General features: G+C 43.3%; 4 protein-coding genes across 4 annotated transcripts in view; 1 reads left to right on the forward strand and 3 right to left on the reverse strand.

Moving 5' to 3' along the window:
* Positions 1 to 700: 700 nt before the first annotated feature.
* On the reverse strand, positions 701 to 18,516 carry T265_09832 (hypothetical protein; the record flags this gene model as incomplete). The annotated part of the gene is made up of 5 exons (XM_009176018.1): positions 701 to 984; positions 1,617 to 1,946; positions 11,545 to 11,836; positions 13,512 to 13,745; positions 18,395 to 18,516. 5 exons carry the CDS (start codon positions 18,514 to 18,516, stop codon positions 775 to 777), a joined length of 1,188 nt encoding a protein of 395 aa, XP_009174282.1.
* T265_09831 (hypothetical protein) lies at positions 14,344 to 14,571 on the forward strand (the record flags this gene model as incomplete). The annotated part of the gene is made up of 1 exon (XM_009176017.1): positions 14,344 to 14,571. One exon carries the CDS (start codon positions 14,344 to 14,346, stop codon positions 14,569 to 14,571), a length of 228 nt encoding a protein of 75 aa, XP_009174281.1.
* A 195-nt stretch (positions 18,517 to 18,711) lies between the features above and the next one.
* T265_09833 (hypothetical protein) lies at positions 18,712 to 45,835 on the reverse strand (the record flags this gene model as incomplete). Its single annotated transcript, XM_009176019.1, has 14 exons — positions 18,712 to 19,028; positions 20,706 to 20,955; positions 20,994 to 21,155; positions 21,193 to 21,401; positions 21,445 to 21,596; positions 24,087 to 24,156; positions 25,749 to 25,887; positions 26,448 to 26,648; positions 27,391 to 28,062; positions 32,923 to 33,249; positions 33,569 to 33,829; positions 37,888 to 38,532; positions 43,728 to 43,860; positions 45,606 to 45,835. The coding sequence occupies 14 exons, from the start codon at positions 45,833 to 45,835 to the stop codon at positions 18,712 to 18,714; spliced, it is 3,768 nt and encodes a 1,255-aa protein (XP_009174283.1).
* A 23,666-nt stretch (positions 45,836 to 69,501) lies between these two features.
* Positions 69,502 to 72,089, reverse strand: part of T265_09834 (hypothetical protein) — a gene marked incomplete at both ends in the record, with an annotated part of 2,661 nt that continues 73 nt past the window's right edge. The window contains 2 exons of the mRNA XM_009176020.1: positions 69,502 to 69,976; positions 72,053 to 72,089. The exon at positions 72,053 to 72,089 is cut by the window's right edge and continues 73 nt beyond it. Coding sequence (XP_009174284.1) covers positions 69,502 to 69,976; positions 72,053 to 72,089 — 512 coding nt within the window. The remainder of the gene's footprint in view (positions 69,977 to 72,052) is intronic.

Raw genomic sequence — 72,089 nt, forward strand, 5'->3', positions numbered from 1 at the left:
ATTGTGTCGCTAGCACACATGCAAGCATCTTCCAAGTGCAATACAGATTCTTTCACAGAGTTTTATTCAACCATGACTTGTGAGGTGACGGGAAAATATATCACACTCACTGAGCCGAGACAACGGATCATTCAGGATTGGAAAACAACCCAAGTACTCCATCCATTAGGCAATCATAGCATACAGATAGTATGAAAGGCAGGTGAATCCTACGAACTCGTAGCAAGCTATTCAGTATGAGATGATTTTGAGTAGTGATTACAGTTTCGTCATTCACTTCCATGCTAGTGATGTAAACCAAAAGGTGTAAAATGAATGGATTGGCGAAATAGTGTTTAGGTAGCTATTGAATGTCTAGACGTCGCTGTTTAGTCGACCGTTGTGGACGGTGATGAGCATTACTTTGGCTAGAGGTGCTGCAAGGCAAGATGAAGACCCTGTTATCGGTTTCCACTCAGATTTTACTATGTCCGGATATCAAAAATACCTATATTGGATACCTTTGCTGACGCTGTAGCCGGCTCGGAGGCTTTTCCCACGGGGATGAGCAAGAAGGAACTTTGGAGCCACAGAAAGTGTCGTCCCAGAGGAAGTGTCTCCTAAAGTTAGAAGCGCCGAACATAGGACGAAAAATAACCAAGTGAACTTAAATCGTTCACTTAGATATACACCCAAGTACGAAAAACGTAAGGCGATTGTTCATAACCGTTTAGTTGGCCCAATAGGAAACTGTACATCTGGAAGGAAGATACAGGGGTGTAGCAAGATATAGATTCATAAAGCAGCTGATTGGAATCCAGATGTTCGTGAAGCTTTAGAGCGACCGCGTCGTTTCTGTAAAAACCTTTCACGATTCTTGGAGCATCGGCGATTTCGTACATTGTCCCAGGGCTTGGCTTTCGATCTGCCCGAAGAGTAACGCGCACGCTGTGATACAGACTTGGTGGTATTAGTGTCGGAACTGGTGACCGGATCCAAACCAGACTGGAAGAAAATGGTACCGAAGAAAACGGTCAGTGTATACACACTAGTCAAACTGTAAATTACAGAATAGGATGTTCGCGGTACGCTGAAAGCGCTCTCAATGGTCTTACAGGAAAAGTCGATAATTCAGTAAACGGTGGTTACATTTTACGGTGGTGGTGAATGTTAGTTTGCAAAAATCACACCATGTCACATTCAGTTGAATAGAAAATAACCGCCAGCGATAGATGGAACCAATACAAGTCGAATCGGTCGCGTAATGCATGTCAACCAGCTACACTCATCCCTTTCAAAAGAGACCAATTAAAGAGACTCATCAAAAGTAGCCTCAAAAGACCAACGAAAAGTGCTTTTCTTCTGGCGAGCGATTTCGCCTTATGCGAGTTTATTCACAGGTATGTATCCACTATGTATATCCATTACGAATGAAGTACGCTGACAGGGGAAACTAAAGGGAGCCGTAGATCACCACTCTTCATCCCATAGCATCCAACGCCTACTAGCCGATACAGAGTTGCAGTCCGTAGAGATACTGTCGCCCGTTGTTGAGCAGTCATTGAAGCACGGATGAAACAGGTGATGAAGTACAGAATGTACCTATCCGAAAGTTAGGACTGGAATAAAACACTCACTTCGTATTCAGACAAGATTTCTGTTCTTTTAGCGACCATTTCAGAATGAGAGTGCAACTCTTTCTGCGATTTATTCAGTTCCGCTGAGTCCGTCACTACAGGAAGAGGTCCCTTCCTCTTGGACTCCCACATCCGTTTGACCGAAGTATAAAGCCGCATCGCAGCACGGGCATCTTCGACCGAATCGTGTTCTCCAACCTGGACTTGAACACCCAATACCTTTTCGGTTAATGCACGTAAGGATGGCGTTCGGCCAGAAAACAAGGCACGAAATGGACGGTAACGTGAAGTGTCCCGAATGTGTCGCCGGGGGTGGGACAACATGAGGACCTAAACAGCAAAGAAATTATTAGAAATAGATAATACGTGGTACGTAAGAATAACTAGGTTCTTATTTGATCGTAACACAGTTATCACTTACCATATCCCAGCGAACAATACCGTTCCCCATAAAAGGCTAGCAATGAGCGCAACAATGCTGTTTTAACACTGCAAATTAAGACGATGTTAACGGAAGACACAACTCTCGTGTACAATTTGCTTCAAATGACTGTGTGGGCCAGGACCCATCATCAGCTCTATAAGTAGTGTCATGTCAGAGAAAACATGGCGATATCTTGAATTCCGTTCCAGCTAGAGGGGACACTGTACAAAATGATGGCAGCTCAGGCAATGTAGAGGATCATTTTTTGTTCACTTAGCTAGGCAAGTTAGTTGAAAACGTCTCATCACCAATTGAGACGACGTCGTCAGTGCATGCTTGTGAAGCGCAGCATAGCGGTGCCACGTAGCACCTAACCTCGATTGGTCATGAAACATTTGCAACCAAATTGCCTAGATAGGAGGACGGAACAACGACCACGCCAGTCTAAGAATACGGTAAGGGATTCGGTTGAGCCTCTTGTTAAGACCGTTTCCATTTCCAAACGAGTGTACCATTTCATATAAGTTCGGCCTGGCGTTCCCCTACAAACTAAGACTGGTGAGCCCAGAGAAAGACGAGGCCGAAAGTGGATTACTTAAGGGTTTTCGATAACCATATAATTGATAAAGAAGGAAGTTATTAGGCACATTACAGTACAAGGACGTTTATGTGGATGGTGAGAATATCAAGAAAGTCCAACTCCAAATTTTACCCTGTCGGTCAACCAAAGCAGCAGACTCGAGTCACCGCGTAAGTGTTCCCACCTGGTTGGAAATAGTCAGGAATTTCACCTTGCAACTAGTTCATTCATTCATTCATTCATTCATTCATTCATTCATTCATTCATTCATTCATTCATTCATTCATTCATTCATTCATTCATTCATTCATTCATTCATTCATTCATTCATTCATTCATTCATTCATTCATTCATTCATTCATTCATTCATTCATTCATTCATTCATTCATTCATTCATTCATTCATTCATTCATTCATTCATTCATTCATTCATTCATTCATTCATTCATTCATTCATTCATTCATTCATTCATTCATTCATTCATTCATTCATTCATTCATTCATTCATTCATTCATTCATTCATTCATTCATTCATTCATTCATTCATTCATTCATTCATTCATTCATTCATTCATTCATTCATTCATTCATTCATTCATTCATTCATTCATTCATTCATTCATTCATTCATTCATTCATTCATTCATTCATTCATTCATTCATTCATTCATTCATTCATTCATTCATTCATTCATTCATTCATTCATTCATTCATTCATTCATTCATTCATTCATTCATTCATTCATTCATTCATTCATTCATTCATTCATTCATTCATTCATTCATTCATTCATTCATTCATTCATTCATTCTATTCAAATCCACAACCATCATCACCGTCAACTTCAGCTGTCAAAACCGCATACTCGCGGAACGGTGGGTACTGGAACACGCCACTTCTCAGTTACGGGGAACTAATTTAATGCATGGATAAGACAAGGTCAGTTGATTCACATTGAGCTTCACATGTGTCGTCGGATTTACCGAAAAGGAGAATAACACCTTTTGGTGAGGCAGGATGGAGTAGCTGGTTTAGACAATAGACCAAATATTACTAGGAACAGCTCCCAGACGGATTCGCTGTGAGTTATACGACGACTGAAAGCACTAAGGAGAGAGAGCACACTAAGTAGAATGTTGGTAAACAATGAATTTTAAGCATACTTGATTGAGCAAAAATGGCGAAAACAAAAGGTTCCTGTGAAAAAAGTGGCGAACTGGTAACAATACTCGTGTTGAGGAACTTTTAGATTCACCGCCCAACTCAGTGAACGGAACGTCTTGCATCCTAAAACAATATTCATTCATTCATTCATTCATTCATTCATTCATTCATTCATTCATTCATTCATTCATTCATTCATTCATTCATTCATTCATTCATTCATTCATTCATTCATTCATTCATTCATTCATTCATTCATTCATTCATTCATTCATTCATTCATTCATTCATTCATTCATTCATTCATTCATTCATTCATTCATTCATTCATTCATTCATTCATTCATTCATTCATTCATTCATTCATTCATTCATTCATTCATTCATTCATTCATTCATTCATTCATTCATTCATTCATTCATTCATTCATTCATTCATTCATTCATTCATTCATTCATTCATTCATTCATTCATTCATTCATTCATTCATTCATTCATTCATTCATTCATTCATTCATTCATTCATTCATTCATTCATTCATTCATTCATTCATTCATTCATTCATTCATTCATTCATTCATTCATTCATTCATTCATTCATTCATTCATTCATTCATTCATTCATTCATTCATTCATTCATTCATTCATTCATTCATTCATTCATTCATTCATTCATTCATTCATTCATTCATTCATTCATTCATTCATTCATTCATTCATTCATTCATTCATTCATTCATTCATTCATTCATTCATTCATTCATTCATTCATTCATTCATTCATTCATTCATTCATTCATTCATTCATTCATTCATTCATTCATTCATTCATTCATTCATTCATTCATTCATTCATTCATTCATTCATTCATTCATTCATTCATTCATTCATTCATTCATTCATTCATTCATTCATTCATTCATTCATTCATTCATTCATTCATTCATTCATTCATTCATTCATTCATTCATTCATTCATTCATTCATTCATTCATTCATTCATTCATTCATTCATTCATTCATTCATTCATTCATTCATTCATTCATTCATTCATTCATTCATTCATTCATTCATTCATTCATTCATTCATTCATTCATTCATTCATTCATTCATTCATTCATTCATTCATTCATTCATTCATTCATTCATTCATTCATTCATTCATTCATTCATTCATTCATTCATTCATTCATTCATTCATTCATTCATTCATTCATTCATTCATTCATTCATTCATTCATTCATTCATTCATTCATTCATTCATTCATTCATTCATTCATTCATTCATTCATTCATTCATTCATTCATTCATTCATTCATTCATTCATTCATTCATTCATTCATTCATTCATTCATTCATTCATTCATTCATTCATTCATTCATTCATTCATTCATTCATTCATTCATTCATTCATTCATTCATTCATTCATTCATTCATTCATTCATTCATTCATTCATTCATTCATTCATTCATTCATTCATTCATTCATTCATTCATTCATTCATTCATTCATTCATTCATTCATTCATTCATTCATTCATTCATTCATTCATTCATTCATTCATTCATTCATTCATTCATTCATTCATTCATTCATTCATTCATTCATTCATTCATTCATTCATTCATTCATTCATTCATTCATTCATTCATTCATTCATTCATTCATTCATTCATTCATTCATTCATTCATTCATTCATTCATTCATTCATTCATTCATTCATTCATTCATTCATTCATTCATTCATTCATTCATTCATTCATTCATTCATTCATTCATTCATTCATTCATTCATTCATTCATTCATTCATTCATTCATTCATTCATTCATTCATTCATTCATTCATTCATTCATTCATTCATTCATTCATTCATTCATTCATTCATTCATTCATTCATTCATTCATTCATTCATTCATTCATTCATTCATTCATTCATTCATTCATTCATTCATTCATTCATTCATTCATTCATTCATTCATTCATTCATTCATTCATTCATTCATTCATTCATTCATTCATTCATTCATTCATTCATTCATTCATTCATTCATTCATTCATTCATTCATTCATTCATTCATTCATTCATTCATTCATTCATTCATTCATTCATTCATTCATTCATTCATTCATTCATTCATTCATTCATTCATTCATTCATTCATTCATTCATTCATTCATTCATTCATTCATTCATTCATTCATTCATTCATTCATTCATTCATTCATTCATTCATTCATTCATTCATTCATTCATTCATTCATTCATTCATTCATTCATTCATTCATTCATTCATTCATTCATTCATTCATTCATTCATTCATTCATTCATTCATTCATTCATTCATTCATTCATTCATTCATTCATTCATTCATTCATTCATTCATTCATTCATTCATTCATTCATTCATTCATTCATTCATTCATTCATTCATTCATTCATTCATTCATTCATTCATTCATTCATTCATTCATTCATTCATTCATTCATTCATTCATTCATTCATTCATTCATTCATTCATTCATTCATTCATTCATTCATTCATTCATTCATTCATTCATTCATTCATTCATTCATTCATTCATTCATTCATTCATTCATTCATTCATTCATTCATTCATTCATTCATTCATTCATTCATTCATTCATTCATTCATTCATTCATTCATTCATTCATTCATTCATTCATTCATTCATTCATTCATTCATTCATTCATTCATTCATTCATTCATTCATTCATTCATTCATTCATTCATTCATTCATTCATTCATTCATTCATTCATTCATTCATTCATTCATTCATTCATTCATTCATTCATTCATTCATTCATTCATTCATTCATTCATTCATTCATTCATTCATTCATTCATTCATTCATTCATTCATTCATTCATTCATTCATTCATTCATTCATTCATTCATTCATTCATTCATTCATTCATTCATTCATTCATTCATTCATTCATTCATTCATTCATTCATTCATTCATTCATTCATTCATTCATTCATTCATTCATTCATTCATTCATTCATTCATTCATTCATTCATTCATTCATTCATTCATTCATTCATTCATTCATTCATTCATTCATTCATTCATTCATTCATTCATTCATTCATTCATTCATTCATTCATTCATTCATTCATTCATTCATTCATTCATTCATTCATTCATTCATTCATTCATTCATTCATTCATTCATTCATTCATTCATTCATTCATTCATTCATTCATTCATTCATTCATTCATTCATTCATTCATTCATTCATTCATTCATTCATTCATTCATTCATTCATTCATTCATTCATTCATTCATTCATTCATTCATTCATTCATTCATTCATTCATTCATTCATTCATTCATTCATTCATTCATTCATTCATTCATTCATTCATTCATTCATTCATTCATTCATTCATTCATTCATTCATTCATTCATTCATTCATTCATTCATTCATTCATTCATTCATTCATTCATTCATTCATTCATTCATTCATTCATTCATTCATTCATTCATTCATTCATTCATTCATTCATTCATTCATTCATTCATTCATTCATTCATTCATTCATTCATTCATTCATTCATTCATTCATTCATTCATTCATTCATTCATTCATTCATTCATTCATTCATTCATTCATTCATTCATTCATTCATTCATTCATTCATTCATTCATTCATTCATTCATTCATTCATTCATTCATTCATTCATTCATTCATTCATTCATTCATTCATTCATTCATTCATTCATTCATTCATTCATTCATTCATTCATTCATTCATTCATTCATTCATTCATTCATTCATTCATTCATTCATTCATTCATTCATTCATTCATTCATTCATTCATTCATTCATTCATTCATTCATTCATTCATTCATTCATTCATTCATTCATTCATTCATTCATTCATTCATTCATTCATTCATTCATTCATTCATTCATTCATTCATTCATTCATTCATTCATTCATTCATTCATTCATTCATTCATTCATTCATTCATTCATTCATTCATTCATTCATTCATTCATTCATTCATTCATTCATTCATTCATTCATTCATTCATTCATTCATTCATTCATTCATTCATTCATTCATTCATTCATTCATTCATTCATTCATTCATTCATTCATTCATTCATTCATTCATTCATTCATTCATTCATTCATTCATTCATTCATTCATTCATTCATTCATTCATTCATTCATTCATTCATTCATTCATTCATTCATTCATTCATTCATTCATTCATTCATTCATTCATTCATTCATTCATTCATTCATTCATTCATTCATTCATTCATTCATTCATTCATTCATTCATTCATTCATTCATTCATTCATTCATTCATTCATTCATTCATTCATTCATTCATTCATTCATTCATTCATTCATTCATTCATTCATTCATTCATTCATTCATTCATTCATTCATTCATTCATTCATTCATTCATTCATTCATTCATTCATTCATTCATTCATTCATTCATTCATTCATTCATTCATTCATTCATTCATTCATTCATTCATTCATTCATTCATTCATTCATTCATTCATTCATTCATTCATTCATTCATTCATTCATTCATTCATTCATTCATTCATTCATTCATTCATTCATTCATTCATTCATTCATTCATTCATTCATTCATTCATTCATTCATTCATTCATTCATTCATTCATTCATTCATTCATTCATTCATTCATTCATTCATTCATTCATTCATTCATTCATTCATTCATTCATTCATTCATTCATTCATTCATTCATTCATTCATTCATTCATTCATTCATTCATTCATTCATTCATTCATTCATTCATTCATTCATTCATTCATTCATTCATTCATTCATTCATTCATTCATTCATTCATTCATTCATTCATTCATTCATTCATTCATTCATTCATTCATTCATTCATTCATTCATTCATTCATTCATTCATTCATTCATTCATTCATTCATTCATTCATTCATTCATTCATTCATTCATTCATTCATTCATTCATTCATTCATTCATTCATTCATTCATTCATTCATTCATTCATTCATTCATTCATTCATTCATTCATTCATTCATTCATTCATTCATTCATTCATTCATTCATTCATTCATTCATTCATTCATTCATTCATTCATTCATTCATTCATTCATTCATTCATTCATTCATTCATTCATTCATTCATTCATTCATTCATTCATTCATTCATTCATTCATTCATTCATTCATTCATTCATTCATTCATTCATTCATTCATTCATTCATTCATTCATTCATTCATTCATTCATTCATTCATTCATTCATTCATTCATTCATTCATTCATTCATTCATTCATTCATTCATTCATTCATTCATTCATTCATTCATTCATTCATTCATTCATTCATTCATTCATTCATTCATTCATTCATTCATTCATTCATTCATTCATTCATTCATTCATTCATTCATTCATTCATTCATTCATTCATTCATTCATTCATTCATTCATTCATTCATTCATTCATTCATTCATTCATTCATTCATTCATTCATTCATTCATTCATTCATTCATTCATTCATTCATTCATTCATTCATTCATTCATTCATTCATTCATTCATTCATTCATTCATTCATTCATTCATTCATTCATTCATTCATTCATTCATTCATTCATTCATTCATTCATTCATTCATTCATTCATTCATTCATTCATTCATTCATTCATTCATTCATTCATTCATTCATTCATTCATTCATTCATTCATTCATTCATTCATTCATTCATTCATTCATTCATTCATTCATTCATTCATTCATTCATTCATTCATTCATTCATTCATTCATTCATTCATTCATTCATTCATTCATTCATTCATTCATTCATTCATTCATTCATTCATTCATTCATTCATTCATTCATTCATTCATTCATTCATTCATTCATTCATTCATTCATTCATTCATTCATTCATTCATTCATTCATTCATTCATTCATTCATTCATTCATTCATTCATTCATTCATTCATTCATTCATTCATTCATTCATTCATTCTATTCAAATCCACAACCATCATCACCGTCAACTTCAGCTGTCAAAACCGCATACTCGCGGAACGGTGGGTACTGGAACACGCCACTTCTCAGTTACGGGGAACTAATTTAATGCATGGATAAGACAAGGTCAGTTGATTCACATTGAGCTTCACATGTGTCGTCGGATTTACGGAAAAGGAGAATAACATCTGTTGGTGAGGCAGGATGGAGTAGCTGGTTTACACAATAGACCAAATATTACTAGGAACAGCTCCCAGGCGGATTCGCTGTGAGTTATACAACGACTGAAAGCACTAAGGAGAGAGCACACTAAGTAGAATGTTGGTAAACAATGAATTTTAAGCATACTTGATTGAGCAAAAATGGCGAAAACAAAAGGTTCCTGTGAAAAAAGTGGCGAACTGGTAACAATACTCGTGTTGAGGAACTTTTAGATTCACCGCCCAACTCAGTGAACGGAACGTCTTGCATCCTAAAACAATCATTCAAATGAATGAAATCCACCCCAGATTAGACGATTTTGCTATTTCCACTTTGGAAATTTTATTTCGTCCCATAAAACACGCAAACAAAACGCACGTTGTCATTCATGGCAATGAAATCCACCCCAGATTAGACGATTTTGCTACTTCCACTTTGGAAATTTTATTTCGTCCCATAAAACACGCAAACAAACAAGACGCACGTTGCCAGTTTCCCGGAACTGGGACAAATCGCAAGCTGAACTCCTATTGGCTAATGGAAGCTAGGATTACATCAGCAAGCATGAGCGTATATTTCATCATCCCGTGTGACGGTGGATTTCGTCAGCCTGTTTGGTTTGGTACATAGACAGGATGCCAGTCCTGGGGAAAGCCGACTACAGCACTTTATGACTAGACAAAGCAGTAGATACGATGCTTGCTGTCGAGAATCGTAGGTACCCGACAATTTGCAACAAACCGCCGGCTTCTGTTTTACTGGGAAGTGAGGGAAAATCCGCTGAGATAGACGAAGCCAAATTTTGCAAAACTGTTCTCTAGAAGCGTTGAATAAAACGTTGTTGTGATCAGAAAAAAGGAAAAGTGCGAATGAGGAAGAGATGAATCCCGATGACCGAAAATGAATTACCATACAGAAATACAGACAAGCGAAGATCACGTGTCGTAGGGGTTTGCTGTGGGAACTGATGGTGACGTGATTACTGCAAAGCAATCAAGTGAGCTGGTGAGCATATTGGAGGGTAGCTTCGGAACGTGAACTGCTAGAGAAATACGATCAGTTGGGTTTGAAAGCCGACAAATAGACAGTGGAACATGCACTTGAAATCAGGAACAGAAGAATTGATTAAAAAAGAGATGAGGTGTTATGTTTAGCGAACCCCTCATCAACAGTTGCGTTTCTGCTTGCTTAGTTGTCTAACGGCGGCAGATCATGAAGCACTTATGAGGACAAAAGTCTCCTGGAAACTATGATCACGTTCGCGTGAGTGTCTGGTGACCACAAACGGCACATGAATGAGCAAAGGGAAATGGAATACAAATGAGGTAAAAAGTATCAAAAATGACCGCAATAGTCTGATCCAGTTCCCAAGGAGAAGACACACAAGCAATTGATGGATGGTAATTCTGGATAAGAGTGAACTAGACACGCCAAATGAGCGTTGCCCAACTCACTTTAAGATCATTCCTGATCGAATGTCCAACAAGGATGCGACCTTTGCACAATTTGGCAACTTCTCGATGTACAGCTCGAAAGGGTCGTGCTGGGCCATCCGGTCTCAAATCGCCCGGTCGTACACCGGAAAACTCGGTACGATAGTCGGTAACCCGTTCCAACGGACGCACAAATGTATCCAGCAGAACATGACCGAATTGATTCACTATAGAAACACGTGCCAGCGCGTTATCCTTCCCCTGATAGCCGACGCCAACGAACTCGCAGTCGATGGCTATTCTACGGGTTGGGCTAGAAAAGGAGCAGTAGGGAGTGGACGATGAGTGGATATCGAATGCGTGCAACAAAAAAACATAACTTAAAAGCAAACATCAACTGACCAACCATGCCACCAAATATCAACTCAGCTGACCAGAGTTCAAACTGTTGAAATAATGCTGAACGTGTATCGATTTCGCCGCAACTTGAACAATCCCCCACTAATTCAGAGCGCTTCTTACTGAAAAGTAAGCACTAAATAGATTTGAACTCCATCCTTGAACACGCTGACAGGGAATATCTGATCATCTGGCGTGAGTCACATGCGAGATAAGTGTATTTACAGTTACCTCCCCAGTGCATACTGGACAACGTAAATGTGTTCATTCTGCCAGAGAAACATAGCTGCGTCCGTCACGATCCGCCAGTCAATGTTTTCAGTAGATAAGGCCACAGGCAAGTCAGACGGGCTACAAGCATAACCCAAGTGTCAACAGACGCGCTCGTCCACACAAGCAGATCGTGCAGCCATAATGCGCTCGTCTGACATGTCAGCCGAGGAAAGCTCGAACCCCATACGGCCGAAGATTATACACTACTAATAAAAGCGTAACCCGACACCACTTCTGTACATAGAAAGAATTCCACCCAGGGTGGTGCACATCCTTGAGAATTCCGAACAAGGGAGAACCATTCGTAAGGCGCTTCCTAACTTCATACAAACAAAATCGACAGATTGTTCAGCTGTAGCTGTGCCATGTCAGCCGAGGAAAGCTCGAACCCCATACGGCCGAAGATTATACACTACTAATAAAAGCGTAACCCGACACCACTTCTGTACATAGAAAGAATTCCACCCAAGGTGGTGCACATCCTTGAGAATTCCGAACAAGGGAGAACCATTCGTAAGGCGCTTCCTAACTTCATACAAACAAAATCGACAGATTGCTCAGCTGTAGCTGTGCCAGGCTGCCATGCCACACGAAGGAAGCACGAGGGCTTGGATACTGCCAGGTTGCCCAAGCCTAGACAGGGGAAGTCGAGATGCAGAGGTCGGGTTCGAACCAAGGACATTCCGGTCAGTAAATTCGCGCTCTAACCACTCAGTACATCTCGCCTCATAGAAAAGGCTGGTCGTCTTATGGAGATTAATACAGCCAATACCCGGTCCAAAAAGCAGCAAATAAATACAACAAGAACGCCTTTTATGGTTGATGTCGTTAAATTCCTGTTGATCTTATTAGATGAATCCTCAACTAGCTGGTCACAGCAGTTGGGGCGAATTTGTCTCTCAATTTCTACGATAGAAATAAGTTATTAACGTAAATGCTGCATTTATGAGCATTGTTGACGGAAACATATGCAGTGTTGCGTTAGAGTGATCAGCTTTGACAGCTTTCAGTGGCGGTCTCTATCGATGTGCTTTCGCAGTAGCTTGGGATACTTACAAACAGATGTGTGTGGGATAGCGGGCTGGTAGAAACGACGACTATAAGTCAAACGCCACACGGATACTTCCAAACCAGAGACCGGTGTCTGTCCTAATGTTGTTCTACAAATGTGGGAAGCGGAAAAAGTAAAGCTCGAAAGAAAGCAGCTCATAAAGCCAGAGTTTCTAGAATGACTGTTCGAGATACACAGCGACTATAGTGCTTATCACCAGCCTTTGGGAAGTAGTTCAGGACAGAATAATTGACTGGTAACATACCCAGTGAAAGAAGAAGGCTTCACCAATGAATTCGTGGTGGCTGCTTGATCTCCGCGGGATGCTGCGATTAGGGAAGGTGAAACTCCGTCGAACCAAATTTCACTGTTGCTCGATTTCCGGCCATCACGATCGCCACGACGATCCACTCCGGCTTTCTGATTACGCACTTGATGTCCATTCGATGACGTACGTTTGGTGGAGCGTTGACCATTGACTTTCAACTCTTTCTGGCCCCTTGAGGGGCATTAAGTAAAAAGATAGAACTGAACTCAAGACACTGGTTTTGGGTATAATAAAAATAAAATAATAATAGTAATAGTTCAGCTGTAACACACTTTCGGTGCTCCAAAAGAAGCACGAGGGCTAGGATACTAGCAGGTTGCCCAAGCCTAGACAAGAGAAGTCGAGATGCAGAGGTCGGATTCGAACCACGGACCTTCCGGTTAGTATATTTGCGCTCTAACCACTGAGCCATCTCGCCTCCACCCCATAAACGTGGTAGATGCATTTCGATTGCTGAAAGACCCAAATGTGGTTGATAGAGACCGTGTCTCTCGCTGGTAAATAGTCACTTCAGTGAAAACTGGTTTTGGTTAGTTTTCGATTGACATCAAGGGTTACGGAAGAACAGCCTCCAATCCAATACATAACCTCTACTGGATTTTCTAACCCCAAACTCAAAGCAAGTAAAACGTTTAGTTTGATTCGTAGCCTTAGTTGGTGACAATGGTAAGCCATTCCAACGCAACTGCATGATTCTCGAATAGCCTCAAGCGAAATATAATTACAAACTTCCTATAAAAACCAACGAAATTGACCTTGGGCAAGGGTGATGTTCCGACGCAATGCAGCCTTTGCGAGTCTCCTTGACAAATCCTACACATCCACTGGAGAAGAACGTCCCCAAAAATGTATGCCGATTGTTTTGCAACACTGCGCACCGCAGAACAAAGGATGTGCTGTAATTGAGGTCACTCGCAATAGTGGTTTCAATGTGTCACAAGGCAATACGGTGAGTGGCTTGTTCACTTCAAGTTCGCAGCGCAATACTCAGGGGTGAACTAGCTCATATAGATTGCACAGTTTCATCACTTTCAATAAGTCTCGTGGGTAAACAGACCAACAAATATTGGTGGAGTCATATCCCAAGTACCAGTCACGACATACTTTCGATAGCCACTGCACCAAAACTTCTCCGTGCAATAACGCAGAATCACACCTTGATTTTATTGCCGTCTTTCAGCATCACATTGATGATTGTCCAGCAGTGGTACACCGCATACCTAGTCCCACTGTTCATTCTTACCTGACTTGGGGTGAAAGTGTACCCTTTTTAGTTTGTGGATTGTCCACAGAGGCAGGCTGCTTGCGACTGGTTGACACACAGATATGGCCACAGTAACATGAGCAACAACCATGGTCCTATCAATTCCATCCTAACTCCGCATACGCGGTCCAAATGAAGGACCGGCGGAATATAATCGTTCACATCTCACAACAAATGAAAACCGGCAAAATTCGGCTGAAATTAATCACTTAGCTTGCCCCTGACTGCTGTCATTTCTCTTCTATCTGCATGACGGTTGTTCATGAGAAACGCAAGCCACGGTTAAAGGTTTGACGTTCAGTGATGCCAGTCCATTGGCCCGAGCTAACCAACGGAATCGCCGATTCTCATTGCGCTCTGTTGTATTGGGATAACAAAGCGCACATGTTGCTTATCGATCAGTGGGTTTGCCCAGCGAAAATGAACAGCAGCGAGCTTGTTTAGATGAGTCACTCCGGTCCACGTGGTGGCATGATCAATATACGCGTGTCTAGGGCTTGGGGGATGATAGCAAGCTGATGCGCATTTGTATAAACCTAAACAAGCATGAATGGTGCGGTGGTGGTTAGATGCAATGCGAAAAGCGGTTGAAATCAGTGACCATGAATCCTTTTCGTTCACAGCCAGTATCATCCATGTAATTCTCTGAGGAGTTTGTAAAAAGGATAGTTCAATTGGGTGATGTGATCACTCGCTATCAGGATAATCCCGTCTATCGTTGCCCTGATGCCTTCACAAACGGTTCCCACGGAGTACTCTTTAGACCGGAAAACTCCCAATATGTCATCTGTCGCAGGTCACTGCGAGGCACGAGGGCAAGGATACTGTTAGGTCGCCCAAGTCTAGACAGGGGAAGCCGAGAGGCAGAGGTCGGGTTCGAACCACGGACCTTCCGGTCAGTAAATTCGCGCTCTAACCACTTGGTTCATCTCACCCCCCAGGTCACTGCACCTTACCGTTTTACTATGGCAACAATAGTAGAACTGTGATATGACATCACCTTTCTCTTCTTTTGAACTGGCAGATGCGAAACATTTAGATCATATGCAGTAGAAAGAGCGAAATTAAACACATTGAACCACACGGTCCGATCAACGTTATTTCTCCTCTTTTTCCACCTAACCCGCATGTTTCATGTCTGGGGATGAAGACAGTAAGAGAAAGGATGTATCGGGACGTATGTGCAACCAGATGGATGAGGTGAACATGACGTTCCAAAACGTTATATTGCTTGTTCGCAGCTGTTCCCCCTGCATCACTCTCCCGGTGTGACTTAGGCTAACGCTGTGCTCAAGTGTCGGCAAGCGTCAGATAATCATTCGGTTCACGGATTTAAAGGGAAGGCATGCACCTGGTGAAGCCGAAAACACGTCGATCTAAAAAGCAACCAACACATCAGCCATAGTATGGACATGCACTCAAAGACTGAAGTGAAACTGTGCGTACACCACAATACGGTTTATTTCACCTACATCTTGCATGTGAGAATCAGGTACTTGAATTTATGAAATTGACGAAATTCAGGAGAAATCCACAGAAACCGGTCATATGAGCTCTTTCTCCGTATTATGAGAAACGTAGTTTACTGAGAATTACTCCGTCTTGCTTCAAACCGCTATCATCCGTAGGGAAACATGGATATTATCCGCAAGTTTCTATTTGGTGATCAAAATAGTTCATCTGATATCTCGTCTGTAGTGACGACGCATAATCCAGTCGGCCAAAATGTTGAACATCAGAGGACATTTCTGTCGTGTCAAATCAAAGGTTCAGCCCACTTCTACCTACACACAAATCTGTATCGTTCTAGCCGCCCAATTAACTTCGTCGGGATATCTCCAGTTATAATACGTTCCACAGTGCTTTGCTGTCCGACAAGCTATAAGCCTCCCGATGTTTGGTTATTGGTATTTGTAGCGGTGTCGGTGTGCCGCTGGCTAGCGAATATTTGCGAGTCCAGTAATTCTATATTTGTTACAAATATAACTGTCACCTCTCCAATGCAAAACCAGAACACGGATGCGCCACTTCGGTATCCCATAGCAGGGAAGATACGATATCGCGCATTGTATGGGGGTAAGCTGCTTATGTCTGGTAGACCTATCAAGGGATCCCACCTTCACCCAAGGCTTTGCGGTTCACCAACCGGTCACAAATTTCGGTAACTCCTTTTGCGTCTGAAGTGAAGGACCCAGTGAAGGGAATGCACCTACTGATGTTCAGAACTGTTCAGCTCATCGACAGAATTTCCTGTCCGCATCTGGAACAAATCTGTATCCACTAGTCGATTGTTACGCTAAACAGTTGATATGACAAACACTGGCGATACACTACCCCACCGGGGCAACGGATTCCTTTCGACAGGAATAGGCTTGCCCGGCAGATAATTCAGCCACGTAACACACCGTCGGATGTCTCAGACAGAATGAGAGAAATGAACCTTACATACATAATAAAGCAATGCAAGAAAACTCGACAGGTATCGAGTTCTCCATAATCACCATCGTCTTTGTTGTTACGCTAGCATACATCTTAATGGGGCAGCTCGTTTCGCGGTTGTCACTTGAGCTGAAACGAATTGGCACAGCACCCACCTGTGACGTTGCACATGAAGATAGTTGGTGAACACTGGACACGTTAACTAGTTCTCACAAGCATCTCTCAATTAAGGATAGGCAAGACTACGGAATGAGTTCACCTCACTTTCTGAAAGACTGTTTAGCACACTCGATACAACTGAAATTCCATCCCCATGGAAGAGAATACGCGGACGAACATCCCCGTTGAGGAGACATTCTTACGTCCTTCGTCAATTGAATTCAACGTCCCATCTGTGCAAAAACATTTATTTGAAAGCAATCCACATTTTAGGTCGTTCTTGCTGGACAAATGTTAACGGTTGGTAGTGTGGGGAGATTTGGGAGCCCTCCGTCGCTCGAGAAACCAGTCAACACGTGACATCGTGATGTAGATCCTGTGATCGGAGGATGAGTGGCGCTATATCCTGTGTGAACCAAACTGCTGAGCAGAAGGTAATCGCCGAAGTCGCGTGAGATGCGCATTGCTGATGATTTGAAATAAGGGTGAAGAATGCGTACAGTGCTCCTCGGCGTTTCAGCGCAGACTGGCTTCACTTACAGGGCAAAAACTCAGTTGAAAATGTTAATAGAATCGTAGTAGTAATGGCAACATCGGAAGAAAAGAAGTGGCTGTGAGAGGAAAGGATACTGGAGTATAGAGGGCTAAAATTTGGATTGTTATGAAGAATGAATGCCTCAGAGAAGCGAGCATAGTTCCCAAATGACCGTATGACATAAGTTTGACCATGTAGTTATAATCCCAGGAGTTATCAGACCGGTCCCATTGAGAACCGATTTCAGTACGTCACTTTATTGACCTCTGCCATTACCATAAAATGACAAAACCCCACGTTCGTTGCTTTTGAATGATGAGAAATCTGTTGAAAAATCGGCTAACACAGTAGTACAAGAATAGCATCCTAAACGAAACGTTTAACTGGCCAATTTTGTGGCGTCCAGAGAAAAACAGTACTTACTTCATACCAGGCACACACTTATGTTTTGTCCCCTTATGGACTGAGGAAAGTGTTACGGACGCTGACGACTTTGCATACTCTCCTTTCTGTTTGCGATTTTTCTTCTGGTTGACGTCCTTCATTGCTAAAACAAGAGGATACACTTTGTGGAACAGACTACTTGTTTGAATGTGGGAGCGATATCAAAGTGAAGCTAATCAGAAAGAGTAAGGAATTGCTTGTCCCAAAAAGGCGAGAGAAACCATAGCATAGAAGTTCATTTTGATTGGAAATTTTTTTATTCATGATAGAATACAAAAATGTTGGCTCATTATAGGTTATCGGAGGCTCAGAAGGCCTAGAGGATATCCAAGCATGGACACGAGTCGGATGGCGGGACCAGCACCAGCTGCCACAATAACACTGGAGGTTGAAGTCGGATTTGTGCTAGACTCTTCTGTCGGAATCCGTAATGAGTCTGCAACGATCACGTGACTTATTCGTGCTCTTGGAGGTTCTGTTAAAGCAAGCGAGGACACAAGACAACCAGCATGATCCCATCGAAATAGTCGACCCGAATTTCCACCTGCCATGATCCGAACATCCTCACCGGGAAGAGAGAATAAGCTCGTCTGCGGGTACCATTCTTCTGGAGCTATTGGGGGACGGGAAGGCAAACGTACAAATATTATCGATTATCAGAGCAGCAGTAAACACCAATCATTACTCTTGTGGTCCCGCTCAACAGTTCATTCTCCAGGAATGGATGAAACTAATGTGATCCTGAGTGGCCCCGCCATCGACTGAGAAAAAAGATCGAATGCCTCAACAAAGATTCTCATGTATATAGTAGTGAAAAACAGAACCATTTAAAGACATGGTAGAAAGCCCCGAGAGCGATAGTTGCGCAAGCTACTGAACATTGAATTGTTCGGAAAGTGCAGGATCTGAGATGGATAAGGATGGTCCCCTTGATCGGGTAATGCAAACTAATTTGAGAGCAAAGCAGTGGAAATCGCATCACGATCAGCTGAGTGCTCAACGACAGGACCCATGGAGTATTGTCCGATTGAGTATGCGATAATACACGACAGCAATCGACGACAGCTCTATAGTTTTCTGATAGTCAGAAAACCGATGGTTGCCATCAAAGGGATTGACCCTGTGAACTACCCAAAGGCGAGGACCTCAATGTTCGCTTTTTCTCTCTGATGAAAGGAATTCCCATTACATACATACTTGAAGGGATGCACCAGGTTTTTAATAGGTGTCATCGGTTTTTGCACCGAAGTTCAAATCCGTGTTTGCATTCAACTTCCGAACGCAGCTGGCGGGAGAAGTGCCGAAGTGATGCCGTACCCCAAGTCCAGTGACTAAATTTGCTCGTTTTCGCCTGCTTTTTAGTCTGATATGCACAGTCTTCTGGAGCGCTGAGAGGAATTAGTCGCATGTATTCTTTGCGAGAGGTTGCATCGGTAATGAAGTTTCTTGAGCCAAGGCTCACAACCAAATAATTATTTTTCGAAAAGGGCTACTTCCTTGCGCTGTTCTCCTTCAGAAGTTTGTACATAGCCTATGTAAGAGCTCAACAACTGAGGGGTTCAGGGTGAGGACGAAAATTGCACCAGGACAAGTGGGTTAAGGAACACATAATCGGTTTAAGAAGACTTCTACGAGCGCACATTGACAAAACTCAGGAGAGTAGGTGCACTCTCCTGCGACAGAGGACGCAAAGATGACGGTAAGCCGCAGACAGTTCTCTGCAGTGATAATTTCAGCGGGCTGTCTCGCTACTCATTTCTTATCTAGTAGCTTAAGAGCAATTGACTACAAAGCTCCTTTCACACGAGCCAGGCCAGCTAGTTTAGCAGCTTAGCTTAACCGCAGTAAGGGGCTGGCTCAGCTGCGACAGCGAACAATAAGATGAGCCCCTGCAGGGCACCTAGGAGATACAGCAACAAAATTTCAATTTATTAAAAGCACTAATGAATTTTGTGGTTTTTTGAAAGATCGAATTCAAGCCGTCACTACATCCTTTAGGATAATCTCCTCTTGTCGGGATGCTCGCAAAAAACAACAGCTATACGTCAAAGTTATCTAGAAAACCAGATTGCTTGCGAAAAGCAAGCAGATCAGAATTCAATGCATTGAATATGCTTCTAATCACCCTGGGTCCCTGGACAAACCCACCGAAGCCTAAATTAGGGTCATGCAGTTTGCTGTAAACACCGCCGGTCGACCCATTCATAATGATTCTTTGGAATTTAAAAAATTGTCAGTCATTGTACTGAAGTAAACCATGAAAATGCAACTCATTTATTGTGAAACTCACTATCGGGGACAAGAGGAACCACATATTTCCCAACTCGACGGTTCCACAGTGCCAAACGAGGGCCACCTCCAGTGACAAACCAGTTGTAGTCCGATGGGTCACAGGCTACAGTTGTCAACCAATTGCCAAGTCTTGGTCGCGCTAGAACGAGTTCATTGTGCGGTTGGAAGGAAGATGTACACTGATCAGAGTGACCGATTGTGCGACAGTCCCAAAACCGCACCAGTCCGTCCTCCGAAGAAGTAACAAACTGAGATGGATTAGTTTGAACCACGAGGCAAAGCTCACTTGTTTTGATCCGGCAGAGGAGATTGAGTGGATAGTAGAATTATGTGCAGTAAATTTATGGAGAGGAATCACATTTGAACCTATTGCATAGACATGAACTGATCCTGCACTATCACACACATACAGCTGGTTCATCTCAGTATGGTAGAGTACCCTTGTGATCTAAAAGGGTGCGTAGAGTGGAATGATGTAGGCTTACACTTGTATCGCCAAAATGGGAGGAAATTGGGGAAACACGTGTTCTATTCAGAAAAGTCAGTATCCTCTTGTCATCGGCTGTCCATTTGTAGCAAGCTAACTGATCGCCAAATCCACAGAAGAGGAAATTTCCGACGGTAGACAGCGCGTGCCAGCCCTTAGGATATTCCAGTGTGATGGATTCAATGGGTTTCGCCTCAAAGCTAGAATCTAGAAGGTAATTTGAGAGATAAACAAACCATCTATCTCTTACCATGGTACTGAGGGGATAATAAATGGATCAAGAGCCGACCCATATTTGTCCCAAAAACGAGGAGACGTCCACACGGAGACAAAGCATGAGAAACCACGCTTGTGTAGGCGATCTCACGCAGGTCGTTCACTGTCATTCTGGTGTCTGGATACCTAAAAATTAAAGCACAAAGTCGTACGACTGTGAAGCATCAACCGTGAAAAACTTTTTCCCAACGGTTTTAAGCGGTTTCGTGAAAATAAACGTGCGAAGCACGCACCGGAATACAGTCGTCAAGCATAAACGGAATAAAGCGCCCCATTGCAACTTGAAAATATAATACTTCGTTCCACAACATCGACTTCTACTTTCAGCGTACTCTATTGCATGAGCAATATCACCATGAGCAGACATCGCTACCTTACAATTCATTCATCCAGGCATTAACCTCCAATCACGTCACATGATCGCTTAAGAATTATACCCTACTGAGCACCACTGCAGTTCCATTGCTGAGTGTAGATTGGACAATCGAAAAAGTGGTAGGGGAAACATCGACGAAACCGATCCCCTAGTATGGGGATCCTCTGTAAAAGGGATTTGATCTTGACAGCCGTATCTGATTCCGAGGCAACTAATGTATCCAGATGTATCGCTTTACTTTTCAATGACACTGGAAATGTATTTAACTGTCAATTTAACAGGCTAGATTGGCAAGGACCAAGTGGATGCAAATATTCGTACGTATGAAGGAACATCGATTGACCGAAGCAACATGCTACATACTTAGGCAGCTCGAATACCGTGCCATTTGAAACACGAAGCGGCCTTCATGTAGTACACACAATTAGAGTCCCCCATTTACATCAAAGCGATCTCCAGATTAGTGTAATTCGTCAGTTGTGTACAATTTTGTGTTCAAGTGGAACATCAAGCTGACGGAAAATCGGAGAATACGCCCGAGTGATGAGCGAAAACGGTGAAGGGGTGTCGAAGAGTTTTCAGCAAGCTCATAAGCAGTGACTGCAATAAAATGTGCATCCATTTCTCAAACCGTATCAACTGAAACCTGAGGTGATCTCTGTTGAAGAATAGCGTAAACGGAGGATTTCATTGGGATTCAGTTGAGTCTTTGCGTTAACGCCAACTTAATTTGCAAATGAGTGTATTTCGTCTACAACGATTGTTGTCGCAAAGGTTAAGTTCCGGTCCAGCAGGCTCACTTCATCTTTAGTGCTTTCTCGCACCACGATCACCATTCGTAATCAGGCGGGCGGATTAGCGCGAACGAACAACGTATAACACATCAGATATTTCCTTACTGGTGGGTGAAGTTATCTGACATAGTCTTTGGTCTATTAATCGGGGCTCACTTTCGGTCACACGGCTAACGAAACTCGCAAGTTTGCACACAGTTCACTAAAACCCAACAATTTGCAGCCACAATCGTTCAATTGGTAACAACTGGATGACGGGGTAATTACAGACATGCAGTATCAATAATGAACCTGAGTGGTGGTGCTCGGTGGACAAAGCACTATAAATATGGGATATCAAAACCGAATTTCACTTAAAATGCCAGCAAAACTTCGATAGTATGAGACGACTGTAGTGGCGACAAACCTGTTTGACCTGTTATATGTTTCAGAAACCTGACCGCAGAGAGCTGAGGACGTTAGAGAAAAATTTCAGCGTTCGACCATCTATGTCTTCGGAGCGTTTCCAAGTTTGGTGGGAACACCGGATCAGTAATGCTGAAGTACGTCAAATGATTTTCGGAACGAATTCGCCCACGATAGATGAACTGATCACACTCCATAGATTGCACTGGATCGGTCACGCGTGGCGTATGCCAGCTGACCAACTTCCTCGAAAAAACTTTTCCCATGGCCACGCGAGGGTTGGAAATGAGCCAGGAGATATCAAGCAACTGGACCCCCGAGACGAGACATATCAATGTTTAGGGACATTGACTGGCATGGCCCAACCGTGCGCCTAATAGTGCGCATGCATCAAAGTTGTTACCCTCCGGATCTCCTCAATGAAAACCCCTGTATTAATGTATCAATCATATCAGCTACCGCCTCCAATGAGTAGCTGTCCATCCGTGCCTCTCCAGATCATCGGCAAACGGAACTGTGATAACCATAAACACTGTACGTGTGCGGTTTCTACAGCTGAAAATAATGACGATTTTTCGGTTGAAGGTAACTTGCTACGAGCTCTCAAAACCTAAGACCAAGAAAATTTTCCCCAGGACATCACATAGAGGTCAAATACCAAGTGAAGCAATGAGGAAGAAGGAAGAGTCCACTCGCTTCTGATATTGGACTAAAGTGTTTCCCGGGTCACTCTATTGACACTTGTTACCCTCTCAGTCAGAAGACGTCGCAATTCTTAAAACCGACATTCTTGATCTTTTCTTCGGTGAAGTAATTAGTTGCATTTCGAAATAGAAAAATTAGAAGCTAACACGGTTTTCAAAGAATTATATTGATGATAAGATAAGTTTACTGGACGGAAGGGATGAGAGCTCTGGCAGCACTTAACAATCACGGAAGTTCACCCAGAAGCAGACACTCGAGTGAAGGCGTTCGAAGTTGGAGATGAAGTGCGATGATAGGCGTGAAAAAACAAAACACCTGGTGAAGACGACTGTTCACTCGTTATCAGAGAAGGAATGAGTACTAGAACCTGGAATGCGATGTAAATCACTCGATGACCACAGAAAACCTGGGAAGCAAAAGAGGGACAAGTAACGATGTGGTTAGAATTTCACTTCAAAATGATCACAAAAAACAGGTTATGCAGGCAACAGATTTACAAGGCAACCCAGCAGCACCGAGTATAGAACATTCTGGTTCAAACAGAAAATTGCGACGTGCAAAGCAAGCTGCAGTACATGGAACTGCTAGACCGACTAGCTTGTATCGGTTGCTGAGGTTCTCATCCGCCCAACGATATCGTTCAGCTCAAATTACTTCAGAGGCTTTGGCACTCAAATGGAAAGTGCGACTTAATCAAACAGTTCCAAACATGCAAACAGAAAGCACAGTGTGTATTTTTGTGAGGGGAACGGTGCTAGGTGCGTAGCAGGAAGCAACCACGTCTCAGGAACTATCGCAATATAACATTCTTGAAACAGGTGTATCTTCCATAAGTATGGTCAGCCAAAGTATAGTCAGCAAGCATCTGTTCGCGATTGGTGACCCTGGAACCTAAAGTAATGATGAGAGCTCCATGTCAACCATGAAAGAAGCCCAATATCCTAACTCAACTGGAAAAGATGTGTTGTACAGGGATTTTCATATGCTAGCGTACCAGATGGTTCAAGTGGTTAGAGCGCGAATTTACTAACCTGAAGGTTCACGGTTCGAACCCAACCTCTGCCTCTCGATTTCCCCTCTCTAGGCTTGGGCAACCTGGTAGTATCCCAGCCCTCATGCCTCCTTCGTGTGGCATGGCAGCTAGGCACCGAAAGGGTGTCACAGTTGAACTGATTCAGTTCCAAGTCAATGCTAAGACTAATCTCGATTGGCCTAAATCAGTCAAACTGAATGTTCTTCCGGTCCCATGCGTTCCACGGAGAGTATACTCATAGGCTGTCCGGGCCAAAACAAAAGTAACGAAGGCGTCAAACGTTTCGTTCAAGAGCTCCAAAGCTACCTGAAGCTCGCGGTAGCTACTTAAAGATGCGCGCGTCTGTCACAACTTGTTTTCCGAGTGATAGTCTGCATAATGAAAGCTTCTAAATTTCTCCTGTAGGTACCACGAGACGCTGGACCTTGAGTACACAACTTGAAGACCTTGTGGCCTGGCATTAACCCCATGTAACAGGATCACATCACTTATACTAAGTTACAAGCACAGACAACTTATTCCAAGATGGCGAGGCAGAAAATTGAGAGCTACGGAAAAGACTGAGAGTTAGGCAATTATCAGTAGGAGCCTAAATACATGCCAGTACCGTGATTAAGACCAACGGCCCTATGGTACCTGGCCCATTGTAGAAGACACAGGAGGCTAACTGACGTGGGTGATAGACATCAGGTGTGGAGGCAATCCGCAGAGGTGTGGCCAACAAACTGCATGTGTACGACGAGACACTGTCCGCGGCAGATGAGCACCCACCAGTCAGTGAAAGATTGTGAATTCGAGTCTCATCCTCGGCGTCTCTTATTCCGACTGCGCTCTGTATCCGTTCCTCTACTCAAGAACCCTTGTAGTGAGCACATGTGAAACGTAGATCAACAGGGTCTCAGGCAAGTGTTGCTCATCGGTCTGCCACACCAACACCCCCAACGGATCTGATAAGTGGAACTTACTCGAATTGGGTGTCATTGGGTCATCCAAGTTGCTTAGTTTCGGAGTGGCCAATCCGGCGTTAAAAGCGCTTGGTAGCGGAGTACTATCACCACGCGGAGTGGTGCTGGCAGCGTGCGGCGTTTGTGCTCCGTAAGCGAGCTAACAACAGAAGGAAAAATCATCTCATTTACAGCAACAGATAGCAAAAAATGCAATACAAAACATCGCAAGCTTTTCGGTAACCAATCAGCTGCGCAAACAGTTGAGAAACATCTCCAGTCATGGTTTTAGATGTACAAGATATCCGCACACAAAGGTTAAAGTAAGTGATCAGAATATGGGCCAAACGGGACTTGATTTATGCAAATAGCCCACGGAAAATCGACAAAACAACCAATATAATCAGAACGCATTAGGCACGAAACATTCAGGGACCTGTTAAAGCTTGAATACCTGAACAAAACAATGTTTCCGGTCAAAGCCAGGACCAATGCTGCTCACTTCGGTTGGGGAGGGGCAGATCAAAATTGCATAGAACCTATTCTGTTTAAGTGAACTCCGCAAGAACATGGTCTCTAAGGTGGACAATCATAGTCGACCTCTCAACTGCCCAGTGTAGTTGTATACCAACACCCAGTGAGATTCCAAGTGATTCTTCAAAAGATCGCTAACAACCACGTTATTAATGGGGCTGAAATAAGCCATTATTTGGTGCGTACCTGCGGTGTGCGCATTTCGCGCATAGGAGTGACGCGAGGAGTGGTAGCGCCGTATTGCGTATCCATAATGTGGCCACCGCTGTCCAAGAGGGCCATATTCTCCCTCGCGACGGGAACCTTTTTGAATTGGCTGTGCAACTCAAGGACAACGTGAGTAGGTGTTGCGTCGCAGATGATGCCCAGAAGACCTTTCAGTGTGCCCTGTATAACGGATAGGATAGCCACGCATGAAAGAAACTCCAATTAACAATATTTGCATTAAAAATCTCATTGGGGGTGAGTAGGCCGGTAACCGCGAATTTACTGGTACTTGATGAGGTCATCCGCGGTAGGCGACTAGCTCAACAAGAAAGACAGGAAGATCAAATTACACTGACTTTAGGCTACATGATATCGTTGATGCACTATATCCAGGAATACTGGAACCGCTCGCGTTGACAGTCTTGTACAAAAAACTACCGAATTTGTTGGTAACCGTAGAGCAGCTACAACCCAAACTCCTTGAAAGCTAACGACGACCGAGCAAAATCGCATGGGGAATGTGTCATTGTGCGCAGCTATCAAGACATACGTACAAACATGATGTCCGAAGCACCCCCATTTGGCCCAAAATTGGACAGTGGGTATAGTTGAACGAATTACCGTTCGTTCATGAGCCTATGACTCAGCATACGTGCCGTGGCCGGCTAAAAGCACAACACGAATTCGGCCCATATGCGAGCCTGGGAATACGACTGTGATAAGCACGAAGCTTAACTGGAGTTTTACGTGATTATGATGTGTGAATTTTATTAAAAAGGACTGTCTTAGGGAAGATACCTGAAGAGCGACAGCAGCCCAGAGGGGGTCAGTGGGCACTGTTGCACGTACATAACGATTTTATTGCAGGGTAGTTCCTAATAGTTAATATGTAGAGAAAAAACTAGTTACAACACGGAATTACCTTAACTATTCTTGCCGTCTTCCCGATAAGTTTACGTTCCATACGATCACCACGCCCGCGACCGTCATGTTCGAAACCGACGTTTCGTGCACCATTGAGGGGGGTGATCGTTCGGAAGTCGTTTACGGCCTTTTGTTGTTCGGGCGCATTCTGTGTACTGTTCAACACAGCTAATTGACGAGTCTGCGCGACAACCAAACCCGCATTCTCTAGATGCGTTCGGGAATATATAAATGCCCACGAACGATACAAGTGTTTGACCTCTCCAATTAGACCACAATGGGGCTTCTCCAAAAGTCTTACTGTCTGTTTTACCTGGATGAGATTGCCATTCCGATCCATGGCTTGGGCTGGGCGGCGGCGTTGTGTGTTCAAACGACGCAAAGCTGTGTTAGATTTCAAATTTACAACTTTTCCGAAGCACGTAAGGACGGAGACCTGTTCCGGCTCTACGTTTACCACGACACCCACAGTTTGCGGATCAACTTGGACAAGATCCATCATTTGAACATGGCCAGATGAATCCAATGTCGATGCCCGATCCTGCCAGAGACGCAAATCTTTGGGTGCTACTTTCATTTCGTTCATACTGTGGTCGGACAATACTACGGCCAGACTGGGCTCAAAACGAATAACCAATCCTGTCTGGTTGACGTGGCGACCAGCGAGGACCTGAAATAGTACAATATGAACATGCATATGAACACTTCTCAATTAGAGCTAAACACACGATCAATAGGATCCACATGGATCGAATAAGACCTGAAAAAGTAGGGTAGCTCTACACACTAGAGACCCCCAGAGAGGAAAGACCTCCTAAAAGTGAACACCTAACGTTATCGAACGAGCGGTCGCTAAAAAAAGTGGCGAAATATGAAGGTCCATAGGAAACCATTTGCAAACTAGTTTGTTTGACAAGATAAACTAAAGCCATCTCCACGCTGCATTTGGTCGAAAACCACAACTAAAATAATAACTACTAATCCCTAAAATAAACGAGAGCGTCATTGCTATACGTTTCAGGTAACTGTACGGGCACTTGATTTATCTATGGCTGCAGGCGCGAACTCACCTCAAAGCCACCCACACTATACTCTCACCCTGACCGTTTTTTTAAAGATGGCCCATATAACCAACTGGCCTCATTACTTCACTGCACCCACAAACGAATTCAGTTCGTTTACAACGACCGCTCTTAGTTAGTTGATTGACTTAGTTGGTTGACTTTTGTCTTAGACCAGTTGAACAAACAGCGGAGCAATTATGGAGACGTGTCTGGAAAAAAATAACGGGGCAAGTCGAATTAGAATGACCGTTCCATTCTGTCCACACCAGACTGCAACGACTTTACATTATGACTGCCTCACCAACCAGCCAATTTGGTAGCAGAATTAACCTGTGGTGACTGACCTATCCTTCTATTGGGTTGCCATTGTGGTCCGGTTCAAACAGTCCCTCAGAGTGCATGAGCTGTCGGTTATACGTGCATCACTTTTCAATACTAAGTGATGAAGTCCACCATCAAGCCCACTGAGTGTTCCAGTTCGTACTGGTCAACAAAGGTATATTCAGTTGTATGAAACCGTTCAAAATCGTTCCAATCGTATCCCACCAAATCTGTTGATCTCAGAGAGCTTTAAAGAGCCATGAGATCACGGAGAAGTCAAGTTTAACCAGGCTACTCGGTGAAGGGCGGCTCATGCTGTCACTCAACTTATAGCCTAAAATGGCTTGCCACTTCCAACCTATGCGTTGGGATGCTGGTGTTTCAATCACCAAACAAGCATGAAGATATAAACTGCAAGGATGCCTTACAGTGGTCACTCAACCAACTCCCAAATCTCGCTGCGTAGTACCCACAAAACGAACTACAACATTAACTCGGTCCACGAACTTTAACCCTCCATTCCACTTTTTGTATCCTTCCTCGATGAGACCAAATTACCAAGCTTCGTTACCTTACCTCACCAGCCATATAGCAGCCATATGTCGCACCTTAAAAGGTACCAAATTTATATATGTAGTCAAACTTTGCTTAACCCTACTTGGGTCTGACTTTTACAAAAATCGTATCTTAAAATGTCGCAGTTCCTCATACATGCCCACATATTTGCAAAACAGGCTAATATGAATAGTGAAGGAGCTATACTTTCATATGTTGCACCTATCAGTCTTGGGTACGCGAGCATGGCATTTAGGCCTTTTCAAACTCCCCAGTTTCGTATGGTTTACGAAGCCGCATGGATTTCTGGAAAGAGGTATTGCAAGCAATTACTGTCCACCAGTGTTTTCGCTTACTTGACAAGTAATGGATTTGCGTATATTACGTCCAGTCCAAGTGCTTCAGTGCCATCTATCATCATATAGGCTAAACAAGGCCAGGTTTGTAAGAATGCAGGAATCGGCATTAAGTAGTTAAATGTGGATCACTGTGATCGAACACTATGCTGCCCATAGAGCATACTGCTGCGCACCGGCCTGAAATCGAAGTTTTGAGTATGAGGGCAATTCGGACCATGTTACATCATACTCTCCCTAATTGGCTACAAAAGCCCAACTCTGTGTAGCCCGCGAATGGTCTGGGCCAATAGTCCATCTGGTGCATACACTACCCCCAACATGCTTTCACTCTTCACTTCATTTCACAGTCAATCTGTTAATAATACATATCACTGGCTTTAGAACTGCTATTTCCGGCTGAATGGACTGAAGTACGCTTACGCTACCACCATTTTGCGCAAAATGGCATATGGTATTGATTAGCCTGCTTGGGACTATGTTGGTCCGATGGGTCAGGCAAACCTCGAAACGGTCATCAGCCTCCTAATGCCTTGCGATTCGCTAACAAAACCAATTTTTTTGTAAAAGACGATTAGCTGTATGACTAACGGAAGTGACGTTGTCTGGCTTTCTCATGGTACTCATACTTCCTTAAAACTGGTTTGAGGGGCACTCGAAATGCTCCCAAACAAGGTCACCCATGGTTACGCTATTCGGGCGATGGATTGATCTGAGTGGCTTACAGGCAGACTTAAAAAAACTCGTGATGTTCGGATACCCAAACCTAATAAAATGATTGACATATCTATCGTAACATTCGGTTTATTTACGAAAGCCGCGGGTGGAACCTCTGAGTACAACTGCTGATATATCGGTTGTTCAGGTACTCATGATCATTAGAGAAATCCCTTGATTAATCAATCAATCAATTTACCAGCTATAAACCGTGTACCATAAGCACATCATCTCCAGCTGCCACAGCTTCGATCATCGGAAAACGGGGGAGTGTGAGGCATACAGCCATATTTTAAACAAATAGCACACCACATGCACAAGTCATATTTCGTAAACGTAATTGATAAGCTACGTGGTCAAAAACCGACACGAACAGAGTGCTTTAACGACAGAAACAGTGGCACGTCTGGTTTCATCAAATTTAGCTTGAAAACCCGGGGAGCTGGATAAATTTGGTAGGAATCGACCAGACGCACGGTACTGCGTGGTTGTTGTGTGCTACCAGAAGAACGCATTGGACACTCAGGGTGACAGATGGAGTTAGTCCACTTGTTTCAGAATGTCAATAGGTGCTTCGCATCAGAGAATCATTGAGTTGCTAGTAAAAAAAACCCACATACTCTCTACGACGACATGAACCACCTCATCTCCCTTTTCTTCAAACTGGGTAAGGAATCATCTTCCAAATGGTCCAGCTATGTCAGTCTACTGATGGTAAGGGAAAACAAACTGTACAGGCGTTGGTGGACGCATCCCTGCCCCTCGACACGTTTTGGCCACATTTCTGCAAATAATACCACCCAGTTGTGTTTCGAATCATTTCACAGCTCCTTTTCCCATCTTTGTTCACTGGCGTTTCCCTTCAAGATGGATAACCTTTATTCATCCTTCCAGGTCCTAAATTTAGCTTCCGCTCAGACAATAACTACCAAGTCAGCTCCCCTAGCCCCATTTTGTCCAAATGCTTGGGTCAATTTCGACCAAAGGCAACGCCAGCTCGAATGATCACAAGTATGAATTTAAGGTACACCGCCCCACAAGTATTACAGGTCCGGTCCTCCAACCTAGACCCCTGGTAAAACAAATGTGATTGCCCCATTTGGGCCGAAGGTTTTTGATCGCATTTGGCATGTGGACCTTCTCTCCAGCCGATCTATGTAAGGCTAACATCCAAACTTGATCACTTGGAACGGAAGCTTCTTGCAAGGAAGCTCTATACAAGAATCATTGGGCGGCGTTGTTTCTCAGATCCATAAAACCAGCGCTAGGGCATGTAATCTCCTCACACTATTTCACATTTACATGGACGATCCCTTATCCTCCATTGCCTCTCCTGTCTATCTTTGCAGACGTCAGACAACGCCCCCCCCCCAACGCCATTCTTCATCTGGACTATCTGACTACCGGGTATAAAGCATTACGAGTCTGAATATCGATCTCACTACCATGTTCGGCTGCAGTTATTCGAATTCGACAACATCCAACCCATCCCAGTCTCTCTATCGTCCATCTTCCTTCGTAACTCCATCTCCGAACTAAATAGCTTATTAGGATCCACTATCATTCCTCCATTCTTCTTCTTTCACCAGTTTTGCTTTATCTTTCACCGACGGTCTATCCTTGCGCGTTAAAGTCCCCTCGACGCGGGCAGGTAGGAGGCTTCGTCTCCCTTTTCTAGCTTTCAGCCCTGCCCAAATTCTCATTTACAGGTTTCAAATTTACTATATCCCCCCTTGTGTTTAGAGTAGGGTTCCTCGTCCCATCCTGCCTTCTCGCCGGATCACCCTCAACGCAATACTGTATGCTGAAATGACATCCCTTCCTGATGAAGTGTAGCACCTTGATCTACCGTTACTAGAGTGGAAAGGGTTCTTCAGAGCTTGTCAGTTCTTATTCAGACATCACGCCTTTCTTCATCAAGTTACTTGTACACCATTCACATGTCAGGCTAATTTTTATTTCAATCCACTTTGAGGTTTCAAGTATGTTTACGGATTGTTGTCTAATGCTCTTTGCGGTGGCTATTTAAGCATGGGTTCTTGCTTCCCCTGCGATTCGCGTATGATGAAAAATCTACACAGGCACAATGCACGCAAACAATGGCAACGACTGTTCAGATGCTGAGTACCACCATGTTATGCTTGTGCACATTCAGGAAATTAGTGCTGCAGTTACGCTTGGATTTGCCCCTTATATGTGGAGAAGTAGAAACAAAGTCAAGTTATTCTCAGGGAGTAAACGCAAACGGCTGGTTTTAGACGATGTATGCTTAGCTCCAGACGACATTGCAATGCCCCTAATCCAATAATGACTACCCGACAAACGGACTGTGTAGAAAGCAGGTGCAACATGTAATAAAACAATAGAATATGCGACGAAAACCCAACAACCCCATCACCTAGAGACCTCCCAAGCCAGCTTACAACCTCGTGGAGCCTTGTTTGCACAAGTCAATATCTCAGGATCGATAGGTCATTTGTGTGGGGCCGAAAAAAGGAACTACAGATAATAACCAACCTTTACGTGATCACCCTGATTGAAGAACTTCCTCAATTCAACCGGAGTGAAAGGAATGGGTTCGTGCAGATCAGAATGATTGGGCTGCACAACTATTCGATTATTTCCTTCAATCGAGACCACTCTTCCACGCAAATTCTTCAAATCTCCTTCACAAACCTCCACCACATCACCTGGTGTGAAGCAGTGAGTGATGGTCGAATCCGTAACTGGGACATTGCCTGCTGCAGCGACCGCTGTTGCCGCCACCGCTGCCAGCTGCAAGCTGTCTGGCGTTTGGTGGAATCGCTCAAGTTCGGCAAGCGTGGGTCGAATCCCCTCAATGACCTAAAAACGGAGGGAGAAATGCGAATGAACGGTAAGTCGGAAACTTAAGCACTCCGAAACCTTGATGGCTATAATTATTACAAGCACGAAAGCGATTCTACCACAATTATCGTCATCAGGGCGACAGTGTTGGACAGCGACAGAACATATATTTTCGGAAAGTAATGAAAGTGAAAGAAAAGGATTCAGTGAGAAACACGGACGACACCTGGCATAAAGCAACGGAAAGGAAACCGAATTCTTCAAACACGGGCTCGAAACATCGACATCTTCCCGAAAAACTAACGTGATGAAAACTGCACGCTTCCAGACAACTTACCACAGCGCTGATTCGGAACTGTTTATGAAGGAAACCATCTGAGTCGTACCGGTTGCCCTCAAAGATAGTCCACGAACCATCGCGTTGAATGCGGTCGAGTGCTTTATTCGGGGCAAACAATGCCTGAGGAGGTCGTCTGAAGCGTTGCGTTTTATTCGAATCTTCTTCTTCGGCCGTTGCGCGTGACCTTCTGCGATCATAGTCAATGCGCGGGATTAGTTTGAGAGAGACCAGATTTTGCGCGTCTTCTACATATTCCACCTGATAAGAATTGAGGTAGAAAAGGATAAGCAGACCACGTCTTCAGACAAACCTACTGAGCAGTGATAATGAAGTCCATCCGTTTGCAGTGTAAATCAGACTGTAAGCGATCTAACACCGAAGGTGATGAGAGGTTTCAACAATATGCGTCAACCACGAGAACAGCGGTAACCGAGTAGCGAAATATGTATCCCAACGCTGTTGCGTATGAGAACGGGCTACGGAAAAAACAATGATCGAAATATGAAGGAAAAAATTGAAGTGTGAGATAAATTAAATAAATAAACGGCTGTGGAGGGAGGTTTCACGCTGGGGTAGCAAAGGGAAACGGGGATACATCAACTGACCTCTACGAACGTATCATGAAAACTTTAAGAATAAACAGGTAGAACATAAGGTTGACGGAAACCCGGAGACTGCGCCTACCTGATGACTCACAATCGAGAGCACGGTCTCCTGATCACACCACGGAGTGGAGTGAATCAACAAACAATGACCGTTTCCAAGAAGCTCAGAATTCGTAAATAGATTGAGTCACTGAAGTAGCCCCGACAGTGATTTGTGAACCCGCGCTACGGAAAAGGCTGTTTGTTGCACATAATTTTAGAGGGATATTAACAAGAATTCAGAGAGATACGTTGCAAACTTATGGGAAAACTGCACTATGTAGCACGCATTCACGAGTTGCAAGTTGGAATGTGAAAAGGGGTGGCAAAGACCGATTAAGGCAAATCACATTACAATGCCATGTGAAATTGGACTGTATTTGAGAAATACACTCATTTGGGTTCAAGTAGATCATAAGGTTGACGAAAACTCCGGGACTGCGCCTATCTGATGAGCCCCAAGAAGGGGGGAATGGGCGTGGGCTGTTGAAGAGTTTTCAGCAGCCTTGTGAGTAGTTTCCTTTATAAAAAGGCTACTGTTTAGATTTTCAAGGATGTGACAGAAAAACTCCGTGTTGAAAGAACAGCCTTGTAATTGTGACGAAGTGAGTGAACGGTTCGGCGTGACTTTTCATTGGTGAACATTATATTAAGGGGAGATCTTTACAACCCACTCCAATAAACTTTCTGGTCCTTGTGATACCTGCCATTTTTACCGTAACCATGCTCCAAAAACACTCCAATCATGTATCTCGTTGCTTCCACTCTTCCCTCCCTATTTCTTGACACCGATTCCTCTTGGGGCAGTTTCCGTGTACGTCGCAACCTCAAACTCGATTCCTAATTTGACCAAAACAATGACATCATCAACTCCATTACCACTGCTTGGTGCGGAGTTCACCTTGATAAAAAACTTCGTTTGATCTGCAAAACAACAGCTTCTGTGGAAGTAGTCAGTATGGTTTTATGCAACTATTGGAGTAGGTGTCTCGAAATCGAGATGAATAAGACGCGAACCTACTGACTACCATGATGCTAACGGCGCACACTACTGATGAGGCATGCGGGTAGCCAGTGGTCTCGTCGAAGCTCTACTCCACGTCCAATGGAAGGTGAATTCTATTACGGAACTTGTGGAACTGCATTGCAGTGTTCGTTTACAGTTGCGTGATAGTCTATGAATATCCATCAAAGTTAGGGAAGAAGATGCGTGAGAATGCTCAATTTTTAACAACCATATGCATGAGACATTTACTTTCCTGTCCAACAGTTTGTAACTACCGAATTGGTTTCTGATAATTAACGAATTCGCGGTGAAGGGCTTTCCCCCTTATACTTCTAATGCTACTACTATGAAAAGCCCTGGATTTGGATCCAATCTTGGCTTTCTGATTGGTCTTGTTTAAACTTGAGCAATCTGGCAGTAGCCAAGCCTTATGGGCGGCAGCTATTGCCCCAAAAAGAGCGTCACAGCAGAGTAATTTACGTGTCTAAGGCTTTCGACCGAGCAGGACACGATGAACTGATTGAAAAACTCTTAATGAATGAACTATACCTGAACTTTGCAAACCGCATTTGAAAGTTCCTGACAAGCCACTCGCTTCAGGTATGTCTAGACCGAGTTCAGCAAGGTTTTTATCCTCTTATCCATATACCAGCGATATTCTTTTACACTTTTGCAAACGATACAACCCCATATTTCTTTCACTTACTACTCAAGAACACCCAACTTATCTCAGATTACACGTGGGCACATACGTGCCATCAGTACGCTGAACACATTAACAAAAAATCAACGATTATGGCCCTTAGAGTTGAGCTATATACAGTCCTAAAAATTCGCCCACGGCTGTCGCTCCCTACATCGCTCTATCGTCAGCCTCTCGCTCATTGAAGTGCCTGCTTCTTCGCCTATCACTTTCGAGAAACTCTAACTCGTCCCCTCCTGTGAAATTAAGTGCATTCCGACCTCCGAGAAACTTCAGTTTTCCCGTTATCGCAAATACACCCCTCCGATTGAATTGTCTCCCGTACAGGTTCCAGATCCGTCCTGCTACATTGTGCTGACATACTTGGGGTGTTGTTCCTCCTGCATATCAATCACTCCTAAACAGTACTGGAAGAACAGCTGCGCACCTCATTGGCTCCCTTCTTTGATCTACCAGATGCCGCCTCTCTCCCGCCACTGTGTTTCCAATACCACGGTAAGCGTCCTACTGATATCGTTTCTCCCATTCCACTCCCGCAATCGGCCGACTCGTATGTGATGCTCTGGTCATTCGCATCACCAGACCGCAATACCCCAGCCCGCAATTCCATTAAGACTACCCACTATTAAGCCCACATTTTTACGCAGTATTAATCGTTCGTTTTCCCTGTACAAATGTAGTTTATTTACGTCTCAATGTTCATTTCCTGTTTCTGATATCTAGCATCTTAGGAGGCATTTGACTATGGATCCTCCGTACCTCTGGCAATCACCATTAAGACCAATAAAAACCCATGAAGTGTCTTTCTTGGAAGGGCTAATTGCAAAGTATATGGAGTCTAAAGGACAGCGGAAATCCCGAAGCCCACCAATTCTGACCCCGACCGAAACAAATCATGCAAACGAAACCGAAGTGTGTAAGGACATGTATGCATCTCGTCCCAAACAAACAAAAACTTACCAAAGCAAGGTCATCTCGGTAAAGTCCTGATTTGACACGAACCCATTGATCGGCTTTAAGCTGGCCAGATTCCTTTACCACTCGCATAACTTCTGTCATTTCGCTTATTGGGACTAGTTGCTGCTTGTATTGCGATAGCCGCAGTGCGGTTATGCCCTCTATTGCTTGTTTCACATGTGTCTGCTTGAAAGCCTCGACGTAAATGTAACCCTTTAAGCCTTCTTTTGCAAACGCTGATTTAATTTGTAAAGGTGTGTCTGAGTATTGGTACGCGATGAACTTTCTCATCAATGCCAACACTGTTGCCTTCTCTTCGCCCATTTTACACCGCAACGCCCACAAATTTGGGTCTTTTATGCCAGGAAGACGTTCCTTCTGGATAATGCTGTCGGCCATCGCCTCACCGTCCCCAAATCGATCGACATAGTTCTGCGACTCATAACGCTCTTGATAATACCGCTCAATCTCCTCTTCATCTTGGTCCATTATTTCCCGAATTCGACGGCGTGAGTCCAGTTCACGAGCCGCTGGAACAGCATCAAGCGCTTCTTCATCTTCTGGGCCGATTAATTCGTCTTCGTCTTGGTACTCATCATCTTCTTCCTCTTCCTCTTCATCCACTTCCGCTTCAATACCCCAGCCCGCAATTCCATTAAGACTACCCACTATTAAGCCCACATTTTTACGCAGTATTAATCGTTCGTTTTCCCTGTACAAATGTAGTTTATTTACGTCTCAATGTTCATTTCCTGTTTCTGATATCTAGCATCTTAGGAGGCATTTGACTATGGATCCTCCGTACCTCTGGCAATCACCATTAAGACCAATAAAAACCCATGAAGTGTCTTTCTTGGAAGGGCTAATTGCAAAGTATATGGAGTCTAAAGGACAGCGGAAATCCCGAAGCCCACCAATTCTGACCCCGACCGAAACAAATCATGCAAACGAAACCGAAGTGTGTAAGGACATGTATGCATCTCGTCCCAAACAAACAAAAACTTACCAAAGCAAGGTCATCTCGGTAAAGTCCTGATTTGACACGAACCCATTGATCGGCTTTAAGCTGGCCAGATTCCTTTACCACTCGCATAACTTCTGTCATTTCGCTTATTGGGACTAGTTGCTGCTTGTATTGCGATAGCCGCAGTGCGGTTATGCCCTCTATTGCTTGTTTCACATGTGTCTGCTTGAAAGCCTCGACGTAAATGTAACCCTTTAAGCCTTCTTTTGCAAACGCTGATTTAATTTGTAAAGGTGTGTCTGAGTATTGGTACGCGATGAACTTTCTCATCAATGCCAACACTGTTGCCTTCTCTTCGCCCATTTTACACCGCAACGCCCACAAATTTGGGTCTTTTATGCCAGGAAGACGTTCCTTCTGGATAATGCTGTCGGCCATCGCTTCACCGTCCCCAAATCGATCGACATAGTTCTGCGACTCATAACGCTCTTGATAATACCGCTCAATCTCCTCTTCATCTTGGTCCATTATTTCCCGAATTCGACGGCGTGAGTCCAGTTCACGAGCCGCTGGAACAGCATCAAGCGCTTCTTCATCTTCTGGGCCGATTAATTCGTCTTCGTCTTGGTACTCATCATCTTCTTCCTCTTCCTCTTCATCCACTTCCGCTTCGTCGTGGAACATGTCCTGAGAAAAAAAACATTTATTCACATAAATCAGTTGGGGAAGATAACATTTTTAAGATTTACAAAACTGGAGATTTAGTGAGATATAATACTACCACGAAGTGAGAAATTTGAGTATTGATCACATATTGGGTATTGACAGGATCAAGCAATCGGCGAAGCCCGATGTGCAGATGCACCATGAAATCGTTCGAGTCTAACCAGCGAGTTGAGTCTGCAGAAGGCGTAAAACATCTTAGAACTGCAATGAGCCGTAGAGACTAGCCGTTGTCCCAGGCCGGGTCTATGGAATTCGGATAGCAGCCTGAAACACAGAACTACCAACCCCCCCCCCCCCTTACAAGTTGAGGAAACTTTCAACTCCACCAAATTTTTTTTCTCCTTTACGAGCCTCATGCTTGAGTACTGTTCACTTCCGAGTTCACCCTGACTTATTGGATCAAACACATAATGCTATGTCTTGTCGACGACCCCATCGTTGACTGAAAATACTCGGTCTCTTGTACGTCGACGAAGAGTTCAGTTGTTCAGCTCTTATTCGCGTACCAAAGGTTTATCGGTTACGGCTATTACAGTCCATTTACCGACCGCTGGGGAATAAAAACGAGACTACCACGTTTTGGAGATGGTGACTTAACCAATTCATTATCGTTCCGCTGCCGTGTGAAATGAAACGGCTACACATTGAGGATGATAGCCTTGATACGCGAAAGTGATCTGGATATGGAGCTGGATCAGTGTACTTAGCTATTGGTACTTCGCGTCCTAGTGCTCCGAAGAAGCGGGCAACCCGAGGTTAAGGTTTTCTTACCATGTTCCCAGGTCGGTTTCAGTCAGCACAGGGATGGGTGAAAATAGCTCTGCCAGGTAGATTTTGATATGTGAAGTACATGGACTGATCGACAAGTTCTACGTAGAGTGAGGATAGACTGGAGCTGTGTTGAACAGTAACACGGGGATGGTTCTACGCGTATCACTTACAAAGGGGCCGTTCAATGGGTAGACTTCAGACCAACAAGACCTCCTGGTCCTCCGAGCTGCGGGTCGAAAGACATGCGACGATAACCACTTCTTCATCACGAGTTTTGTTTTCCAGCCGGATTTCGGACAACGATGGTGACATCGCATACAGTAAATTTCATCTGAGCCAGCCATTCCACATCAGGTTTAGTAGAATTCTCTGCTCACATCGACTCGGTTGATCGTTGCGCTGCTAGTTGTCCCCCTTTGACTTTTCCACATGCCGTCTCTTAGCACTATTAAGCTGTTAACTATGACGGTACATGTTAATTCCTCGGCTACTAGTTCCGGGACTACTGCACCTCCAATAGCCTTACCATTTTCGTTGAGATGGAATGGTCTTACTCATACCCAATTTGGAAGAACCCACAGGCCCTCACCCTCAAGCACATGTCTGTGCAGTTGAAAAAAGAACCGAATGTCCCGGCACTGAGGTTTCTAGCCACTGCCTTAATCGCGTTCAGAATGTTATCACTCGCAATTACTGAACCTTTCTATAGAGGAAAATGTAGGTAGCTCGAGATAGCTCAATCGCTAAGGCGCGGAATTACTGACCGACAGATCCGTAGTACGAATCCAACATCCACATCTCGGCTGCTTCTATTTAGGCCTCGGCATCCAAACAGTGGCTCAGTCCCAGCGTATCCTTCGGGTGGCATGGCAGACGAACGATTATTTATCATTTAGCAGTAAAAAAGGGCTGGGTGCTGCCCTGGAACCCCAATACTCCTGCAAGTTGATCGGGTGCAACAGAATGCCACCTAACAGTGTGATTTTGGTCACCGATTCCTTGATAAATTGAACCCTCGGGGCAAGAGTTTGCCCAGCAATCCAACAGATATAAGTAAGGTCATGAACTTCCTGTCTTGGATTCAATACATAACTAGTACGACTTTCACGGTGTGATTATCAAAATCAACCACCCAGGTAGGAAAATTATTTTAACACCATCGCGGACTATGCGTCCTACTGAAAGTGTGGTGAACAGGAAGTGCGATAGCTGTAAAGGACGAAGGAAAGCTCCGATGGGCAAGATACGTCGCGCAGAAAAAGGGAACACAAGAGGCCGCATAAAGAACTAAGCTCCTCAGACGGCGAGATCGAACAAAACACATCGACCGTATCCCGAAGGGAAAGTTACGGAGCTCGCCGGAGGTAAACGAAAGACCTGAACTATCTTTCTTAGAAACCCCGCGCACTATTAGTAAAAAGGTGCAGGAAAATCCGCAATCCAGCGGTATTCCCCAATCAGAAGGCGAAAACCTCTTATGATGGTCGTCAGGCTACAGAGGCCACACTAAATTCCAAATGACTATGGATTTGCTCAATTTCCAACGAGACGAGAAAAAGGAGTGATCAGATAACTGAACGTGAATGATGAAACTGGCACCGAAGACAGCGGTATGGTTGAAGAAGTGTTCATATTTCCGCTCCATCTCCCGGAATGACCACAATTTGCCAAAGCTCCTGAGAATCCGAGATATGTATCAGTTAGGTGATCAGCTGAAAACTCTGTAGTACCAATCGGTTGGTTCTGGTAGAGCTCATACGAATATATTGCTGAACTTACGACTGGAGAGTTCAAGTGCTCCCTGAATGAAGGAAGGTTGCAAATAGATTGTCACTCCTGTCCTTGAGGGTACAGAACCTAACTAGGTATTAAATGTCGACTAACTAGAATCATCAGAAACCCGTCCAAATCCACGGGACGAATAAACCACAGACAGCCGAATACATGGCGGACAGCAAGTTTCCCAGCCTTGCTCTTCGGTAACGGGTCCCAGATCGGATAACGAAATATTAGCTAGATTGACTTCCAAAAAGTTTCTGACTAGGTCAACTATGGATTTCGCCAAAAGCTTGTGGCACTTCGGGCAAATCCTACACACGAACGGGGAAATTTTGAAATCAACGTGGTTGTTTAAGATAATAAAGGAGTCACCTATGTAAAAAGACTCGAAGTTCGAGTTAATCCACCGTTTTCAGATGTACGACCCACGGATATTTACACGAAATGTACCGAAAGACTAATGGTTAGGGAGTTCAAACAAGCATGCTGTCGTAGTTGGAGGATGGTACTCACAAAACTCCGAACTAGTTCACGAAAGCGCATGCATTTACAGTTCTTGACAAACTGAAGTTTTCTTATATTCGATTCACACTGAGAAATGTTTGTGCTGCAGAAGAAAAGTTTTGTTGAATCACGAGCCGATGCCTACTCTAAGTGCTCGCCCGAATCCCAAGCGACGGAATGTGCTCCATTCACCAATCTCCACTAGCAACTACAAAACCAAGCAATATGTGCCAAAATTAACGAAAAAGTCCTAAACGCCAATGTGAGACTTCAGAACGAGTGCTACTAGTGTACACATCCTTGTAACTAAAACATAGTAAGAAATAGTAAGAAAAAGAGTAGGTCTCTCACCCTTCACCTGCTACAGGCAGTACCAGGCAATGCTTTCCTAAACATATCTGTCCAATACGGAGGACTGATGGAAAAATAAAAGTTCTTCGACTGCAAACAATGACAGAATTTAATGCGTTCTTACAGAGCTCGCAAGTCCTCAACATCTGTGACTTGTAAGCCATCAGTGCAAACTGTCAAGAGGGGATTTCCAAAACGTTCTAGGCTTGATCGTTCAGCTGCAACACCCTTCAGGTGCCTAGTGCCATGCAACCAGAAGGAAGCACGAGGGCTGGGATACTGCCAGGTTGCCCAAGTCGGGTTGGAACCAGCACGTACCCATGGGAGCACAGTGGTATTTAAATCAACCGAAAGGTCTCGCCGCTGATCGTTACAGAGATGACCTAGTTTATCGACACCATCGAAGAAGGCACCGTACTCAGAAGTCCCATTCGGATGCGAACGTTTGTGTCCGCTGAAAGCTACCTTCGCTATCAAGAGAACCAAAGTCCGTTACTAGGATGTGACCGACATACGAGGAACCATCCAATTCAATTTGGTTCCAGTGTGTCTCCGGAAGATCGCGAAAAGATGTGGGTCGCTGTTACACTATAAACATAGATCTAGCCTAAAACCCAAAAATCTTGAAGTAGTTAACCTATTCCAGATCCTTAGCAATCACCTTTAATAGAGGCACGAGTATCTACGTCACAGCAGTGAATTTGAGTGGCCTTCTGAGCAAGGTGGATAATGTCAAATTTGCAATGAACTGACAGTCCTGATATTCTTTTCACAGACACGAGATTGCAGCCAGAGGTCAACGGACCTACCTAGGTACCGGATTCCCAAGGTAATCGCAACACCAACATTGGTTGGTTGTGTCTGAGGAGTCACAGCAGCCGAGAGGCCCATTATCGACTTAACCGTTGGTCAGAAGCGCACGCGGTCGGTACAGGAATGCATTCGCTTTGGTATCATTGCAGCTCCAATTGTACGCTGATCATCTGAAGGCGTTCTCCCGAATCCGTAACAGCGAACACATCCTTGAAGTAGGATTTATCTCTACATGTGATACAACGTTTACTAACTAATACAACGGGCCGAATGTGGCACCCTTTCGATGCACAGCCATCATGCAGCTAGGAGAGACGAGACTGAAGAAGACCTCCGTGAAGTTGAGACTGAATCCTAGCCTGAACTTTGACGAAGCATCGAGTGAAAAACAGTAGAATCGAAAAATCTACACCATTCGTGCACATTTAGACAGAGCAGCCTATTAAACCTGAAGTGTCCCATAGGTAGGTTCAAGTTAAAGGAGCACGAGGAACGTAACAGAATTCATGAAAATTCATGAATTCATGAAATTTACGAAAACAAGTAGCGATACGACATACAGCACAAACTTACCCGGAATGTATCGACGACCGCCTACAAACGAAGCTTGACAGTCTCGCTCTCATGCCAACAAGAATGCGCTCGTACGAAGCGATGAAGCGATCTTCCGGGAGAAACTTTCGATCATCGTAATCATGAAGAACTTCTGGTTGACTTCCCCAAATCGTCTTTTTCCGGACGACCCCTAATGGAGGCTAGTTCCAAACCTAGCCCTGCTTGGATACGCCTGTACGGCCCTCCTTCCACTCTCGGTTCACACAATGCACCCGACTGGAACCGTTCCCCCCAAGCCGCAACCCTTCCACTTCCCCAAGAAAACCTGTCCGGTGAGTAGAACGGCATAGATGGCTCAGTGACTAGAGCGCGAATTTACTTACCGGAAGGTCTGTGGTTCGGGTCAGACCCCTGTCTCTCGACTTTTCCTGTCTAGGCTTGGGCGACCTGGCAGTATCCCATCCCTCGTGCTTCCTTCGGATAGGATGCCAGCTGAACTCCGAAAAGGCGTTACAGCTGAACGATTTATTTTATTTTCTACTAGTGACGCCGGTGCCCTACGCGATAGTAACACAATTGGCGTCACGTAGAATACCAGTCAACATGGAGAAGACCTAATATTTTGACATAAGAAAAGCAATTCGAGCTACACAGTACCACGATGAGGTACGTGCCTCATAAGCAGACGTACCTGAGACTTGCTATTACACAGACAGAACCAGGCGTCCGAATTTAGTGGCCCGACTCAAAGCTGTCATTTTGTCGTAGTGGTCGAGCTCCTGTGCTTCAATGATCCTGTGGGCTTTACTGGCTGAAACTCAGTTCCTTTCAACCATGCCAGAAAGGTCAAAGGGGAGCAGCCCGACGAAGAACGGCTGCTACCCGTACTGCGAGCAATCGCATTACGGTGTGGAGGTAAAGTCATACTGTCCTCTGCGATAGGAGTGTGAAGGCAATAAGGTGTTTCCCGCAGGCGATCAGCATGTCTATATTTATTGAAGTGGCGATGCTGCCTTCCCCCCAGGACGGACGGGATAGAAAAGGTCGGCGTCGAAAACCGCACACTCCGATCGCCCAACGGTTGACCGTGACCGACTTTTGGATCAGAGGCTAGGGTCACGGTTCCTAAACAAAGTCTACATCCTCTCACTGCCCTGTGGATCAGACTTTTGAACCAAAGGCTCAATGTGGGGTACCTCAACTAAGCCCTCTTCTTCGGCCTGGGCAACCGGAAAGTGTCATCCGCCTTTGCAGCTTTTCACTCACCGGCCTGCTGCCAACCCCCTAGCCACTGTTCCGTGTCTAAACCCTCGCCCAGAAAAATAAACCGAAATAATCACCTACTAACCTCAAAAGATCTGATCCATGTTGCAGCCTTTAATGTCCTACTCCATGTCAAACTGGGCAACAGGCATCCCTTGCTGAAACCTTGCATTACCTCTCTATCGACGTGTTGTGTCTCCGAAACACGCATACAAGACCCTACATCAGTCGCGCTCCTCAAACCACTTAGGATGAGACCAGATGTTCCACATTTCACTCTTTAAGCATTCGGTGATCCTTACGCGACGGCTCGTGGTATCTACGATGTGGGAATGGCACTCAGTCTCAAGGATGAAAGCGCCTTACTGGACTGGCCCCAGTAAACAGCCGTCTTTGCACTGTGCGGTTGTCTGGCTCAAGTAAAATTAACGCAAGTCGATGCAGCAAACGATGTGTTTGTCGTATAAGCATACGCCCCAACAGATGGTAGTTGAGACTGAGGACGAGTTTTATCAAGCTCTGTAACGACTGCTTCGACCGGCAAGAAGGACGGATATAATAATCCTTGCAGGTGATGTGAATGCCCAATTTGGAAGAATCACAGCTGGGTGGTAAATTTGGAGTCGACGTTGAGCGTACGGATGATGGGGAGTAACTTCTTTAGATGTGTACAAATTGTCGACTGTTCCTAGCCAGTACGAACTTCCAACACAAACGCACACATCGAGTTACTTGGAGGACATCTACCACAAGGCAGTCTTGGACTCATTTGGATCATGTGGCTATCCGTTACCGATAGAGAACCTCAGTTGAGGATTGTCGTTCCTTCTGGGGTACGCAACTTGGCTCTGATCACGCCATCGTGCGGGTTGATTTGGCTAGAAAGCTACATAAAACGCAAAGTCATGAGGATGGCGAAGACTGCTTGGAGGTTGAATGGAAGCGAGTTACTGAAGCTAGACCTTCAGTTTTCAGAACTGTCTGTCCAAAACATCTACCGCAACTCAGTGAACACTGGATATCGTCGAGATAAGAGAAATTTTATTGAAAATAATCGTTCAGCTGTAGCACCCTTTCGGTGCCCAGCTGCCATGCCACCAGAACGAAGCATGAGTGTTGGAATACAGCCAGGTTGCCCAAGACTAGACGGGAGAAATCGAGAGGCAGTGGTCGGACTCGAACCACGGATCTTCCGGTCAGTAAATTCGAGCTCTAACCACTGAGCCATCTCGATCCAATTTTCTGCTACCCCAATCTATTGTTATTATTATTTATTACCCCAATTTTACTACTGCCAGAAAGGCCATGAAAGCAACAGACGACTAGGATGACGCAGCCAGATCCCCCAAACACTGGATAATAAGGGTGAAGGATGACAGAGAACGCTGGTGGATTTCCAAGGTCCAGAAGATGGAGAAGGCTTTCGCAACAGCCGCTCCCTGTTTCGACTGGTTCTATCAACAGGTCATCATCATCAACATGTATCCGTGAGACAATATGCGAAAAAGACGGAACAGCAATTCACTCTCTCAATCGTCGTCTTGAGCGGTAGGCTGAGCACTTCCAAAAACAGTTCACCTGCTCTCCTCTAACACAACCGCAGGAAAAACTAAGCGGCTCGAATGGAACCTTGACACGAACCCACCATCGGCAACCGAAATCCAGCGTGAGATTTTTATTCTGAAGCGCGACAAGTCACCTAACCCGGATGATCTACACCCCGCGTTTTTCAAAGGTGATGAGATCCTGGCGAACGGCCTGACAACCATACTGCAAATTTGTAGCGAAAACAAAGTACCAGCCGAATGCGGTTTTCAGAAAGAGCGCAAGAACTTCATGCGGAAACTATCGTGGTATCAGCATCTGCCTTCAGGCATTATTTCAAGCAGGTTGATCGATTACCGAGAGAGCGAAATCCGTGAGAATCGAGCAGGGTTTCGCCCTGGTTGAGGATGCATCAACCATATATTTACCTTGAGACAAATTTTTGAACAGCGCCACTCCTTCAGACGTCCTACGCTGGTCGTTTTTCTGGATTTGAAGGCTGCTTTTGATTCAGTCGATCTTCAGAAACTTTGTAAGTGTCCGGTGATCAAGGGTGGCCTCTCCAAATTTCTATCCCTTGTGAGGGCACTGTATGTGAACTCCTGTAGGAGCGTACGAGCACACGGGAAGCTCTGGCCTGAGTTTACCACGTACAATGATGTCCTGTTTCCGCTTTTCTCTTCAACTTTGTCAATGATGTGCTGCTCTAAATTTCTCTACCTGCCTCTGAAACCTAGGGAGTCGAAATGTTCCTGGGACGTTCGTTCACGTATGCGGACGACATCGCCCACCTTGGTTCAGATCCTTCCCAAATGCAGACGAGTTGAAATAACCTAAGTAATTCTGCCGCAAAGTTTGGCATGCACTTCACACATGCAGTGTAAAGTGCTGCTACAATACTGGGTTGGACCAAACCCAAACATCATGCTTCCAGGTGAGTCAAGAGAAGAGTTTACACTGCGCTGGTGCGATTCATACTACTTTATGGATCAGAGACTTGACCACTACGCGCAGAGGACATACGGAAGATGTCAATGCTTAATCATCAGTGTCTCCGAAGCATTTGTCAGGTCTGGTGCGAACATCAGATTAGTGAAGCTGAGGTACGCCAGATGGTCTTAGGAAGAAGGAACTCTCCTGCGATGGATGAATTACTCACGCTTCACAGGTTGCGCTGGTTGGGTCATGTACTCCGCATGCCAGAAAACCATTCGCCTCACAGAGTTATTTTTCCAAGCCATGTGCTGAGTAGAAGCAACCGAAAGGTGGACAGTATGACCTGGTAACGAACTACTAAAACACTAACCAGTAAGCTTAGTCGGGTCGGCAACTACCGCTTCCGTGGATTGGGACCCTGGGACTCAACTCACCAATGGCTAATGACACCGGCAGAAACGGCCTAATCGTGCCCAATAGTGCATCAAAGCTATCGCCTTCAATGCGTAGCTTCCCGATTTCCGAACAGATTGAACATACCATCGCCTCCAAGGCCTGGTAGTATGGCCCACACTCTCGTTTTCCGGTAGCAGCTAGAACCAACGTGCCATGGTACACGGTTCATAGCCGATAAATTGATTGATTGATTGACTTCAGAGGAAAATTAAAGCTCACACTGTCCTGATATTCTTTACCGTCCTCCACTCATTCCCCTATGTGCAGACTCGACCGTAGTTCCCTGCACCGCGATTGAAGACCGTGAATTAGAAAGCGTCTAGCGGCCAAGAACTCATGCGACATGCTGTCTGAGACAGGCAAACCCCACATCAGTCCCTGAGCACTGACATAAGGCTACGTATGCAGTGACCTGATGGTGGCGTTCGGGCTGAGAAATCTCACAACCAACCCCATCATTCACCCTACAGTAGCATAGTTACAAACTAATGTTTTCCTGTTCCGACGGATTTTCTGATAGGCTTCCTCTATTTTGGGGTGATCCGGATAGATATAATACATTGGAGACCAAGACAACTTCGGACTTCAAATTACAGTGGACAGCGATGCCTCCATTTGTCTGCAAAACCTCGTGGATGATAACGTGTCCAAAATTTCCGAGGATACTTCGAGGGGCAGCAGTTCTGTCCAGCCGCTTCAACACACATTGCAACGAAAATTAAGGAAAAATTGGAAGATGGACTTCCAATAAAGATTGGCGTCGATTCCCGCCTCCAGGCTGAATTCTGATGCACGTTGGTAAACATGTATCCACAAAGGCATGCAGGACGTAGAAATTACCGTTCCGTCTACAAAGCTCGGCAGAAGAAATGCTGTCCCATTGACCTGAACGACCGATGAACCAGGAGCCCCGGGCCGCGGAACCGGACCGGCTTCACCTTCCGCAATTCCTCAAAGGTCTTTGACCGGGCGCAGCCGGAAAAATCGATATGATACTGGACACTTTTCACTGCAACGGACCCATAGTTACCCGGGTAGAATGACTGATATCATGGTGAGTAGAACCTTTTTGGAGCACTGACCAATCTCCTGCGAAGTTCCGAAGGCTGGGTAACGGGGCTCTTACTGGCTCTTGCCTTACCTAACCTACCGGTAACCCTGAATCCTCAAGCCAACTCTCTACTGACAAGAATCCAAAGGAAATGCCTCCTATACTGCTCTGAAATCGATGCGCTTTAGGTAGCCTGTGGACCGTCTTCCTCCAATCCATGGGAGTGTCATATACTTCTGTTGTTCCCGCGCCCAAACCTATACTCTAGAACCACTGGTGTAACACACTTCTAATCGTGATAGACTTTGGGATCCCCATACAACAAAACATCAGAAACAATCCAGCGCCAAAACCAAATCCAAAACTACTGATAAACATTGTACCATTGGGGTTGACGGGAGGAACGGTGCTCAAATTGCTTGCGGGAGTCCACTTGAAACAAGAGAATCCGCACTAAAATCTCTTGCCTTGAGGGAGATTTCGGACTGCTGGGGCAGCCTCAAAGACAAACTGACAAGCCTGTCAATGGCTTCTGCAGCCCGTGTTGCATCAGACGCTTGATGAAAATTAATCTTTACTCAACTACAAGCGAAAGGCTGTGTGGTGACACCATCCTCACATCTCAGATAACAAAGAACCTCAACTACACATGCATGATTCTTTAACGTTTACAAACACTAGCAAACTACGAGGTCACATCACGAATAATAGAAAACCGCAGTCACCTGGATTGCACATGGCACTAGTGATCGCCGGTAACTGCCCTTCACGGAAAGCCCATTTCTGAAATGGTTCCAAAACTGGACACTCAGAATGTCTACGCCGAAACCCAAAGTACTACTACTACCAGATAGTTCAAGCCTCAAATATCATCAGACCATAAATCTAATGCCACATGCAGTGCGCCATGCGACGCTTCGAGTGCCCTGCCTAACTCCAAACGGAACTACGATAAGATGGTTCGTTGGTGAGTCAAACCATTATAAAATGTGAAGTGAATATACTAAGCTGAATAGAATATTTCATGATAGAGAGAGAGGTTCGTACATACCTTCACAGCAAAATGCATCTTGCGTTTTCGCCTTGATGAACGCTTCTCTGGCTCCTCCATCTCTTCCTCCTCCTCTTCATCCAGACTGTCGCTTCTGTCTGATAAATCATTCTGCTGGCGCTTCCTCTTAGACGGAGGAGAGGCCTCTTCTGACTCGTCGGAATCTGAATAATCACTCATCTCCGAAAGAGAACACTGTCAACCGACAACGCAAACGAGCAGGTAAGTAGGCTGACGGTAAACCAGCGTTCTGATTGGCTTGTACCTCTCGCACTGGAAATTGTGACCTACAAGCAGACACTCGATGATTCACTGATCAACACACAGGATCAAGGCATTCGCCCAGGTTTCATGGGTCGATTCCGTTCTTGTCGTTCAGAGGCTGCCGTTCATTGGAAAGGCACGAGCATAAAAAGGTGTTGCACTTTTTAAGTTCTCAGCGCGAGGATTCGCATAAAAAGCGTCTACTAATGCTTCGAACTGGGTACTACATGGAGCTTGGACAACCGTCAAAGAAAGGTTATTCCGCGCATCAGCTACCCGAAATGAGGAGGGAAATTTGTCCAATAAAATTGTGTGATCTGAGATTGAAGAATCCCTATCATATCCCCGCCGTGTGTTGGTTGGATCAACGGTGGAAAAACCTGTTGGTCGAACCTTGTTCAAAAAAACATTAACAAGTGTTACGACTCCTCGAAGGCGAAGAGTCCTCCTCCAGAGAAGAGAGGTCAAGCACCGCAACACGCGCTCTGTAGTCCATGGAGTTGAGGCCGGTAAGTATTTTCCTAACACCTCGTTGGACCCGCTCAATGAGGGCTGTGTGCTTCTTGGCTGGTCTGGCGTAGGTCCCATAGAGTATTTGAAAGTCCATGCAAGCATTATGGTAAAGGGTCCGACGAACCATTATTAGGACGATGAACGACCTTTGATTCGATTTGCATGACACAGTGAGGTCATGGTTGAAGAGAGCCAGACACGCATATATTTTTCGGCATCGATCCGCCTGATGCCTTCCAGTCGTTGCCAAAATGCACGACAAACGCTTTCACTGAGTCACCTCCGAATGACATATGGACGCACTTTCCTTCATTCAGAGGAAGATGCTAGTCCCACGAGTAATGCTTTGCAGCAGTTTGGAGGGCGCTGGCATTTGAAATCCAGGATTTCAAGTCGTCTGCAAAAAGCGGACATGGGATTGAAATAAACTATGGAAGGTCGTTGACGTAGGTCAGAAACATAATTGCCCCGAAAACAGATCCTTGAGAAATTTCAATGGGGACCAGTGCCGGAGAATAGTAGGTCTAGCCTGGTTTCAGTCGGATTGCTCAGTCTGATAGAAGCACCCAATCCAGCGTGGAATTTTCCCTTGAATTCCCTGAGACTCAAGATCGTGGAGCAGCAGAAAGCTTAAAGCTCGATCGAATGCTTTTGAGAAATCGAAAGATATTGCATCCAAAATGAGTCCCATATCCTTATATCGGGTTAAGCAGCCATGAATACAAGCATATGTAGAAGACAGCTTGCCAAAAGTGTGCTCCCGTTTCCAACCCCAAGTGACAGCCAATCCCCAATTCCCCTTGACCAGATGAACTGAAATCTTCTTGTTTTACTGAACTATTTTTATAACTCTTACGGATTTTGTGATTTTGCGGTTGCTCGCCGTCGACATCTGTTTGGTTGTGACGATATCGATTTTGAGGCGTAGTGATCTGCGCTTTATCCTCAGGCTGGTAATTGTACCGCCTTATTGTTGTAACCCTACGGTATCTGCAAAGAAGAATCCGTTGAGGTTTGTTGAATATGTATATTATTTTATTTGCAATAGTACCGGGATTCCAGAATTCGGATTTCTTGGTCGTTTTCCTGGACTGGCACGCGTGACTCAAACTCAGAAACAGATAGCCGTAACAGCATCTTCGTCACGCATAAACGGTTTGGGAGGAATCCGTGTTGCAGCAGAAATATCAGTCTGTTAGAAGTGAGGTGTCCACTTTAGAACGCGTTTCATTACCTTGCACAGTACGATAGTGAGGCCAATAGGTCTGTAGCTACCGAGCGGTATCTGGTTACGAACTGTGTAGATTGGTGTGACAGTCGCCTCCTTCCGAACAGAGGGAAGGTTGCCTTCGTCGAGCGACTGACAAAAAGCCGGGTAAAATGCTGTGCCAATGTTGACGACGCTTTATTCAGGATATCTGGATGGACCTCGCCTGGCTACAACGCGCAGAATGGGTTTATCTCGTGCAAGCTTGCGGAATTCCCTCCTCCGTGAAGACCTATTCGGTTAAGGCCGTTTGTAGTTACGCCTTGGCAATATTTGGTTTGACGAGATTACTGGGGTAGAAATGGGGCATGTATAGTGTTATCTAGAGACTTCAGATACCATTATTTTGCCACTCGTGGGTTCCCGGCTCCTGTCCGTCGGAAAGAACGAGGTTGACTTATTTATGCGTCGATGCCTCATGCACTTTTCTGGGCGAGGTTGAGTATGGGGGCTCTGTTTCGTGTGTTCCATTGGCGGATCTCTGATCTACACCGGTTCCGCATTCTTCGAAACGCCAGTTCATGTTGTGTTTGCTTTAGTCAACTTTCTGAGAATTGTTTGAGACCTCTTTTCTAGAAGACGTCGAGTCTATCTAACAGCATGCTAGGTTTTCGGCGATAAAAGTCGCGTCAGTTCCGCTAATTTTCTGGACAACGGTACTGTTTAACTCCTTCAGTGAGGCTGGTCGGAGTTTTCGAGTCTATCTAACAGCATGCTAGGTTTTTCGGCGATAAAAGTCGCGTCAGTTGCGCTAATTTTCTGGACAACGTTATTCTTTAACTCCTTCAGTGAGGCTGGTCGGAATTCAAAGTGGTTAAGAAAGATGCGCATTCCTGAAAAGTCTGCACGGCAAAATGACAAAAATAGCAGCCTAAAGAGAGCGCTTACTCCGAACTTGAAAATTTTCTTGATATGCCACACCGTTTAATAGCAGGGTTAACCGTGAATAATTTGTACGGAAAAAGTTGTTTGAAGAAGGCACAAGATATTGTAACGTACCCTCTGAGCCGACTCTCTGAAAGATCAGGCTTTTCGATACGCGTTTCCTAATCAACGCATTTGAGGCCAGCAGCTATACACGAGTGATTTGAGGGAAAGTATGCCGAATCATCCGTAGGAACAAAAAGGCCTCTTTGAGTCGATTTTTCATGAGGGAATGAGACGAATATCCCTAAAGTGAGCCAGGCAGCTAATTCTAATTTGGTGTCCATCTTCGTAATGTTTTCTTGTCTATTCTCACTGTTGTGCCGCCTCGACATCCATTTAAAATCGCTAGTTTTGGAACGCCAGGAACTCGGTTTGTCAGCAAAAAGTAAACGCAAACTTAAAATCACATCTGGAACGTCGTTGACAGATCTAAAATTGTGCATGGAAGAACTCCCATGGAGACCGGCGCAGAGGATATTCTAACTGATAGGAAGGACTTAATTCAGCGTAGAAGCCCCCTCTAATCTTATAAGCTGGGATTTGTGGAGAAGCGGAAAGTATGAGACTAGACCGAGTGATCTGCGTGGTCGAAAATTATGCCATCTGGTATGGGCCCATCGTCCTTTTTTGGCGTAAACTTTTTAGGAAAATAGGGTCATGTTGGTCGAGCAAAGGTGGTCTGAGAGAAATCTGCGTTGCGTCGCGGATATCAAGACTCTGGCCCTGAGATGATAAGATAAGATAATCCAATTCAGAGTGTGTTGATTCACCTCGTAAGGCGCGCTAGTGATGCGCATGGGCCTATAGCTATTGCGCTATAAACGGTTAGCAAACTAGCGGATTGAAAAGAAAATCGCCATGTAGACAGAAAGATACTTTCATCGAGCGACAGACGAAACATCAGGCTGCAGCATTTTTTTAAGCTGAGCACTGTTTCTCTTGGGACACTTTTACGCGCCACGTCTGGCCCAAACGAGATCAGCTGGTCCATCGTGCGCAAAGGTTGACGAACATCCTCTTCGTTGAAGATCGAGTTGGTTAGAGACTGTTTCTATTTATGCCTCTTCAAGTTCATATATAATGATACTGAGGAGCGGAATACACGCTTTATAGTGTGCTTTATGTGTTTTAGGTACCACAGTTGGGTCACTCCTGGGTCTTCCACTTCTGCTGCCCAAGGATAAGGTGGCTGACTTGGTTGATCGGGTGATGACTCGTGTATTTAGAGGTACATTTTTGTTTTCCGAGCAGGGTCTAGTTTCATCCTCTGTTTTCGTTTATTATGCTGACGGGTTTTCAACTTATAGCGGTTCCAAATTCCACGAAGTGTCAGTTCTTGTGCTGTGTTCCCTGTAGTCGGCTTTTTAAGAACTGTTGGGAAGGTAACTCCATAACACGCAGAATCCTTATGTGTAGCTACTGGTACATTCGACCGCGTGGTGGTTTCTTTGGAAGAACACATCAACCGCATGAATTTTCTGGCCAGTTACTCTATACGTCTTCTCCACCACACCTGATCCTGGTTTAGGCTGGTCAAAGAAGATACGCATTTTTGAGAACGCGGGTTTGAATCTCCGGGTCAGGTATTGTAAAAAATAAATATCCGAATCCTAGCCCGACCGAAGCGTTTTACTTAATTCTAGTACAGCATTTAGCTACCTATTTGGAACACTTCACCTTCAACCGCACGCAACTATCCATTCAACCCTTTTCCGCTTGATTAGGCTCCCATGGATTATAAGCTAACCAGCACTATGCCAGCGAGACTTACCGTTACCTAAATCAAATCGGATAATGCCACCACTCCCATCTCCCTCTAAGCTGCTGTTAGACCCTTGTTCTTCATCACCCTCCCCCAAATCGTGTCCAAAGAAGCACATTGCAGGCAAAAGGCCAAGCACTCAACCCCATCACTCCTGAAAGCAGGTCGGTAGAGTGCCTCGTTTAAATTAAAACTGCTCAGCACTGTACTGTGCTGAACTAACCGACATTTCCCTTCCTGCCCCACACAGTAGCCGTCTTCCCTTCTCTTTACAAAGATAATTTCAACTCCACACCGACCTGGCGAATCTCAGTGCTCGTGTGAATAAATCGGAGTACGAAATAACATCCTACACTTGCATGCGACCACTTGCCCATGTCCTCACTCCCGGCGCAATGTGTGATCCATCAGATGTTGCAAAAGCGTCAGTGCTGATTGACGCACTGAACTCTGATATAAGTCGGCGTGTGGGGTGCCGTAAACAGATCTTAATATACAACGATCCCGATCGCATCCTGATGGAAACGCACAAAAGCCGCTATCCTGACAGCACGTAGCATGCATGACGCAGTGTGTACAGCTCGACGGCCGCGAAAGTCGGAGCCCTCCTTGCGTTGCCCAATGCTGATGCAGTTCAGAGATAAAAACGACGCAACGCTCCTGAAAACATCGCGGTCTCTTCTGTCCTCCACCGAGACATTCCGGATCGCGAAGGTCAAAGCTGCCCGCACTCAGCTACAAAGCTGGCCCAAAAGGGGCTTACTCTCCAAACTTCTAGAGGCGACTGCTGTTAGCTATCAAACGGATCCATCTTCCCTTCAAGGATCTGTACCAGTAAATACTCTTCGTGTGATTTAATTGCAGACTTCCCATGCAACCAACTCCTTGGAAAGCTGCGCAAGTCATATCACCGATGATATGCCCATATAGAAAAAACCTATTGGACTGCTCTTCACCTTGTTTCCCGCGTGAAGCATTTTCGCTCCGATATCTCCGTTCACGATAAGTCATTAAGGACCTTGGATTCCTAAGTCGGTATCCAGTCCAACAGCCTCCGCAACCTCCTCGAAGTCCTCCAGGAAGGTCAAAACATCCCAATCCTGAAATGGTTGTGGCCACGGGATCTTCATCCTCATCCTAGTCATGGCAAAAGAATAAAAGAGGAAAGTCCTTGCCGTGGAGTTATTTATTGGAAAATACCAACAGAGCAGTTACAGACTAGTGAACGGAAAAGCAAAACTCATATCCCTCCTGTTTATAAAAATTGAATATCTGTCTTCTTCTCGAACGCGTCTTCTTTAACTTTCCTGGATACTCACTGACTATCACTCAAATGTAAACGAATGCCACAAAGCAATTCCATAAATTCCTTAAAATCCTCACTTTGCGGCGGACACGAAGAGGATTTAAGAAAAAAACACATGCTACTCGTATGTTTCATCAGTATTAACTTGCGTTACAATAGCAGTACAACCAAAACAAAGGCGCAACGGACACTAGTTGTGGGCGCTTGGTAGGTCGGACAGTCACTGGAAAATTGGCGTTGGTTAACAGCAATAAAATCTTTCCATAACTGACACGATCTAAACGCAGTAAGCATTCACGAGCGTGAAACGCAAGCGGCATGAGGTTAGTATGGCGGTAGATAAAGCTGATGGAAAAATGCAAGTTAAGATAATGAAACTAGCATTTATCGGGCGTATAATAAAGAATGCTTCGCAGTTCTAAGGTAAAAATGAAAAGTATCCGAGCTGTTGGAATATTAGATCAATCCGAAGCTGGCAAAATTTGGATGGGGAACCACACTTAGGCCGAATAAGGAAAGAGTTTTGACCTGCGGAGTGTAAGCTAAAAAGGGCGAACTTATTTATTTTTAAGAACTCAAACAGTCATTGAGTTGGAATATTTGGGCTGACGATGTGCAGAAACAAATAGTTTATATTTAAAAAAATAGAACAAGCGCATGATAATAATTCAGTAGAAAGAAACGGTCTTGTGAAAGCATGTGACATTCCTGGTTGTTAAAAATCAGAGATATGGTAAATTGAGCTACGAGGTACACTATTTGCGGTTCCATCATTGCGACGTCGTCCTCGGATTCGTGGATAGTATCGCACGTTAAAGTTTTAGATGAATCACCTGGCGTTATTAGTCACGACTGACGGCCGCAACATTTTTATCCTCAATTTTTTCTCCCACGAGTGTTTCCTGTGATCGCATTGATCAACCGAAATAATCACCGGAAAATCCTAGCATTCTGGACATCTTTTATCTCCCTTCTTTCTCGTGGTGGCCAGACTCTATGGTTTGCGGACGGCACACGTTTTACTTTACTTCTGCCGATTCGTCAAACCAAAGGATTTCGGGACCAGAGCACGCAGAACGCATTGCATTTTCGAGATTCTTCTAACCATCTTCCCAAAAAATGTGTCAGATGTATCTGCCTCCACGCCCGTGCACAGTGATGGTGCAGGCTAATCACCCCACGACCGATCTTAGGTGTTCCGTGAATTAGTAGCACCGCGCGGCGCCACCAAGCACTATACGCTGGGTTGAAGCGCCGCACACTAGGAGCAAAGACTTAGTGTTGAATTGTTTTTTCAAACTCAAATAAGCACTTATATTTCACCTGCCATAGATTCTTCCGTGGCTCACTCTAAGTCCACAAATTCTCCTTTCTCCAAAATCTTTGCGGAAAGATCAGAAAATTTGACGTTTAATTGTCTGTACGCTCAAACTGAAAACCATCATAAATTATGTTTGGATTTGTTTTAATTGATCTCTCACCTTAATTCTTGGCGCGCATCCACTATCAAAGTGGAAGTGCCATGGTTTCAGATATGGACTCAAATAGGCTTGTTGATAAGTTGGTTGCTGTCCGGTTTTGATCGTTCACGGTATTTGAATACATGAAGGATAACGGTATGCTATCGGTGATGGGCGAACGGTATCAACTGAAGACTTTTGCCACGCAAAGTTGGCGCCACAAATGCTGGTAGCAAGAGTAATGTTCGGCCGCGACATCATCTTGTGTTATTTCCAAATTCTTAAATTTATAAAGAAGCACGCATATATCATATATCATCCATGTATTTTTTTTATCACAGGCACCCTCTGCGAACAAACAAAATTTTCAACTGTACGGCTTTTTGTGCTTCACAATACTGGCACACGAGTTCCGGCAGATCTGCAAGTACTGCACCGGAAAAACCCACGGCCCACTGGATGGACATCGTTCACAAATGGGTACGGACGTGTTTACTAGAGGGTCAACAAAGAGCGCGTCCTATGATACTGACCTAAACCGAAGCGCAGCTGCCCAGCACAGTGTGTCCCGAGAGTCCGTGTTCGTCCTTATTTACAGCTCCAGGGAGGAGCCGATCGAAGCCGTGAGTTAATGGAATAACACAAGTACTAATACTGCAGAACGCCAGTTAGAGGAAAGAGACGACGATGATTTTGTGTTACGCACGTAAGGCTCATCAGCTCCATATGCCCGTCCCTTAATTAGATCATGCATTTCAAGTTAATCTTGTATTTCTTGAAGTCCTAATAGTCAGTAGGCACAAAGCTACAAGGAATAATGCAATAGAGATCATCCTTTGAAAACGAAGATGTTCGAATATGGCCCTACGTTGAAGTGGTCCCTTTATGGAGTAAGTATTGCTCTCACTTTGTCCACCGCCTGCATCACAATGATTTTCTTATAGCCAATACTTTCCTCCAACTCTGGGACGTCGACGGCTCAATAAAAACTACACACTAAAAAGGTTGTACTTTTCTCAACAGGACAAGTGTACTAATCAAAACAACCAATAAGATTTAGCTTTTCATCTTATCCAAGTTGAACCTTTGACTTTTGCCAGTTTCTATGGGCGTGGGAGTTTCGGTCAGTCGACTACGCAGCTTGGACCGCAGCCGCGCCTTAATCGTGTACCTCAGCTAATTCCTCATAGCAGTGTGATGTGGGCAACGACCGCCTCCTCCACTTAGGCTAGGACTCAGTGATATGTGTTAGGGTGAGCAGCCCACCAAGTGCATCTCTAGAGACAACTATCCGACAAATGCTCGGGGCTGGCTGTGAAGAGCCTGGTATGTATTGCATTCTGCAACGTAGAGATATGCTGTCAGTAAACAGCATCTTAACACTTTCATGCTCATATCAATGCCCCAGAAAATTTGCTCTGCGTGAAAAAGCCATCATCAACCGCAGCCTTGAGTTCTTGACGCCTAGTACGGGTTTTCCGGGTATGACAATTGTGTCTATAGCGGTGATCGCTGGGAAGAACTGTTCTGGAGAGATCCGAAGTTACATGATTCGACGTTCGTCTAGTTGAGCGTTGGATACAGGGCTAAATTTAGTTACAGGAATGATACTCCGTCATATTTTGTGCTTACAACTGCACCGTGGGCTCTAGAAAGTTAAAAAATTAAAGCAGCTGCGGGTCAACCGATTGTAAGCAGTTAACGTTTTAGTTAAGCACATTTTTCAATTCGAGGTGATTGACGGCCCTGAAGATTCTCCCACTTAAACATCCATACGTAAAAAATTAAAGCAGCTGCGGGTCAACCGATTGTAAGCAGTTAACGTTTTAGTTAAGCACATTTTTCAATTCGAGGTGATTGACGGCCCTGAAGATTCTCCCACTTAAACAAATCATCCATACGAAGAAGTTACGAGGACCCAAATACAGACATAAAATCTTAACTACAAAACGGTAACCTCGAAAACAGCGTTGCTTTCGAGAAATCGATTTCATTCGGCGAATACCGGGAGCTCAGTACTTGCACAATGGAAGTAAATTTTCGAAAGTTCTTGATTGACCAAAGCGATCGGGCAGCTGCGTTGAGAGTATCAGTCTAAACATTCAAGCCCCATTTAGGCATCCCAGGTTCCCAGCGATGGTAAAAAAATTGTCCCACAGGACTTTTCGGCCGGAGACATGGTTGCTTCAGTGATCAATGGAATTTGGTGAGCTGCGAAAATGTGAATGTTTTTTATTTGAGCACACGCAATAAAATGCAATATGTCCGTAAAGGTTTTGTGAATAAGAGCGTTGTGCGGCTAATGGACCCCCGAATAGCGAGCGACGCTCTTTTTCAGTAGTTTGCTAGATTCTCCGGATCGAGTGCACCNCGCTCGCTCTTTTTCAGTAGTTTGCTAGATTCTCCAGATCGAGTGCACCAAACGCTTTGAATTGCTTCAATGTGGACATATCCTGGCGGATAAAAATGCTGGTGCAAATCATGCAAGAAATGGTTCATTGGCGTATTCACTAGAAAGCAGTGATCAATTACAACCATGTGATTGTTAAGCGCTTTATGGGTGACGACCTAGATTTATAAAAAAGGGCAGTGGAGTTTTCGCTGATCCATGTGATTGTTAAGCGCTTTATGGGTGACGACCTAGATTTATAAAAAAGGGCAGTGGAGTGATTTTTCGCTGATGACAATGAAAGACAAGCAACGGCTACAAGGCCTGGCTTTGGTACATCTGAAAACATGTAGAACGCGTACCTATTCGCTTTGGAATCGGAAGGACGGAACAAATCTAACGGCAAGCCAGCGTTATGTGAACACCTAATTCAGATTTTCTGGCCGCCAGCCCAAATTTTTGTGTAGAGACCAAGATTCATATGACGGATGTAGTAACCTCAAGGAAGGACAAAGAGGTAGAGCTGAATAACCGATCAGATTGTGCAATGATGAAACACTAACCAACAATCTTCCCTGAATAGCTGGTTCGTGTGTTATTGCATCCCTCTTTGTAGAAAAAATTAGTTTCTGCATCCCAGAAACGTCTTACTGCTTTCCCCGTGGATCATATTTCAAATCAAGATCCTTAGTACAAGTTTTTTCACTGATATTGAATGCGTGCCTGCAGGAAACTCTCTGAAACTTGACACCTATTTTGTAAGGCGAGACTCGTTAGTGGTGACGCCTGAGTAAACGCTTCGTTTAGTAGCTAAGCCTTTGAAAGCTGTGTTCATTGTCAGCAGGCAATAGTCCATGCAGAAATTTCCGATAACAGAGTTTCCTGAAGCCTTCAGGAACCAAAGTTCCTTGCGGGATTTGTATGCTTCTGTCGGCAGGCGTCCAGATAAATGAAGTGCATATTCAGTGAATGACGCTTCCCTGAAATCACCATCGGCCACCACATCATCCAGAGATCGCTTGCCTGAATAAACCATACCAAATACGGCTTAATGACATGCGAACAGCGTATTTGATGCGGAAAAGTTTGCGACAGGCACGTTGCCACTGGCCGAACGGGAGGAACACACCGAATGAACGTTCACCCGTCCCGCATATTTACACAGTAGCTCTGCATGATTGTCCTGACAATCTAGTCGTGTTCCCGTTTTGTCTGTCGTCTGCTTGTTGCGTAGTCTGACAGGCCTTGTTCAAGCATGAACAACTAGCGGCCATCCACTTTAAAATAGCTTTGAAGCGTAAGTGGTAGATGGTGAAGATGCTGTATTAAAGAAATAGAGCTTAATTTCAAGTATGTCAGACAGACCAGGCAGCAAGTCTGAGTCGAAACGTTTGAAATTTAATGCACACCTATCCCATCGTTGGACGCTAAAATAACAGAAACATTCCCAAGACATCAGCTAGATAGTGCTGCCTTCTCACGGAGTCAAGTTAACATACCGTTAAGGGTGTCTACTATACCAAAGCCTTTCAAAAGAACTTTGTTCAAGAATTCTCCGCCGAATTTCGCAGCAGAGTTGGACAGGTTCTTTACCTTCTCGAATTTGTTTCAGCTGAGAAAGGGGTGGTGCGGAAGGAACCGGCACCACACACCTCGGTGAGCAAAGCTCACTTTGATAACGTAGCCCTTGTCTACATGGCCCTTAACTATCTTCCACAATGCTTTGAGCGCAAGACATCATCATTCACGAGTCTTCGTCTAAAACATAGGAAGGCGAAACTAGACTCCTGTTTGGTTTCCAAAAAGTACAATGCTTTCAATTCCGTATAATAAACCAGCTTGTGGGGGGAGTGGTAGACCCCAAAACAGCTATGATCCATTGTCTCCTACTCAGTAGCTCAGATACACATAATCGGTTAATTGATCATAGTCTAACTTAGTACAACAAGTTACTCTAAGGCAGAGACTCTTGGATTTTTACGCAGGTAATATTAGCAGTATTCCATGGGTATGAACTCGCTAGTTCATGGATGACCCATCCGAGCGGACTCTTAGCCACACAATGCACTTAGCTGCAAGACCTTCGGGAGCGGAATAAAACTCTCGCGCCAAAATGTTGCATTTTATTACTTAGTTGCTTAACCAAAAACCACACCCACCTACTCTCATATTTTTGCAGCTCACCAAACTTCATTGTCCACTGGGGCAGCCATACCTCGGATGGAAAATCCTGGTGGTTTACTTTCCCAGCATCACCGGGACCATAAGACGCCTAGATGGGGCTCAAAAGTTCAGACTGGTATTCGGAACTCAATTGTTTGTCGGGTTTATGCCACCAGGGACACGTACCTTTCGAAAATTTAATTCCTTTGTCGAATACTGAACGCCACCTAGGGGTGTTTCCACGGCTTCTGGTCGAAACAGACCGCTTATCCGTTGACCGATAGTCCTATGAAACTCCAAACTGTTGCCGCGTTTGTCACAAAATGATGTTATTAACAAGTCCTTGGGTGCGGTCATTGTGAAGGTACAAGAGCTTCCTCAGTCAGTTATGGCTTCACCGAGTAGGCCTTGTCAACCGATACGGAGGGGGACTGTCTCTTGTGCATGCTGACGCTCATTTCCGCATTAGTCTTGTGGAAACTTAAGACGTTCGTAGTGGTCTCTGAGAGACACGTGGCTTCTGATCCATAAATGATTTGGGTGTGAATGCTCATGCAACCTTTCGAGCCCCTTACTCCCAACTGTTAGGAACCCATTTCTTGGTGTAGCATTGCAAAAGCTCACGATAGCCTTGAGGTTAATCACTTCATTACGATGCATCAGAGTTACCACCATCTGCACGCTTCGCGAAAAATCTGAACTGCTGAATCGTATGACTGAGCTTTGCTGGTACTCAAAATGCTCCGTTTCTCATCTTTAGTGTTACTTGCGAACTTTTTCTACTATTCCAACTCATGTTCACCACGAAAACATTCAAATAAGCTACACCGCATTGTCGAGACTGTCTACTTTGTGATGATTACCATTCGGTTGATTACCACATATATCGTTTAAAAAACACTCGCCCCGGAGTTTGTAATCAGAGATTAGTTGTTATAACAGCACCAAGCAAGCAAGTGATCGGTGTGCGTGAATATATAGGCCAGCGGCGACTTACCGATTACGAAGGGAACACGTGTTTGCACAAAATCGTAGTTTTGCAAGACAATGTGACTGGAAGCTGAAAAACGACAAAAACCGTAGCAACAGGTATGGAGGAAGAAATTTGTCACTTGGTTTTCGGTCTTTTTGCCGAGCTTGGCAGGATTGAGTGACCCATTCAATCCTGCACTGACGATGTCACCGCGATTGGTGATGAAACGCTTGCAATCCAACCGCCAAGCTTGGCGAACAGACCGATAACCAAGCAGCACACCCGAGCTACCTACAATCCACAACATTGCTGAAAGTTGTCACTCTCAAGTTTGGGTGCATTAGGCGTCTGAACTTTATCGATCACCTTGTACAAAGCAAGTATCTCTTTTGTAGCAAATTATATTAGTTATCAATGTCACTCATACAATACAAGTGATAAACTTGCTGACTCTTCATCAAAATACTGCGATTACCTCTTTAGTCCCAGTCATATTGTGCTTTACCGCACAGAGTTAGCGCCGAATCAACTGTAAGAGAGAACTCTACTCGAACCTAGATGCTTCGCGTATATCCCATTGATAGGTTGAATCCGGCTGTTGTTCGATAGAATGTGAAAGAAAACGTTGTTCCAGTAATCTATAAAAAACAGTTGCTTGACACTTGCGTTGTCCAGAAGCATTACTTGTGGTTGCGTTTCGAAGGTGATCAAATAAGGTCAACTGTTCAAAATCGCATACAGAATACAGAAGTTGAAAATATCGATTAGGTGCTTCTATAACAATATAATATATATATTATATAATAATATAATGTATAGGTGTGTGGAGCTGAGAGTTTAGATAATCTGCTTCTTCAGTGCATTTGCTACAAAAAGATGATCGGTAGCCTCATGAGAGAATAGTTTAAACACTGTAGCAATGAATACTTGCTTGTTCGTCAAATACTCCTTCTTGCATACGAATTTTGTTTTGACGGGAAACTTATTCAGTCTCTTGTTCTTAATGGTCCTATTCAACCAGACGTGTTGCTGAGTGATATGTTACGTCTGGACAATGTACTGCGATACTTTGTACGTCTTACTAACTGAAACATGAGGATGGACTTTCAGTTCTGGAAGACCAATGAAAGATTCAACAGGATTCAGCTGAGTACCCCGTCGAAAACAAACTCTTATTGTCGTTGGCTTGTTCGCTGAGCTGGACAATTTGATTGCAGACGTTTCATCACCAATCGAGGTGACATCAGTGCATTATCGGGGAGCGTACTGGTGCGTAGCGGTGGGTGAATGGTTGTGCGTTGAGTAGTGTTACGCGTGTGCTAATAAATGTGCTGTTAGCAGGGGATGAACAAACAAAGAAACAAGCAACTCTTTGGAGGCAAATCAATAAAAGTCACAAGCCGGGGCTAGAAAAAACAAAGGTCACTCCAACATCGACCAGATTACGACAGCAGGGGATGCCAAGCTCAAAGGCCACGTGAGTATCGGCGAATGGGGACACAGGACAATGGAGCAACCAATGGAACCGCCCGACCGAACAGCTAATCGTGATCAAAGGTCATCCCCTGCTAGCGGCACGCATATTAACACACGCGTAACACTACCCAGCGCACAACCACTAACCCACCGCTACGCACCACTACGCTCCCCAATAACGCACTGATGACGTCATCTCGATTGGCGATGAAACGTTTACAATCATATTGCCCAGCGAACAAGCCAACGATCATCCACGCTACCTGAGCTACCGACATTTTCCTCTTTAGAAAACAAACTCCTGTACAAATGATAGGATTTTTGGCGAATTCCGTCAAACTTTTATATTCGTAATGCACTACTCATAAAGTTGCTGAAAATCCTTCAGGAGCCTACGACCGGTTTCACCCTTCTTGTGGTTCATCAGGTAGGCGCAGTCCCCGAGTTTCCGTCAACTTTATGTTCTACTTGGAACCAAATTGCACATCAAAATTGGATTAGAGCAAAACATCAGGTTTGTAGAAGCTCGGCCACCGAGCCTATCTGATGAGCCTCAAGGAGGGTGGGACCTGTCGGACGGATGTCGAAGAATTTTCAGCAATCTTATGGATAGTGTGTTACGTCTAGACAATTAACGATTGTGTTTAAGAGAACCAATCAGAAGCAAAAACCGTAGCAGTGATCTCTTGTTCAGTCCGCTTAGTCAGTAGTGTAAAGTTTACTCCATTGTTGGATGGGGGCCACAGGTGTACACTCATTCCCCTTCTTGTAATCCCTAACTGTTAAGCACGTGTTTGCGATTAATTCCTGCTTCAGTAGAGTTAGGATGACCGGCCTTTCACTGCAAGAAATACTTATTTGAAATTTACTGTCAATAGGCTACACCAGAGGTCCACGTCCGCGATGCTTTGTGTCGTGCATACCATACTCAAAAAGAGTTCGCCTCGTCTATTTGCTGTCCGTACAGGAATGCGATAGACATTACCCATTACATTCATATTTGTTTAGTTTTGTATCACCTCACTTTAAAAAAGCGAACAATTGTGAGATGTAGCTCAGCAAAGATCATCTTCCAAATGCCAAATTTGTGATCAAGCCAATTTTCTAGCGCTCATGATTATCATGGCACCACATGACGGCGCACTGCCTATTTAACGGACAATGTACTGGAACTTCTTCGATAATAGGTGAATTATCCGTTATCACGATGACGCGAAATACTTTTAGACACACGAACTATGGGTTGTTGCAATCGATAATGTTGCCCAGACCCTCAGTCGGATGCACGCGGTGCATCCACCGTGTAGCACTACTGATACATCTGTTTCATCGATCACTCTACCTTTTCCAGGTTGGGTGACTTTCGTTAAGGTAGTATTAACATTTTCGTGTTGTCAGCGGTCAGTTTAGTTCCCCTTGCCCCCACATAGGCTGTGTTGAATCAGTTGGGCTAGAGATAACAGCTTACTCAGCAGAATTACACCACCGACAGTACGCGATCATACGAAAAACACGGTGAGAAATTTTGTAGTATCTGCATCCGGAAGCCGAGTTCTTGCATTAATTTACACCCAATCTGACTGAGAACAAACCTCATCTCAGTTCTGAGGATGAAGCGTAAGGACATTTGATCGTAGTTTGGTTTGTCGCATGATCGAGCGCACGGCTTTTTGGTGAATCTTTTCACTAAGTTGCCCCAATTTTTCCTAATGGACAAAACGAATAGTATTTGGCGTTTCAGTCAGCTCAGCTAGCTGCGAAAATTCCGGTCGCACTGTTTTGCTTCCAACGAACACAAGTGATTGTGGAAATCTATAAACATCCTGGATGTTTCTTGGCCACATAAACGGTATGTGACCTCTAGTCTTGATCAACTTCTTCCAGTGGGTAGTGCACTCTTCGCTTTTCCTCAGCTTTGTGGTCAGATTCCATGTTTGGATGTCACCCCCTGGCCCGCTAACCCTCAACCCCCCTCCCGAAAAAATCAACGAAACGCCTAGTCCAGAAGCTTTATACCTAGCGCTTCCTGAGGACAGTGTATATCTGCATTGAGTGTCTTAAGTAGTCTTCTGTAAGAACTGATACGAAGCAAAAGTTCCTGGACTGTGGATTCAGTCAATTGTTTCCCGTGTCTTCAAAAAGATCTCACGCAACGCGTGTGAAAAATACCGTAACACTTTTCCAAATGCAGTCGCAACCCGAATTCTCGCATGCTCTTTTCTGCGGTATGATTCAGTTAGAGGTCACAACGCTCATCGGGTTTCAGGCCATAAAGTTTAGGCTGGAGAAGATTTAAATGAAACTATCTCAGCCTGAATTCTCCCGTCGGTGAAGAAAACGGATTGACGGATTCAATATCGGGTTCAGATAAACGTTTTTCAATGACACACGTTGTTGGCCCCAAACTCCACATGAGAAAAATTGCCGAAGCACTGTACCCCGAAGGATCAGACTGTCTTTCGGTCCTGTACGCCACCATCACAGGCATTGTAACCAAACTTTTGACACACATCTGGCCGATCAGGCTCCCCCAGTCACACCACACTGTTGCGTTTTCATGAAAATACTCTAAAAGTCGGAAAAAAACATTGGTGACTATACCTTGTTTGTTGCCATTCTGCGGGTCTGCACTTACATGGTTCAAAGGGTGCGTCACGCCACTCTAACAAGACCGACCATCCCAGTACATTGCAGTGGAATCCGTTTTCCAGTGGAAGTGCTTCTGGATTCTGTGGACTTGTAAGGCAACAGTTTCCGCTAGACTAGGGACATATAACATCGGCACTACACGGTCCTGTGGGTTGTTTACCACTGTGAATGAAGGAGTACGTTGTACAGAGGTTTGGAGTATTAACATAGACAGGAGGGAATTTCAGATGGCATTGGTGATGCATGCATGTGCTTCGGGTTTACAACCGTGCTGCAACATGATCGGATGCATAGACACGCCTTCAAATCCAAGGATAAACATCATATCAATTTCCCGGAAGTTTCGAATATCGGTCACAGCCATTTGTCACTCACGTTCATGTCTGCAGCCACACTAGAGCCGTTGATTTGTCCACTTTAATCAATTTCCTGTATGTGAATCTGACCAACTTATCTTAGACTTGAGTAAATGAATAACACAGAAAATGTTACAAAATTCGACGGAAAAATGTAATCCCTGGAAAGTTTCCTTGACATTTTAGGTCATTCTGTGCTTCCCGAATGTATTACGCTGCCCCTGGTTTGCTCTGTGACAGCTGAAAAATCATTGGTTTCCTCAGAACTATGAAAAGATAAGCTTGCTATCCGACTCATGGCTTGATCACATCAAGTTGTGACAACCAGGTTCCACTATGCCATTCCACAGAACAGGACATATTCGGTTAACTTGTGTGTGTGTAAGCGACGATAGGTTTACTGTGCGGTCAACTTGTACCCCATGGTAGTGATAGGATCGGCTTTTCTATGGTCACCTAGTTTTGGGTATTTTATGGCAGTAAAACTTAGTACACATGTCGCCGCCATCAGCACTTGAACCGTGTACTCAAATGATTCTTTGTCATTCACGTGCACCAGACGGCTTTGAAGCTATTCGACACAACACATATGAGCACTGAATTGAAACTAACCTACGTCGTCCAATCCTCATTAAGTTTAGGAACTTCGTACAGATGAGAATATCTGGTGCGCCTTGATCTGTCCGGCGAGTTTGGGATTTGGCAAAACAGACCATCAACCACCTGATCAACAACCAGTAAAAGTAACCGAGCTGCCAGTTTCAACCTGTTCATGACTGGGTTGCTTATCTAAAGAAACTCATGTGAGTCAAGTCTGATGTTCCAGGAGCAAACAAATTTCGAATGTGCCTAGTCTGAATTGAGTATGAAGGAGGTTTCAGCCGGGACAATTGAGAAGTGCTGGATTTAGTACTGAATTTCACGCTTCATTGTGCACTATGCTGAATCACCTATGCTCATGTTTTTTTACACTTTACTGAAATGATGGCTCTAATGGGAAAACATCTCATGCAGTCAGAGAACAAGGTAGTTCAGTGGAAATAAGCCGTCACACCTGTTATCTTTTCGGTTTACGTATCAGCTTCTGACTTGGTAAAACCATTCAAGTTTCGTACTGCACAACCGCTCAAAGTCATTTGGGGAATATCAAATTCCCAATGCACGTGCTGACCAACAGCTTCAATGTTCTGTAAGGCCTTCATCAGGATGAAAAGCCCGAAGCTGACTATGAGTAAATGTAAAATAATCGTTTGTCTGTAACACTCTTTTGGGTCTTTACTTTCGTAACACCCGAAGGAAGAAAGAGGATTGAAATTCTGCCACGTTACCAATACCCAAACAGGAGCAGTCGAGATGCAGAGGTTGGCTTCGAATAACGGGTGTTTGCGCCTTAACCACTGAGTTATCCCGAAATTCGACTTGACTGAATGTCCACCTGAACAGCCTCACTAGCGAAAAAAGTGGTATTCTTGAAAACTGCGCTACAAATGATCAGATCTTATGATTACTGAAACTGGATGGCCCGAATCTGGAAGAAGGATGTGTGCTCTCGAGCAATCACTTAACGGGAAAGTTCGACACCTAAACTATTCGCATCATATGTCGCGGCTCAGTGGAGTAAAGAACTACTGGTTTATACACATAAGCTATCTTTTAATGTCAGAACTAATGAGACAAGTCGTTCAATGTCCATACAACTATGTCATGTCCATTAGATTGGGATTACAGTACTGCGCAAGCTAGGCAAACCCACAAGCAATCCTTGTCGTTCCGAAGATCTTCAGAAGTTCATTGCTTCTTTGGACAACTACTTCTGCTATCTCTAAGTTAAACACTATTCAAACGTTTCCGGGATCTGGTGTGGAATAACCAGGACGCTTGAGCCGGAACACGACTGTTCAAAGTCATGTGACTGTCCCGTAAGCAGTCATTACAGTTTTCCAACAATTAACCAACGTGACATACATAATATCAATACACTAAAATGCTCAAAACCTCAACACCATGTGCAGATGGGGTTGGTAAGAGGTTCTGTCGCAACTACCTTGTCATGGTGGTTCGTTCCTGTGTAGCTATCAAGTTGGGACACAGGACAGACAAGGTTGATTTCCTGGTGATGACAAAAAAAGACCAGCATCTTTGGGATGGTGTTCGCAACGTTGTTTTAGATCAAAAGGGTATGTGTGAGTTGCGGGCCAAAACAAACTAGAAGAAAGCAGGTTGAGGACAAAATTTATTCACTTAAACTTAATTCACTTGAATATTTTCAAGGAGCTTATCTCCAAAAATAGAAGTCGAAGAAAGAAAACATTGCACTTAATAACAAATTAGATAAAGAAAGCAATAGAAATTATTTTTCCACATTGGGTTGGTCCAAACGGTCAAACTTATTTGCTCGATAGACAGCCTTCAGTTCGCGCAGTAAGACTTTGTTCTGTGCAAGATCGTCTCCACCTTTCTTTTCTACTTCCTTATCAAGACACTCCCACGCATCGGCAAACCTGATTGTGGCTGATACTGGCTCTTGTGGTGGTTCCATTTGTTGCCTTCGTAATGTAATAGGTATGTGAAATTCCGCGTCGCTAACTCGCAATTCTGACAACATTGCAATACACTCAGCTCGGTGACGCGGCTGTATGCTACCTGTGAGCAGCAAAAAGGCAGGTGCCTCGTACAAAAGTATTTTACGTTGTTGCTCCCCCTGGGAGGTGTACTCAATAAAATATGTTGCTTGGAATGGATCAGATCCGTGGTCCAGCAACATGCGCAAGCATTTGTGTGAACGATAAAGCAAGGAAAATCCCAGCAGGTTGGAGATCAAAACGCTCCGCAAAAGGGGAGATGTTGACAGTATAGTTTCCAAAAAGAAGTATCGCTCGATATTCCTAGGACATTGCTGTATATATCTTTCCAAATATTCCAGGTTCCCATATTCTATACTCCTCAGAATTCGTCTGTCCACAACGTAGGGGGGTACTTGAATATCCACCTCTTCGTTGATCTCGCGCGAACGTGCATTTTGTATTTCTTGGCACACGTTTGTAATAGGAATCTTTGTATGTGGGATATAATTCGCCATTGGTCCAGTTGTGTTGTTTACTTCGAGCGAAGTTCTGTATGATTCAAAGGCAGAATTATCGATTTCAATGGACAAGTTGCGATCCGTTAGTCACGTGTATTTACCAGAAAATCAAACATTATGGATTTAGGCGGAATAGTAGTCGCACTATGTAAACCGCCTGTCAGTAAACCGATACAAGTTACGCTCACTCAAATACTTTGTACCTGTATCCTACTAGTAGGTATTTAGTCTGACAAACCAGTGGTAAAAACTATGAAATGGGTGATGCAGCCAAACTACCAAACTCGGTGAACAGAAAGCCCGCCATGGAGAACGGGTTTTAATATCAAGGAAAGCGAAATATTTCACCAAAAACTCGAAATCTTCAAAAGTCGATTTTATGACAGCTTTGTTGGCAGAATAGTTCTTCATAATTGGTCAAAGTCGGACAGAATATTTCTGTCCGTCTCTGTTTCATTCTGCAGTGCCACCAACACCGACCAGAAGAAGTGGAGTTCACACTTAGGCACCACCGTGTTCAATTCTGAGGGGATAAAACTAGATCTCGAAAGAAGTGTAGCTAATGTGGTGCAAGTAAGCGGAAGTGAAAGTAAACAAATCGGACTATTCCTGTTAAAACTATGTTACTTTCATGGGAATCTAGTGCGCCCACGAAAAGACCATTAAAGCCACTTTGTGCTTAGCGGTTCCACCATGTACAGCTCAAATCTATGAAAATTTTCTACAGTTGTCACGATCAAGAACAAGCATCTCAATGAACCGGACGCATTCAGTCTACAAAATCCGCGGAATTATGACAGATTATGAGAAATAGACATTTGCTTCTCCTTGGAAAGATGTAGTCCACAAGGCGAAAAGTAAATTGCTGGGGAAAACTGTTCGTCGGATATTAGGCACATAAGACATGACGAATGACACAAATAGCACATCTTTGGAAACCGAAATTACTTGTGGTTTCATATTTTTCAACTTTAGGCAGCTGCTTGATGCTCATCGGCCAAAGTTCCACGTTAACGTTCGACTGGGCTCGTCCTCTGGGCAAAATATGCTGTGAAGCGTCCGGGAGGTTTGTGAAACATTTCACGGGGCGGAACCCACCGCCTGTAGTTGGCGGCTGTGGAAATCGAACGAGATGTAGGGCACACTCGGAACTGTAAAGTAAGTTGTCGACGTAAAAAGACTGCTCGAAACTACCTAAGTCATAGCTACCAAAGACGGTTCCGTTATCTTGCTGGGCTCCCCTCAAAGTGAGAGCTGCACAAGAAGAACGGTAGTTAGAACCCTAAGGACGAGCTTCTATCTGAGAATTCGTAGTTGTTTGGACAGAGCCACGTTCTTCCCACGAAGAGAGGCACAGATTCCTTTTCTGGTGATGTGAGGAGTAGTAGGGGCTCTTCGATAACCAAGACCATTCCGGGACGCAGCCAGCTTTGGCATGTAATCAAGCTTGGAAGGTATTCACTCCTCCATCACATCCAGAATCTGATTACCAGGTGTTGCGCAGTCCTGTGGTGTTTGGATGGCGGGATCAGAAATGCATCGTTGATTATGACTGGTGTCTTGTGCAGCATTAACAGGTGGTTTGATGCGTGCGCATCGCATGTTTATTAGTTTCTCAACTTCAGCCACAACTGCCGACAGGGTCTCTACCAGGCTTTCGGTCAGAAAGTCGCAGCGCGCACGCCATGTACTTCAAATCAGTCTTTCTCATACAACAGTGGGTTGCTGGACCTGAGTCCAAAGAACACCCAGCCACATTCATAGTCTAAGAAGGTCCTTGCTATTTGCCAATCATTCCAACTAAGAAGCACTGACTCACGTCTTCCTGCCCCAGCCTCCCTTAAGTGGGCTCAGTT

This window comes from Opisthorchis viverrini, assembly GCF_000715545.1.
Source record: "Opisthorchis viverrini unplaced genomic scaffold opera_v5_310, whole genome shotgun sequence".
Lineage (NCBI taxonomy): Eukaryota > Metazoa > Platyhelminthes > Trematoda > Opisthorchiida > Opisthorchiidae > Opisthorchis > Opisthorchis viverrini.